The 71784-nt window shown below is 45.9% G+C and overlaps 3 protein-coding genes across 4 annotated transcripts; 2 read left to right on the top strand and 1 right to left on the bottom strand.

Annotated features, from left to right (window-relative positions):
- Positions 1-29953: 29953 nt before the first annotated feature.
- Positions 29954-32632, bottom strand: LOC146206378 (WD repeat-containing protein 70). Its single transcript, XM_084591045.1, has one exon. It carries the CDS (start codon positions 32415-32417, stop codon positions 30312-30314), a length of 2106 nt encoding a protein of 701 aa, XP_084447171.1. The 5' UTR covers positions 32418-32632; the 3' UTR covers positions 29954-30311.
- A 29-nt stretch (positions 32633-32661) lies between these two features.
- On the top strand, positions 32662-50378 carry LOC146206377 (uncharacterized). Of its 2 annotated transcripts, none has more exons than XM_084591046.1 (4): positions 32662-33029; positions 33379-33483; positions 35403-35514; positions 48232-50378. In XM_084591046.1, exon 4 carries the CDS (start codon positions 48358-48360, stop codon positions 49549-49551), a length of 1194 nt encoding a protein of 397 aa, XP_084447172.1. In that variant the 5' UTR covers positions 32662-33029; positions 33379-33483; positions 35403-35514; positions 48232-48357; the 3' UTR covers positions 49552-50378. The 2 variants fall into 2 exon arrangements, 1 of the variants encoding a protein (XP_084447172.1); XR_014704432.1 differs by lacking the exon at positions 48232-50378 and adding an exon at positions 37864-41744 and having other exon boundaries at positions 32871-33029.
- Positions 50379-63096: 12718 nt separating this feature from the next.
- On the top strand, positions 63097-71549 carry LOC146206376 (uncharacterized). The gene is made up of 2 exons (XM_084591047.1): positions 63097-63934; positions 71223-71549. Exons 1-2 carry the CDS (start codon positions 63401-63403, stop codon positions 71280-71282), a joined length of 594 nt encoding a protein of 197 aa, XP_084447173.1. The 5' UTR covers positions 63097-63400; the 3' UTR covers positions 71283-71549.
- The last annotated feature ends 235 nt before the right edge of the window (positions 71550-71784 follow it).

Genomic DNA, 71784 nt, shown 5'->3' with positions numbered 1-71784 from the left:
GCGAGAAGGTTTCGCTCGGGTGCTGATGCCGGCACACAAGCGATGGCGCCTGCCCGCACCGGCTGGGTGATGTCGCATATGTCACTGCACAGTTGATATTACGTCATGCTACTGTGACTTAACGTCACTAATATTCAAGGATATCTTTCAGAGCTTCATACGTCAATAATTGTCGTGCTAACGATGGGTCTCGATCGGGAGAAAGAGCCTTTGACGACTCTTTGGAGCTGAATTCAAATGAATATAAAAAGTTTGTTGTGTCCAGAACTTTACCATGGGTGACCTAAAATGCATAGGAAGCCCATAGCATGCTTTTTATTGCCTCGAAACTTGATGTCCCAACCCCTTTAAGAAACAATATGATAGAATTTATATGCATACAAAATTATCAGGAAGAAAAAAAACTGAAACTCAACATGTACAGAGTAGAACAATTTAGGAAGCAGCGAACACAAAAACATCACTAATACTTCTTTCCATCTCAATGATCTAAAGAAAAATGCAATGAACTTTAAACTGTATAAGAAACATTATAAGAAAATGACCAGAACTGGCAGCTCACGTACACGTTTTCACTACAACAAATTGAAAAGGAAAAAACACGCAAAGAAAAAGCAGACATTTTTTGTCACATATCTTATTATAGTGGAGACAAAAGTGGTAAACTAAGTGGTAAAGATTTAACAGCGGTAAAATAGGAGCCATTGAAATCAAATGACTAGATTTTATTTTAAAAATTCAAGAATATTTCCGATACTCATTTCCACATGGTTGATTTGGAAAGAAATGTGGTAAACTTTGCAGTGCACATTTAAATTCATGCGAAGAAAAAGGCACTAGAAAGAGCGACCACAGGTAAAAACACGAAGAACATACAGAAATGTGGCCTGTTCATTTGATCACGTGTTTGATGCAAGTAAAAATTAGACAAACCTTAAACAGTACAAAAGAACTAATTTAAGTGTAAAAAGCACATTTGGACATAAATATAAAACGATTAGAAAGTACCATGAAGAAGAAAACACAGGAACGTGGGCTCACCATATTCCCACATGAGTGACTGCAAACAAATTGATACAGATTGAACTGCACGTAACATTTCACTAGAAAAAAAAAAGAAATCTCAACTGAAAAATATATAAGCCTTAAGAAAAAAACATGTTGGAGGAAAGGAGGCACGGAAAGAAGGCCAGAACTTAGTCCACTCGCACTAGTCCGGATTGCTGCTGCTGTTATTTCCGGTGGTGCTTATCAAACTAGAAACCTTAAGATGTATGTTAGAACGAATGAACACTGCTTTTGTACTCCATGTCGCTTAAGCCTATTCGTGCACAATTGGAGTGCACACAGCAGAACTTCGACCACTTCCACTCACATGCAGTTGTGGAGGCTGCAACACATATGGCAGCATCGAGCAGCAAACAGCTAGAAAAAAGACTGCTGCTTCAATGTAGCTATGCTTCTTGATTGATACAAACAAAAATATTTTCACATTTTTTCAATATTTCAGGAAGAAAACTATTTTTTTTCTTGTTTTTTTTTCCGGCCTTCAAAATTTTCGGAAATTTTGCACCCCTAACGACGGGCCGTTGACGCGCCCCTCGCCGACGAGGTGTCTGCCGCCGGCCTCGGAAGGAGCCGCGCCAGCGGGCCAGCGGCTGCGGCCGGCGACGCACGGGCTGAAAAGGAGCCTGAGAAGGAGGCAGACTTGCAAGGGGCCGCTACGGTGGTTCCGGCTGCCCAGCTGCCACAAACCGCCGCTATTGACGCGTGATTTGTGGTGGTGAAATCGAAGCGGCGCAGGAAGCGAGCTCAAAAGTAGGACAGAGCGACGGAGGATACCGACTCCCAGGGCACCGCCTCCCAGGCCAAGACCGAGCGGCCTGTTGTGGTCGTGGCGGTGGAGCGGCGCCCCTCCATCGAGGACGAAGAATTTGGGGCGGCTTCCTCAAATGATCATAGGGACAGCTCGGACTCGGAACCGGAGATGGACATTGGCGAGCTCCAGCGTCCATCTCCTAGCTTCCATCGAGCTAGCTTCCTGTTCGCTGTGCAAGGGTCAGGGCTGTGACTGTTTTGCTGAGGCCGGTGGGGCAGAGCTCCCTTCTACCTCACCACCCTTTGTCCCCATGGTCGGCTTGTACGTATTGCGATGACTGCGAATGCTCTCAGTGTTCCAGTTCCAACTTTTCCTCGTCCTCATCGCCTTCCTCTTCCATTTCTGTCTTCTCTACTGAAGAGGGGTCCCCCGACCGCGAGGTTGGGGCAGCTCCAGGTCTGCCGTAAGGTTTTCTTTTTATTGCGTAAGCAATACTCCCCTTCATGGATCACTGCCTTGTCGTGGCGGAGGGGCTTGCGAAACTCGATGAAGTCGTGAGCTCTGTTGTGTAGGGCCACCCAAGATAGACAGGTCACGGCAGAGAGTTCTGACAAAATGTGATTCACTGGAGAAGGCAATGGCAACCCACTCCAGTATTTCCTGCCAAGAAAACCCTATGGCCAGTCACAATACCATTAATGATATGGCGCCGGAAGATGAGCCCCCCAGGTTGGAAGGCGTCCCCATGTTACTGGGGATGAACAAAGGGCGATTCCTAGTAGCTCCAGGACGAATGAAGCGGCTGGGCTAAAGCCAAAAGGACGCTAAGTTGTGGATGTGTCGGGAAGCGACCGGAAAGTCCGATGTTGCAAGGAGATATATCACATAGCAACATGGAATGTAAGATCTATGACGCAAGGTAAACTGGATGTCGTTAAGCGAGAAATGGACAGATTGAACATTGATATCTTGGGTATCAGCGAGCTCAAGTGGACCGAAATGGGAGAATTTAACTCCGGCGACCATTATGTCTTCTATTGTGGGCACGAATCCAAGAGAAGGAATAGGGTCGCTCTCATAGTAAACAGAAGAATGGGCAAAGCAGTGCTAGGGTACAACCCCAAAAACGACCGAATGATTTCACTTCGGATCCAAGGTCACCCTTTCAACATAACAGTTATCTAAGTCTATGCACCGACCACTACTGCTGAAGAAGCTGACGTTGAGATTTTATGCGGACCTACAATGCCTTTTAGACCGCACCCCATCATCAGACGTCGTTTTTCTCATAGGAGACTGGAATGCTAAGGTCGGGAGTGAAGAAATATCCGGAATTATAGGCAAGTTCGGTCTTGGCGAGCCAAATGAAGCTGGGCAGAGGCTAGTAGAGTTGTGTCAAGAAAACAACCTGACCATAGCGAATACTCATTTTCAACAGCACAAGAGGCGCCTGTACACATGGACTTCACCGGACGGTCTGTACAGGAATCAGATCGATTATATTCTTTGCCGGCAGAGATGGAGAAGCGCTATACAAGCAGTAAAAACAAGGCCTGGGGCCGATTGTGGCACCGATCATCAGCTTCTTGTTGCCAAAATTAAGCTTCGATTGAGGAAAACGCAGAAAACTAGAAGGCCTTTCAGGTATGATCTGGATCAAATTCCATTAGAATATGCTGTGGAAGTGAGGAATCGATTTCAAGAATTAGGTCTAGAAGACAGAGAGCCCGAAGAGATGTGGACCGATGTTCGTGATATAATACAAGAAGTTGCTACTAAGGTAGTTCCAAAGCAAAATAAATGCAAGAAAGCAAACTGGTTATCTTTCAGAAGAGGATTTGCAAATAGCTGAGGAAAGGAGGATGGCAAAAGTTATGGGGGAAAGAGAAAGATACAAGGTTCTCAATGCAGATTTTCAGAAAATAGCAAGGAGAGATAAGAATGCCTTCCTGAACATACAGTGCCAAGCAGTTGAGGACAACAGCCAATTAAGGAACACAAGAGCTCTGTATAAGACAATCAAAGATATCAAAGGAAGCTTCTGTGCTAAGCTGGGCGTGATAAAGGACAAACGAGGCAAGGACCTCACTGAAGTCTCAGAGATAACGAAGAGGTGGCAGGAATACACAGAAGAACTGTACAAGAAGGACCCGAATGTGCAAACCCAACATAAGACGGTTGTGATTACTGATCTCGAGCCGGGCATCCTGAAGAGTGAAGTTGAATGGGCCTTAGCCAGCCTTGCTAAGAACAAAGCTAGCGGCATTGATGGCATTCCAGCTGAGTTGCTTCAAAACCTCAACCATGACGCTGTTAACATTCTGCATACATTATGTCAGAAGATTTGGACAATCTTGCAGTGGCCACAGGATTGGAGGAGGTCAGTTTACATCCCCATTCCAAAGAAAGGCAGCGCCAAAGATTGTTCCAGCTACCGCAAGATCGCGCTTATTTCGCATGCTAGCAAGGTGATGTTGAAAATCCTCCAAGGTAGGCTGCAGCAGTATGTGGATCGGGAGCTTCAGGACGTGCAAGCTGGGTTTCGCAAGGGCAGAGGAACTAGAGACCAAATTGCTAACCTTCGCTGGATCATGGAAAAAGCAAGAGAGTTCCAGAAACCCATCTACTTCTGCTTATTGATTATGCGAAAGCGTTTTACTGCGTAGATCCCAGCAGATTGTGGCAAGCTCTCCAAAAGATGGGAGTTCCAATTCACCTCATCTGTCTCCTCAGGAACCTGTATGAAGGGCAAGAGGCCACAGTCAGAACTGGGCATGGTCTTACTGATTGGTTTCCGATCGAGAAAGGAGTGAGGCAAGGCTGCATACTGTTGCCCTGCCTATTTAACCTATATGCAGAGTGCATCATGAGGAAGGCCGGTCTGGACGAGTCTTCAGCTGGAGCGAAGATTGCTAGAAAACGTATCAACAACCTTAGATATGCGGATGATACCACTTTAATGGCAGAAAGTGAAGTGGAACTCAAGAGACTTTTGATGCGCGTACAAGAAGAGAGTGAGAAGTTTGGGCTTAAACTGAACATTAAAAAGACAAAGATCATGGCGTCTTGCTCTATCAAGTCCTGGAGCATCAATGGACAAGAAGGGGAAGCTGTGACAGATTTTCTGTTCTTGGGCTCCAAGATTACCTCGGAAGGAGACTGCAGCCATGAAATTAGGAGATGTCTGCTTCTGGGAAAGAGAGCAATGGTTAGCCTTGACCGCCTAGTAAAGAGCAGAGACATTAGTCTGCCAACCAAGATCCGTATAACTCGTGCTATGGTCTTTCCAGTTGTGATGTATGGATGCGAGAGTTGGACTGTGAAAAAGGCTGACCGCCGAAGAATTGACGCGTTTGAATTGTGGTGCTGGCGAAGACTCTTGAGAGTTCCTTGGACTGCCAGAAGATCAAATCAGTCGATATTGTCGACCATAAACCCTGACTGCTCATTGGAGGGTCAAATTCTTAAGTTAAAGCTCAGCTACTTTGGTCATCTGATGAGAAGAGAGGAGTCGCTGGAGAAAGATTTGATGTTGGGAAAGGTTGAGGGTCGCCGGAGAAGGGGTAGGCAGCGAACGCGATGGTTAGATGGCATCCTCGAGGCACTGCAGATGAAGTTATGTGATGTTAGGAAGGTAGTGAGATACCGGAAAGCGTGGCGTGACATGGTCCATAGGGTCACGAAGAGTCGGACACGACTTAACGACTGAACTGAACTGATGCAATACTACGCGAGGTTTCAGCCCGTCGCGTAAACCCGGCCGGTAGCCACGTTTGACCTTTGACCTTTAGAGAAGAAGATGATGATGATGAAAACGAAAAAGAAGAGGAAGAAAAAGAAGAAAAAAGATAAGCTACATCGGCTTTGCTTACGCAACCTGCCAGGTTTTACTAAAGCTAAACCCCCAGCTAATTTTTTTTTCTTTTTTTCAGGTCTCTTGCTCTGATCGTTCTGCCTTACGCGGGCCCTCCTCGTTTATTAGTTTTTCCAGGTAGTTTTTTTTCTTTCCATTCATGATGACATCACTTATGATAGCTACTGATAGCTACTTTTAACTGTCGTGGCATGTCCCGGCCGCCGCCCTAAGCAAGCCGATATCGTTCAGCTTGCTCGTTCGAAACACATAGATATTTTGGGTTTACAAGAGACCTACATCCATCGTCTTGGCCAGATCAAGAGCTTCCGCAGAACATCTTGTACCAGGCCCTATTGGAGCTATGGCGCGTCGGGCTCTCGTGGGGTAATTCAACGATTCTGCGACTCGGTTTTGCGCCACTCCAGGGATGCTGAGGGCTGCGCCCTGTATGTGAATCTTGATCCTGGCATTCACATAGTTAATATGCTCCAAACAAAGGTCGTGATCAGGGTGCATTATACAAGCGCCTTGACTCTTTTTTAGGAGGCCCATCCAAAGTAGTTCTGGTTTGTGACTTCAACTGCGTCCTCGACAGGGCAAATCGCCTCTCTTCTCGTGGTACTCCACCTAAAGAACGGGATAGGCGGGGGGCGCAGGCACTTAGGGAGCTCGTGGAGGAGCTAGATCTGGTTGATGCCTGAAGGACATGCTCCGATCGGGACAGTAAGGAATGACGTGAACTGGAAGGCGCCTTCATAGCAGGCTATGCCGTTCCTATATCTCTCCGACACTGCCTTCTGGCATGCACTCCATGTGATCTGTCCCCTTTGCGTTGAGTGATCACAGATGTGTCACCCTTCGTTTCACTGATGGAACTCGTCGCACTCGGAAAGGAGACTTGGCGCCTCAATTTACGGCTTCTAGAAGACCAGGAAATCGTTAAGGAAGTCTCCAGTATTCTCAGAAGCTCTCTCAACTCCAATTCGGACTTAGACGGTGCTGGATAGGACAACATTAAGGCTGAAGTGTGTGACTGCTTCAATGCGGCGGGAATGAAGCGAGCACGTGAGGAGCGACAGGAGATTACCATCGTCCCTGCCGTCATCCTCCTGCTTTCTAAGCCTCTTTCTGCGGGCCGGGGAGTCACCGAAGCACTTGCCTCGCAGCGCATCCAACTCCGGAAATTACTCCAACGTCGCTGGGATAGCCTAAGATCATGGCGCGCTCTAAGCGGTGGGAGAGGGAACATTGGTGCAGCAGGCACCTTCTTCGACGCCGCTTAGTGCGCACGGAGACTTCCCTCACTGATTTGGTAGACCCAGTAACGGGTTCTGTCGCAAGCACGCCGAATGCTGTTCTTGAAGCAGCACGACAGTTCTAATCCGTTCTCTATCAAGCTCCAGTTCCAAGCACAGCTACTTTCCCCTTTGAAACTCCCTTCCATCCAGTTCACTTATCAGGGGCTCCTTTGGATAAGATTGAACTTGAAGCGGCGTTTAAGTCCTTCCATAGAAATCGTAGCACAGGTTCAGATGGCCTGACTACTGATTTTTATATCAAGTTTTGGGGGAAGCTCAGCAAGCCTTTTACCACCCTTGTGAACAGGCTCCTGGTGGTGGGATACTTTCAGATAGTACTCAAAGGGAATGACTGATCACTCTCCTCTGTAAGAATGAGTCGAGACGCACTGACCTGCGAGCCTGGCGTCCCATCACGCTCCTGAACGTTGACTACAAGCTCATAGCCAAGCGCCTGTCTTCGACTACCCTCGTTCCTTCCAAATATTATAGGATCCTTATCAGGCTTGTGTTCCAGGCCGCTCTATCCAACTCCACCGTTTCCCCCTTAGGGACCTCTTCCTTTGGGCTCAACACAGAAATCTTTCGTGTATTCTCTGTTCCTTTGATCAGGAAAAGGCATTCGATGTTGTTAGCCACCTTTATTTATTCCAAGTCCGGGAGGAAGCTGGTACAGACCCTGATTTCCAGCGCATGGTCAGAGTTCTATATTTCTGGCCAGTTTCAGCCGCCACCGTGTTAGGTCATACCTCAGAGGCTTTCGACATAGGCCGTGGAATTCGGCAGGGATGTCCCCTATCTCTTGCTCTCTATGTTCTCGTGTTTGAACCTCTTTTACAAAGGCTCTCTCAAAATATTCGAATAGCGATCGTTTTCCCTTACCACCAGGTTCTCCGCCAGCTCCCATCTTTGCCTACGCAAACGACCTATGCCATTGTCTTCCCGGATTAGAATGCTGTCTCCTCCGTTCTGGATGTCATGACGGTGTACAGTAAGGTGAGTGGGGCTAAAGTCAATAGGTCGAAGAGTCCCACCCTCTATTTCGGTTGTACACCATCCAGTCCTCAGCCCACTCACGGTCTTCCCGTGAAGGCTGAAGTCCGCCTCCTTGATTTTTGCTTCAATTCATAAGGTCTTTCAGGCAGAAATTGATCTTTTGCTCAAAAGAAAATCGAATCTAGGGCGAGTACGGGAAGCTTTTGTGTCCATTCACGGCTCGGGCCACTATTACGCGGTCCCCCTGTTCTCGGTACTGACCTATGTCGCCGGCATAACACCTCTGTCAGCACGGACGAGCTCTGCTTGGAACGGATCCTTTACCGTTTCTTGTAGAGGGAAGCTCCGGACAAGGTCAAAAGACATGTGGTAAAGTTGCCTAGGGATAGGGGAGGCCTCGGCATCTCTGACCTAGGCATCGTAGCCTCAGCCTTGCACGTCAGGTGGACCCAAGTGGCAATGAGCTCGGACATGCCTCTGGCTCGAAGCCTGACTTCGTATTTTCATTGCATGCTATGGTCGGGCTCTCCATCGCCTTTTTTACGCCCAAGCAGCCACCTCCCTTGAGCGTTTTCGTAAAGCGGAGGCGGACATAGATGTGATTTGGGTTCCCTTCAAGAAATTGGTTAAGCTCCTCACTCCAAGTCTTCCTCCTCACCTTCGCCAGTATGCTCTTGTCAATGTTAGACTCAGCTGGCGGAACATCACGGTGGACGTTTTGGAAGCAAGTAGAGTGTCCTTTATTATCGCTTCTCCAGAGGAGTCCTCCCCATTAAGGCTCCGGCATTTACACGGGCCAGCTTGCAACCAAATTGTCCGTTTTGTGGCGGTAGAGACTGTTCACATGTTTTCGCAGTGTTTTCTTCCAGAAGTGCTTCTCCATCGTGTAGCTGACCTCTTCTAGCTTCCGGGCATAACGTATCAGACTGTGCGATACCTTAATCCGTTGCCAGGCGCAGCCATTAAGCAGTTCGTCCTCCTGCTCGTGGAGTGCACATACCAGGTATGGCTGGCACGCTGCGCGGCCGCACACTGCAGCAGGGTTCCGGGCCTCCATGAAGTAACTGCAATGGTGCGGAAGGAGGTCTGATTCCACTTGCAGTGGGAACGTCGCATTCTCGACGAGCGGAGATTCTCGGAGAGATAGTGTCGGCCGTCTGTGATTTTTTCGGTTACTGGTGGAACACTTTCTGTATCGATATGACTCCATCACAGAGAACGGTCGCCCTTGATGACACCTATCGTGTAATCATGAAGTTTCCCCTCGTCGGCTCAATGCCACGATGGCGCTGCAGGTTGTCTTCGCGTCTGATGCAGCCCACTCCTGTGGGGGCATCGCGCAGCGGCCCCTTTGTCTGGGTATACGGCCCGCACCTCGAACAAAACACGCTCCCCCAGACCCCACTTGTCCCATGGGGAGGGAGGGGGGGGGGGGGGGGGAGGGGGGGCTGCCGGAGGTGTTGAACGGATGATGATGGGCTGATGAGTGATACGAGACTCTGAGGCACGGCACTTTATGGTGTCAGGTCCCCCTCCATCTGACAACGGTAGCAACTGTGGCTACCGCAACGTGTTTTTCTTCATTTTCTGACTAAATATGATCATTCATTAATCTGACTACTACTAGCTACCGTCATGAATTCTGAATCGCACAAACACCTAGCCATCTTCAAAAAACATTCTGACACAGCCGCACGCAGTCCAGGTGGCAAGGTGGCAAGGTCAGTCCAGATCCGGGACATCGAATTCCTGCTGGCGACTGGCCTAAAGATGATTACGACTTCTTCGGCAGCATGGCGCATCAGAAGGGAATTCTTCAGATGCCAGCATTGAGGCCAAGACAAATGATGCAAGTAGTTCAACTCTGACGCCATCTTTAGGTAAGCAGGTTCATCGCATTTCGTTTGATTTTGTAGGCACGTTATATATCTATTTTAGGTTCACCTCTATGGCGCCGTGATACATAGGGAGTAAGTTGACACTGCGTTCTTTCATGTTTCAACAAGTGCAGGGTTGTAAAGAGTCGCCTTGACCAAGCCAGGAAGTCGGTTTAATTTTGGGGTCATTTCACTGACTATATATATAGGTAAGAAAAGGTCCGCGGCTCACGGTAATGCTGCCATGCGGGTGCCGCTGGACCTGGCTGCCGTGCATCGCCGTCTTGGATCATTGTGGGTGTCAAAGGTGGGAGCCCAGCGAGTCGTCGGCTCGAACGAGGTAGAGAGGAATAGGTTGCACAGTGAATAAACAGGTCACACTATTGGTTCGGAGATCAGCACAGGCATCTAATTTTGCTAGAATCATGACAGTACAGCATACGCGCAACGTTGACAGCAATAATATATTCTGTAGCGCGAATGGGCGGCGGCGCGGTCGAACTTTTGTCTCATTCTGATCGTAACAAAATGATCAGGCCATCAATATGACCGGTGGCCTGCCTTCTTTGGCTTCGTTAACGACTCCCTAAAGTTATGGGGAGAAATGTCCGCATATATAAAATAATAGCTATCTAGCTTTGCTAAACGGCTCCAATTCACCCTCAGCAAACGCATGCTTAAAAGCGGAGCGAACACTATTAAAACTATTACGTATTGCCTGACCACGTCTGGAATGTCGACAGTGCTAGCTTTAATAGATTTTTCTTTTCATTTTTGTCTGTGCTATTTTTATTTTTATTTTATTTTTTTATTTTTTATTTTTTTTTTTGCTTTTCTTGATGCCATTTACTTTTCACCTTCGTGTTTGCGTTGCTTCTGTATTGTTTCTAAAAGGCTCTTTTCAGGTTAGCAGTCACAGCCTCTGCATCCGGATGATACTTATTTCAACCTGGTCCCTGCTCCTGAAATGAGGAGCGCACATAGCATCAGCTAATGATGGACGCACTCGGACTGACAAAGACAAGTATTCTCGTTGAACTGTTAGTTAATAGATTGAGGATTGCCTTTCATTTCGATGTGGTTGGATGTTCGGTAATATTAATTTGCTGATCCTTGTGACTGTGCAGTATTAGGAATTTACTACCTGCTGGTAATTTGATAAAAATGTCTGAAAATTTGAAGGAAATGCTTTCCTGTCGAGGAAATATAAACGAATACGGGTTGATTATTTTCTCTATCTGGATGTCTGGGGAGAGAAGCATTTCGACCCGATCACATCCATATTGCATAACGTTTCTTATGTTATTTCTATTCTGACACTCATTCACTGAAGTCCACTCACTCGCGCTCACACTCATGTCCACATCCCACTCGTATTCATTCACACTCACGTCCACATCTCGCTCGTATCCACCCACTCACACGTCCACTCCCGCTCGCAACCACTCACACTCGCGTCCCCTTCCACCCGCATAAACTCACTCGCACTCGCGGCCATTCCCCCTCGCATCCATTCGCTTACATTCACCCTCATGGCCGCTCCCATTTGTGGGCACTTACTCGCACTCGCACTCATGGCCACTCCCATTCATGGCCACTCATTCACACTAACACTCACAACCACTCATACGCGTCCGCTCACTCACGGCGTGAATGTGCCTGTGAGTGACGCGATATGAGTGCACTCAGAGTGCGCCGACTTATGCTTAAAGGGAAGCTGGAACAGTTTTCAAATTGCATAAACTTCGGTGGTTGGAAAGGAGGGGTTTGTTAATCATGCGTGTCATTTTTATTGAATTCTGTAGATAGAAAAAGCCGAAATCGCTTGTCAAAAACGCGCCACGGTCACGCCCTCGTCGCAATGAGCAAGCCGATGAACTCGCCACCGCCGCACCTGGACCCACGCATCGCGCGAGGAGAGCGCATCCCTGCTGTCGGCGCGCGCTCACTGTCGCGCCTACAGCGTGCAATGCTCATCTGAGTGCGCGTCGGCTGCGTGTGGCCCGGGGTAGGACGGTTGCGCCACGGACTATCGTAGAGCGACGTGTGTGGTGATTGCGGTGCAGTGGAGACATTGGAGCACATGCTGCTTCGCTGTACCGCATCCGCAGAGCATCTCGGAATCATCCCGGCCAGCATCGAGACGCTCCTGTGGCCGCGAGGCAGTGCGCGCACCCGTGACAGGGCAATGGTGAGCCTCTGTGCGTTCATCGAGCGGGCGGGCTTGAAGCCTCGCTTGCTCTTCGCCAGGTAGTGCGTGCGTGACCTGAATGCTCCGTGTGTGCTACCTTGGACGTATGCTGCCGGGCGCCCCACCCCGGCAGCTGGTGCATTGTGTCGCGCGCGCGATCTGTCTGCGACAGGACGCTACGTGCGCGCGACTATGTATATACATCAATGGTATTACATATATATGTGTATATATTTTGTAAACAATTGCAGGGGCCGCTCGCGCGCAGGCATTTGTGGACAGTGCTCGGACACTTGCGCGCGAGCGATGCGAACTCGTTGACCGTCTTTACTTTGTAAATAATGTACAAAGCTCCCCCTGTCCTTTCTTCCTATCGCTCCCCTCTCTACTTCCCCTCGCTATCCTCTCCCTATCCCCTTTTCCTTCTCGCCGGCCGCAGCTCAAGTGCTTCAGTTTTTTAGATAGCAGTTGCCGCGGCCGGCAATACTATTTTCCTTCTTTTTGATTATTTAAAAAAAAAAATCAACCACTACCACCACCACCACCACGCCCTCGTCGCTTACGGGAGCGGCTGGGGCGAGGCGCCGAAACTGAGCGTTTTGCACGCTTGCTTCGCTCCATCCCGCGCTTTAGTGATCGACGGATCAGCGCAATCTTCTGCTGGTACCGTTTGTTTTCTCCACGTCGATCGTTCTTTGCTGAAGGTTCCGCGTGTTCAAAGATTCCACGAGGTCAACCAGCAGATACGCAGCTGTTGCGGAGTGCCGCGCCGCGCGCTTAGACGCCCTCCGACTAGTGAGCCTCTTTTGTTCAGTTGTAAAATAAACGTCGTTCGATGCTCGAAAATTATTTTCTTGCGAAAGCAATACTACGCTAGGTACAACCGTCATTCAGGGTAGCCCGTGGCCCGTCGCGCCGCTTGTCTCCTCTTTCGTCTCGCCCTTGCGCTAGCGCCAAGGAGCATGCTCAAATTTATTGTTATCTTAAACAATAAGTCCAGGGATAACGGAATGTAAAATAAATCCTTGGATCGCTAAACCGCACCGAGACGCTGGTAGAATATCTGCGATACAAGCAAGTTTCTCTTCACAGCTGTGTAGCGGCAGTCGCCACGGTGCGTCGCGGCTCATCTAGCTCCTTTGCTAAGGCGGCGCCGTAATTAATGATATCTCCGTTGCATTGTGAGACAAAGTGATTTACAGTAGGCACTTCTATGAGCAGTCCGTTTGCTACAGCGCTGCTCAATCCCCAAGCGTCGTCTGAATTGTGGTGCCGATGCGAAATAATATAGGAGCGACGACCAGGGAGTGCACTCGGCCAGAGCGTGCGTATACGTCCGTCGCGCTCGCTGCCGGCCCCGTTCCTGCAATCTCGCTTCATCTGGCGCTGCAGGTGCTGTGAACTTGTCTGATTTCATGATGTGGCTGCTGAAACCGGACCATTTTGCAGCGTTGCGTTGAACAGCGCATCGTGCAAACTAAGCTGCAAAGACGGGCAGCAGCCGCGGTATACGCATGCGTTTGTCGTGCGCCGATGGGCGATGCTCGAAGGTTGTATAAACGCGGTGTGAACTAAGATTGTACTCTATACAATGCCTATTCCATTTGTTGCTATTGAAACGTGATCTAATAAATAAAGGTCAGTTGTTAAAGCAGGCCAACTCCTGCGCTTTTCGCACTCGGGGGCCGATTTCCGACTCGCGCAAATGCGCTAACTTCGCTTTCGCTATCGACGTACTCAACAAAATTTTTCGTAAGGCCTTCTTTGTTTTTTGTTTTTTTGAACTGTTGGTTGCTCGAACGCGTACGGTAAGTGTCCAAGGCGTTTTACATTGCTCGGATAATCAATAACATTTTAAATCGAGCTGTCGAGTCGCCTGAAGAACGCACACGCAGGCAGCCCGAGAATGACGTCAAACAGCGGCGTTTGCTTGGAAGGCGGACCCGCTGGTGCTCGTTTTCTTGTAAAAACGGTCGTTTGTGTTCATTTCTGCCGTTCTTAAGTATGATAGTCATGTTCAGCGGACAAACAAATTATAAATAGCCGCCCAAAACGTTTTTTTTTTTTTTTTTTTTTTTTGAAAAACGTTACAGCTTACCAATTATAAAATGCCGCAGAGAACTCTTTTTTTTTTTGCGAAAAATGTTTATGGAGTATCGTCTTCGCTCTTCTTTTGCCGTCATGGTGTAGTGTCTGTCTCCGCCGTGGTGGCTCAGTGGTAAGAACATGGAGTAAAGGCCCTTCACACTTGCGACTTGAGATTGTGTGACCATTTTGGTCGGAAAGGGAGTGCTGCAAATGGTCGCATTGCCCAAATGAAAGCGTCAAAAAAAAAAAAAAAATGACTGGGCAGAGCTCGGCAGGCGGCATTCACTTCCAGCCAATGCAGGCCCAAAAGTGGGCTCACGGTTGGCTGACGATTACGCTGGTGAATAGTTGCCCAAATGCTTTCAGCCAGCTATCGGCAAATGGCGGATAAATCGGCACCCAAAGCATACCCAAAGCTCGGTTACCAAGCGTGGCCCAAAGTAGAGCCTCAGTTGGCGGCTGTCACCCGTTAATAATTAGAGGGGTATTATTAACGATGCGCCCTTAACGGTGCGCACACTCCCAGACACCCTTTGAGTGAGTGGGGGTAGCTGTTCCGGTCGCAAAGGAGATGCCCTCGACCTGCGTGGCAAGCTCAGCCGGAATTCAACTACCTTGTGGTGACAGAAGGGGGTGGTCGTTTGGTGCCCAGCGGTCGCCGGTTCAAACCAGAGAAAGGATCGGAGTCAGAAGTAACAAACAAAACACAATTTATGCACAGCAAGAGACGATACAAAGGAATACACAAGATCACTTGAAATGGTTCACAGAATACAAACGCTAAGCATGCAATTACACAGGTATCCAATAACGTAGAGGCTTTACAACAGATGAAACACGAGAGTGTACATAAACAAACACCAAATTGTTCACCGGGCACTGTTGCAGTCCGACGCCTCAAGAGTCACGATGTGGCCGCCATACGAGACGAGCGCCGCTCCCTTGAAAGTCCGTGGGCTTGCCAGCAGCGGGTGATCCCCGGGAGTCCAGCCGAAGCACAGGCGAATACGTCGCAAAACACGGACGAACTGACTGACTGACCAGGGTTGCCAGGTCCAAAAAACGAAAAGTAGCCACAAAAATGGGAAAAGTAGCCAGAAAGTAGCCAACCAGAGGAAGAGCAATAAAAAGTAGCCAAAAAGGAGCCATGGGGCCATGCATGCGGCAGTAAATAGAGCGCTCACTGCAAAAAGACAACCAAAAAAATTCGTTTAATAGTTGTTTTATTGCAACGCTCGTGAAGAAACAAATGCCAGTTGCGTCTTATAGCAACCAAATCACGTAGAAAAGTTTTCTGAAAAAAAAAAAAAGCTGGCTGCGTAACACGGCGATATTATATAAACAGACATAAAACTAAACTGACCAGATAAACACAAGTGTTATTAAAAACTTCTCTGTGATGATTAGAAACAGTATAAAATGCACAAAATTATGTCCACGAAAAGGTAAGTATAAAATGTTAGTGGAGTTGGACGTCTCAAACAATGGCTACAAAAGGAGAATACGACGAAACGAAACTGCAACCACTCAGGTACGATGTTCAGGCCTGTCGTAAATAGTTGAGTTGACCTTCTCAACCATGGTTTGGGTTTATCAAGGATACGGCCAATGTGCAGGGGGTGTTCACATGATCACACACACTTCTTTTTGATCATGACTACTAGACGTTGGACGGGAACCTTCGGTTTTTCAAGTATAATATTACATTATCGAGAGGCGTTTGCCTTGCCTAGAGATATAGAAATCATTCTTTCATGGGTATACGGAGTATATTCGTAAGTTCCTTGACACCAGTGCCTAATAATGTTCGGCGAATTGCGGTCAATGAATGGTTGTCCCCGCTCATTGATCGCATTGAAAGTGCGCAACTGTTTTATTCAGTGAACAAACTAGAGTGCAAAAGCCACTTTCACACTGATAAGACAAACCTATGGACGGAAGATGCACTCATGACAAATTTATTGTCAGCGGGTGCACGCTAAATAAGACCTACTGCGCGCAAATATGCACGGGCAAAGAAAAACATTTCGAAGCAGTTCGTGGTAAGCCTAGCTAGTGTGTTAGCTCGGTTGTTGTGATGTTTATCTAAGTTTGGCTAGCTAGCATAATACGTTTACACTTGCCCCTTAGTTGGCCATCTATAATGCGAAGTTCCGCTTTAAGTGCAGTTAAATAATTAGCACTAATTAATTCGGTTTGATAACTAGCACAACTCATTTGCATTCAACCTAAGCTTTCGAAAGGTATATGACTCGATGCTATAATTCCAATTGTGGTTTTGATTGCATATAGCTCACTAATGCAAATATGGATCGCTAATTGAGAGCATTTGGATTCATCATAAGCTTTTCAACGGTATATGACTTGATCGTCTAGCTCGAAGTTTAGTTTTATACAAAATTAACTAATTAACGCAGATTAATGAGGATCGCTAACTACCACAGTGCCCTTACACTTGACCTAAGCTTCCCAACGGGATATGACTCGATGCTGCAGCGCAAATTTGGGTTTCAAGTGCGATTTACTAAATATTTAATTTGGCCGGTATTTGGTCAAAATAAGTGTATAATTAACCAATGATCCAAACTCAAGGTTTATCACGTGACATATACTATGCTTAGCCAAGCTAGCTTGAAAGTAGCGAAATAGACTAAACGGCCGCTTTGGCTTTCTCTGATCTTAAAGTTTAAAGCACCAGCTTGGGTCGTTTTCTCGTTTTGCAAAGTTTTACAGCGGTGATGGAGTTCACGCTCAAAAAAAAAAAAGTACAAAGTCAGAGGCAGTACTAGATCCTGGAGCGCAGACCTGGCCCAAAAAGCGCGCGCTTCACTGATTGCTGTGGCCGGCCGGCGGGCGCCAGGGAGAAAAAGCGTGTCGTGCGCAGAGCTCACAGCCGCCGCACCATCTTAGCCGCGCGAGGAGAATTGAGGAGGAAAGCGCGGCGCGGAGGAGAGTGTCGCTACTTTCAAATTATCAAGGGATTTTGGTGGATGGATGTTAAGAGCATCCCCTTTGAAACAGGGTGGAGACAGTCGTCATCATGCACAGTTGGTTGTATTGCAGCGCTACCGTTGATAGATTTGCTATCTGTCTGTCCATAAAAACGAGCATCCTGAACAGCGCGCAAACGGGCTCGTTGGAATAGGCGAAAATTTTTCAAAAGTAGCCAGAAAGTAGCCAAGTAGCCAACCTAAATTTTTTGTCGCCAGGCGGCTCAGAAAGTAGCCAATTTGGCGTAAAGTAGCCAAATCTGGCAACCCTGTGACTGACTCAACAAGCGGCGCGGTCGCTTTAAATAGGGCGCGCCGCGTCTGTTTGTTAACACGCGCCAAAGCTAGCGCGCACACACACATAGCTTCGCTGGTTATAGCTCCCTCTTCTCCTCCCGTCGAGCCGCGCGTCGTCATTGGCCAGGTCCCATAGAACCTTCTCGAAAGGCCTGGCATATTCCAAGCCGATGAACCACCGTCCTCCCCGGGCAATGGGGAAGAGGGTCACGGCAACGCGTACAAAGCTACGCGCTCTCCCGCGCGGGGAAGGGGGCTTTTCTCTACATGCTTTCCACGCGACGCCGTGCCGGCTTGATGAAAATGGGCGCCGATTTCGTGACAGCGGCCCATGAGGTTGGCCAAATACTTGGAGCCAGACACATATCGGCAAATGATAGGGGTTTTTTTGTAACAATATTTATTGCACTCAATAGTTGGCAGCTAAACATGGCCCGAAGTAGGGCTGTGGTTGGCTGCCCACGAAGTTGGCCAAGTAAGATATGTTTTTTTAGTGAATGAATTTCCGTAATGTTCACACAGATGCGGCAGAATGATTTTTAAAATAAAAAGCAACATCGGCATGCATGCCCTTTTTTATTTTCTATTTTTGCCGTCGCCAGCTTAAAAATAATATAAGTAACTTCTCTCAACTTGTGAGGGTCACTGGCTTGAAATGAGCACCTCACGCTGAGGATATATAAGCTTGTTGAAAGTTATTGATAAGTGTGTGGGTGGTGTCTTGCTTCGTAGTGTTTCTATTGGTGCAGTACATCTCGCATGATTCGAATATGATGTCTCTTGTCGCCACGGAATCGCCTGTGTTATGTTCACTGCCAGACATTGCTCCTTGCAATCTGTCGTATGAGAAAGTTGCTGATTTGTTTCAGCTTTTCAGTGTATTCTGAGGTTACCATTTTTTTTTCGCAGAGAACGCACGTGTTTTGTTGGCAATGTTACGGACTGCCGTTTGAAATTATTCAGGCATTTTGCGTTGCTAGAACGGACATTGTCTACACAAAGAAGAATGGGAAGTGCCTTCATCAAGGACAAACTACGGAATGCAAATGCTGTCAAACATTATTCCCAGATTGTTAAACAGCCTTGCTTCAAATGTAACAATGCATGATTATATTAGAAATATTAACGTGTTGTATAGTTGATTTGAATTGTCGTGTTTTCTTCCTGCTATATGTAGATTTGTATTCTATATGCTCTGTATATAAATACAAATCTTTGCAACACTTCAGTACAGGATGTAGCTGCTTCTTCGCAGTGTAAAATTTGCATGTAATTGCTGTTAATCTGTATTATTTCTATTTGTAGCTGTGTTTTTCACATCTGTGTTTTTATTTTTTATTTTGTTTCACGGAACGCTTTTACTGTCTGCCCTTGCCCTTATGTATTAGAGGGCGCGAGCTTGTCAGGCTGTCGACAAGGCAGCTTTTTTCTCTCGCCCCCTCATGCGCTTTCAGTACGTGAAATAAACGAAATGAAATGAAATGAAAGGTTGGGCTCTGATCTTGATCCAGCCATACTAGGATGGCCATGTCGCTTGTCGACGTCGGGCCTACATATGGCCAACGTGGGCCCTACTATGTCGACCTGTTTAAGGCAATAACCAAAAACGACCTCGACTCAACCTTGCTGGGGCCTCTGTCGGTCATGTTGCATGCTGCCATTGGGCCAACTAAGGGCCACGGTCGATTTTTCACTTGGGTGGTGGTCGAAAAGCGACAGTCGCAGGCCGTTCGAACATTGCTCAATTTTCCAGCTTTGCGACTGCTGGTCGCACCGGTAACCAATCTGCGGCTCAACTGAAGTGAACAGAAGTTAGTTTTACATCCGGCTGCGGTGAACAGTGGATGATGGTGGTGACATTTAAGGAAGGGGTACTGGTCGCATCTTATATTGGCCATCTTTGTGGCATCACTCTTGACGACCAGGGGGAAGGGGATTTCGGGGAGGGGAAGGGGTGGGGCCAGTTGGCTGGCGCCGCCTTCAGACGCACGTGGCACTATAGACCCACGCAGGCCTACAGGGTACAAATGAGGCTGGACTGATCCAGAAAATTCAGGAGGAGCCGGTGTGCCCAAAGTTGGTTCCGAGCCGGGAAAAGCAATTGCACTTTCGTATCAACAGGGAGTCCAATATTCCGGTAGCCAGCCAGAAGTTGCAGTCAACGGCTAGCAGAGGCTAGGCATACTAGGGGCAAGTGCTCCAGTGATCGGTACGTGTTACCGCAAAGAGGGGCAGGCTGGGGTAAGAGCTCGGGTGCAGGCGTACATGCGAGAAGGAGTCCATGTACAGCCTATGCGCAGGCGCAAGAGGGGGATTTGTCCCTTCAGGGAAGTTTATCCAAGAGTCGTTGGAGATGTGCTCCAGCGGCTGTACGGCAGTCTGTATGGAAAAACCTCACTGTCTTCCTCAAAGGGGTCTTGAGAAGTCGAGAGGTGTGACATCCTTGGTAACAGGGGCACCGCTGTCGTACGCCGCTTTGGCCAGGGCATCTGTCTCCTCATTGCCCCGGACTCCAGTATGTCCTGGAACCCAATGTAGGGCCAGTTGATACCCTGAGTCCTGAACGGCAAGGCGTTGGACTCGGAGGATGTTCATTGGGAGGTTGATGCCGTGATGGTTAGTCAACAACTGCAGAGCAGATCTCGAATCGCTCAGAACGTTCGCAGGTCCAAGTGGGACGCTGGATTCGATGAACTGTGTGGTTAGACGGAGACCGGCGAGCTCCGCAGCAGTTGAACTAGCTGGGAATGACAGGCAACAAGGCTTAGACTGGCCCAGCTGAGATGCTGTGATGGCTGCAGCCGCTTGCCCAGTAGCAGGCCGAACGGAACCATCCGTGAAGAGGAGGGTAGATCCACTGCACTCCTCAAGGAGAGCTGCGGTTGTCTGCTGGAAGGCAGCAGCGCGGATGTGACGCTTGGAGTTACCATCCGTACCCAGGAAGACCTGCTCCACTGCAGGTCTTCCAGGGCAACATGGTCGATTGGGCGGAGGGGGCAACACGGGAAAACCTGGAGCTGCTCCAATGGTTTCCTGTACACTGCTGACACCTTCCCATTCGAGAATGGTAATTGCTGTGCAGCCGTGCTAGGAGTGCGGCCCCGGCCTGGAGCATGGCTGGTACGGTCGATGTGGGTCAGTCCCCTCTGAGCAAGGAGAAAGTCCAGAGGTTAGATACCAGCTTTCGCAAGCATGACAGGAATCTGTGATTACTGAGGAACTGCGAGGAATCGTCGAATCCAGCGCCTTTGAATCGTATCGAGTCGACTCGATTACACCGGAGGGAGACGAAGGGGAGGGCGTAAAGGATAACCGATGTCGCCGCTGCCTCGAAGAGCCTGATTTCCCAAGTGGTCGAGCAACCATTGCCTCTTGCGAGGAGGCGCTGGACTGCTCTTCCGACACGGTCCAGATGAGGCATGAAGAATTTATCTGCTGGGATCCAGGTAAGCAGGCCATCAATTGTGAGAGCTAGGTATTTCACCTGGCATTTCCAAGGCAGGGTGGCTCCTCCGACATACAAAGCTGCAAGTCGGCGGGTGCGCTCCTTGCTCCTCTGGTATGGTAGACCTGGGCCTCGAACTTGGTAGCCGAGAGGGTAAATCCCTTAGATGCTGGGAATTGTGCTGGACGCCATCAAGTGCCTGTTGCAAGGCCCTCCTAGCTGAGATGATCTGCCTCTTTGGAGCCCGGATCCAAAGGGCAATGTTGTCTGCATAGATGGGGCAGGAGACCTTGTGACTTCTGATCTGCCGAACAGAGTTTGGCAGGCCGGCCAGGATAAGGTTCACCACCCATGGGCTGTTGACCGATCACTGGGGAACACCAGATGTAAGGGGGCGAGGGGAGCTGAACGCTTGTCCAACTCGAACTTGCATGGCGTGATATACAGAGGAAGGGCCGAGATAAATTGCCTTAGTTTCCCAGTTGACCCGAGGACGTCCAGTGCCTGCTCAATGATGGAGTGAGGCAGGTTGTCGAAAGCAGACTGGACATCCAGGAGGACCAGGAAGACAATATCTCCAGAATGTTTGGCTTCCTCGAGGGTGGAGACCACATCTGCAATGGAGTCTCCAGTACAGCGGTGCTTCCGGTGCTGGTGAACAGCCAATAATTAAAGATCGACACTTGTTACTCCGAACAAGACCAATCAGGAAAGCTATCCGGGGGTCACTTTTGCAAGTGTGAACATCGGTCGAGCCAGATTCGAAGGACTCTGGTCGAGCTGAGCGGCTCCCTGGTCGCATGCGACAGCCGTTGCACAGCCAACGAGATTCGCAAGTGTGAATGGGCCTTTTAAAGGACTACAGACACTAAGTTTTGGTGGCAGTTTTCTTCTTGTTAATGAGGCGTAAGTCATTCCTGTATATTGATCCGCGCGCAGTTTTCGCTTACGACCCCTAAATAACTTATATTTGAGTTTTCTTTTCTCGCCAGTTTCGGTTTCGATATCCGAGAGATGGCTGTGACGTCACAATCGTGTCTTGATACGCGGCATGAAAAAAAGAGCAATAGCTCATTCTTTACTTGTAAGGATTCCTGTTCTTAAGGAAGGCTGGCTTTATCATTGTAGTGAATCAAATGACACAAAAATTATTATATTGCTGCACTTTCATCCTTCGCATGACCTAGACTAGACTTGACTCTGACGTCATAGCCATCGCTCGGCTCTTGGAACCGAAACCGAAACATGTGAAAAAAGAAATTCTATTATAAATTATTTAGCAGTCGTAGGCGAATGTGAAGTGGTGATCCGTGTACAGTTATGTCCTAGGCATCATTATAAATGATAATACACGAATCCAAAAATGATCTGTCTATAGTCCTTTAAGGGGTGAATAAGGAGGCTGTAGCCCAGGGCCCCATTTAGAGCAGTGTCAAGGTAAAGGGATCTATTTATTCTAACCTACTTCCGAGCCATATATGGAACTACAAATAGTAGTACTTCGGGCGACAAATTTGAAGCGATAAAACTGGCAGGGTCCTGCGTATACCTGCCTAATGTAAATTTCTTTAGCCCGATCAGTCGGGGAGACGCGATCTGTCCTGCAAAAATGAATTCCCCGTCATCCACTGGGCGTCTTCTTTATGTGAAAGTATGCGTTTACTTACGGATTGAGGAAGGGTTTTAGAGCGAGAGCTGTGTTACGCCAGGTTGCGTCAAAGTCATCGGGTGAGACAATTTGACCATGAAGCCAGAAGGGCCATGAACTTTGACATGGAAACTTAACAACAAGCGTAACCAAACCAAACAGAGCTCTCACTCTTTATCTATGTTTAAAATAGTTAAACATCCATAATTATTTTTGTAGTCTGCCTCAAACCCTCCGTTCACTGGCCTCGCGATAGGTGAGGCGAGTGAGGAAACATTTTTACAAATTAGGGGGGTATTTAAGCTCCGCGCCGCCGTTAAGAGTATAACGCGCGATAGCGTTTCAAACAGAGAGAGAGAGAGAGACAGACGATGTTTTAATGTTATAATTTTTATTTTTATAATTTTCTCTTACTGCCTGCCAGGCGATGACGTCACCGCCAAGCTCGGACGCCGCTTATTTTAACTCGATGCGTCCCAGAGCGCGTTAAGCAGAACTCACTTCTTACGATAATCCGTGTCTCCGGCTCGCTTTTGTCGCAAATTGGCACCGAATGTAACGCCCGCATCTCGGCATTTTCGGACCGCCTGACCCCCGTTGCCTCTCTGCCCTCGGTTTCAGAGTATCAGACTAGATGCACCATCCGCACTCATAGAAGGCTGCGAGCAGGAGCAGGCACTGAATGTGGGTATACACGTGAATAATCTGTCGCATTGTAGCATCCGTGCGTAATTATCACGCGAGGTAACGCACGCGCTAGCTGTTAGGGAGGATGGTGAGAGGAGGGCACACCGCGGCCAACCCACTGTATCCCAGCAGGGTGCCTAGTCTCCCACAATGACGCCACTGCGGCCTTTCCTCTTTCCTCTTGGCTAGCCGGGGGCCCTCCTCTCGACAGTCGTAAATAAGTCCGGGAGGAGTGCGCCTCCCGCGATTTCCTCTTGTCTTTCGGCGGGTGAACGGGCCCAAGCGCGGTTCAGATCTGCAGGGGAGACCGTCACCGGCATCGGTCGGCCATCGTACGCACTAATCGCTGTGGGCCGTGAGTACGAAGCCACGTGAAGTGAGCAGAGTGTTGCTCTCTCCGTTTAGGTGGTTTTAATGGTCTTAAGGTGAAAGCCTTTTGAGGCTAATGGTGCGTCGGCAGCAACGTTCTTAGAGACTAAGGTCGGCAGGAAATAGTGATTGATAGAGGGTATAATAGAGATTTGTAGAGGTTATAATGGCTAATAATGACAAATGTCTTGTAATGACCCGTATGTCTAACGACGATCTTGTAACGACTACAATTGATGAGAAATGAATAAAAATTCCACCTTCACACCTCATGTCAAAAACACAAATTATCTGCCCTGCCACGGTAGCGCAGTGGTTAAGACACCCGACTACTGTGTCGGAGTACCTGGGTTCAAACCTGACAGCCAGCGGCTGTGTTTCGATGGAGGCGAAACGGAGGCGTCCATGTGCTGTGCCGTGTCAGTGCACAATAAAGATCCCCAAACGGTCGAAATTATTCTGAAGCCTTCCACTAGGGTACCTCTTTCTCTCTTTTTGCTTTCACTCCCACCTTCCACCCTTCCCTTGTGTAGTTCTGGTGTCCACAGAACAAGTGTGACAAATACTGCACCTTTCCTTTCCTGTAAACCAGTAGTTGGTTTACAGGAGAGAAAAGACATAGTATCTGTCACATTTTCTGTAATTGGTTCACAGGAAAAAAAGGTGCAGTATCTGTTGCACTTTTTCTGTGGACACCTGAAACGAGCTGTAAGGAAATTTGTGCTTCAGTTATTTGCTGACTTTTTAAGGCCTTCAACTTGGTAAACTATAACATATTAAGAAAACTGGAAATTTGTGGCATTCGTTGAGAGGCATCAATGTTAACTAAGTCTTACTTTATCACATAGGCGACAAATAGTGCAGATAATGACAAAATCCAACATGAAAGCTTTGCACCCTGGGGTACCTCAGGGAAGTATATTAGGACCTTTATTTTCTACATTATACATTAATGACATTGTAAATATTGACCCTAAAGCAAGGTTTATAGTATACACAGATGACACGTACAACAATACTATTTGCAGGAGCAGACATCTCAGATTCCGTTTCAACCTGTAATAACACTATCAAAGTGTTGGAAAGACGGTCATCATCAAATGCCACGCATATAGTAAATGGAAATAAAACTAAGGTAGTGATATTCAGATCCAAAAACAAAGTACTGACAGCACACGAAGATATCATAATGAATGCACATAAGATAGAGATAGTTGACAATTATAAGTGTCTTGGTGTGATTTTCTCATTTAATATGACCTGGGAAAAACATATCCTCTATATAGCAAAGAAACTAGCATAAATAACTGGTATGGTAGGTAGAATTAGATGCTATCGTCTTTCTATATAAATATAAAAATTATGTTATATAACATAATTTTCTGCTCGAACCTTAGTTACTCTCATCTAGTTTGGAGAACAGCCTCTTTCTCAAACCTACAGCTCATTCACTTTCTGCAAAAGAAGCATGTCCGGCACATCTACAATAAACCATATGGAACTAATAGTAGGAACCTTTTCTGCAAATCTCGTATCATCAAAATATTTCACCTATATATATTCTGTCTCACAGTGAAATTTAAATTTGAAGTACAGTCAGGGACAAAAGTTTGCAGGATCCGGATTAGTGGAAAAGCATTTATTTCTTCATTGCCTCGCTAGTTTTTCCTGTGGCATAGTTTTTCTGAACGAACCGTGTCCCTTCGTGATTGAGCACATTTGATTCACTATGTTTGCCCATGCACACAGAAATAAATATTTTTTCATGAACTTACGTCCTGCAAGCTTTTGTCCTCGACTGTACAGAAGCATGTACTATAGCACTACTGCACCGGAAAACTCCATATTATCCATTGCGATTGCCAGAATGGGTTGCGCACATGCCTTGTGTTATATGTTGCCTTCAGTTTTTAATAACTACTTAATTAGTGACATAAATATATATGATGTATATATGATGCGTGGTATATGGCTATACATATTTCGCATCTGTTGTCTTGCTGCAAACTTTCCTTTTTTTTCATCACATTGGTTTGTGTGTCACTCCTGCAATCTGTGCTGTTTTTGTGCAATATTCTTCCACATTATTAACCCGCAGCTTTTCAAACGACTGGGTTAGCGGGCCAGTCAAGATGCTAAATGGCAGCTTTTTTCCGCAGCCCTTTCATGTACTTACACATACATGAAAAAAATAAAGATTTGATTCGATTTCCCACTAACCCAAATCCCTGTGCGGAAACCTGCAGCCCTGCAGACACACAAGTGGACAGCTGTCACTAAGCATGCCCATTGTGCACAATCAATTCATCTGAGACACGTGATGTGGTGACAAGCATGGTATGTGATAGTGTACAGTGGTTGTAGCGTTGACAATGGCTTTACACCTGCAGCAACAGATCTTGAAAAACATATTGCATAGTTTCCATTTACTTTTGAGGCAGGCATACCAAAGGTAATAGCATTACCTATATAAGCCATCAATCTGTACTGTGTGCATACAGCAGTTATGGCCCCAGAAAAACATGCATTCACTTTTCTTGTTGCCTACATATAAAAAAAAAAAAAAAAAAAGCAGAGCTCACCTATATGATACCCAATACAAGCACCTGTAATTACGGGGCAGGCAACTGAAAAACAGTATACATATTTTGCTTTTGTTGCTTTGGCTATTAAAGCAATTAACTCACACTGGCGCTATGAAATGAGCACCGGCAACAAAACCTAAGGTCTTGCCACAAGGAATGGCAGAAATTTAAAAAAAAATGGCAGCGCAAATCAACAAGAATGTAGACAGCAATACAGTATGTGCACAAACATTTAATGCTGTACAGTTTGACAAACATTAAATGCATATTCCACCTGATTCTCTGCATCTGATAAATCGGAGCCGAGTACATATCAGACTGGTATCTTAAATATGAAACTATATTGAAAGGTCAGAAAAAGTGCAAAATGTAGCTGTCCATTGAATAAGTACCACACGAATACCTTTGTCATCAGCGAAGAATTTGTTAAGATGAGGTGCTTCAGAAATAGCCACATACTTAGGCTTCAATTATTACTTAATACTTCTTCCAAAATCAAAAATGATTATGACAAATAGGTATTTGTTTCAACTACCCTAGATGTTAGCTTGAAGAGATCGCACTTTCAAATTAAAAAGTGCAGGATAGATTTACTGAAAATATAATTTTTATTGAAAGCCATGAGTGAATGGAACAGGTTGCCCCGAGAAGTTGTGTCCACGGTGGCCAACCAACAAATCTTTTGCCACGTTGTATACATGATATTCATGCTTTTGTTTGCTGGTATAATTAACTGCATTCAAATTATGCTGCATTAAATTTTCTGTGTATTGCTTTTATTTAACTTTCACCTGTGTAGCAATCTCTACCCCACCCCCCACCCCCCTCCACATTTCTTAATGTCAAACAAAAATAGCACTATGGGTAAAATGGAAACAAATCATCACATGGCTACCAAAACAAATTAAGAACATGCATTTCAGTTTCACACAGGACCAAATGTGCTCGTTTTCCAGACTACTGTCAAGCCTACGCACGTGAGCCTTGCCTGTCTGATGGCAAAGTTTAGCTGAAATGCCAAGATAAAATGAAACATAAACCTGCAGAGACATTCTATATGTAGAAACTGCATCATGGACATCATGGTCATGTGCAAAAATGAAATGCATGTTTTAATTTATTCTGGCAGTCAGGCGATTTGCTGTCGGCTGTTTGATTTACCATCTGCTTGTTTCTGATAGCTTGATTTTTCAAATTCAGGTTCTGCTTGAGTGCAGACACCAATGCAGACAAAGGAAGAAGATGGCAGACAGAACACTGGTGTAGAATCCAAGCTGTTTATTGGGTAATCTTGCCCCCACAAACAGATAAATAACTGTGTGACGATGATAGAAGCAAGAACATTGGACAGTTGTCAGTTACAAAAGAAGACTCTCTAAAATGCTCAACTGAAAAGTGGTGACAAACTTTCAAGTTAAGACACCTGTAACACCTACGAAAAACTCAAAAAGTATGGAAATACTTGTGCATGATTACAAACGTTGGCGAGAAAGTGGGTCTTGCCTGGAGTGACAAATTGACAAGGCCATGTGCAGGTGGCTTTGAACAAAGAACATGAAAAATAAACATTACAATTGGTGCCTCTCAAAGCGCCGCTGAAAATTGGTGCACATTGTCTTCATTTCTGAATCCGATTTCAGTTTACTGCTCTTGCTTCTTGAATAATGAGCCAGCAAGCCTAGAAACATGCACTACTCAGTGATAGAAGTGTTGGGAAAAATAACAGAATCCAGCATCAAATTTTCAAATACAATACAATTTTTCTTTTCAGACTTTTTCTACCGAGAGGTCTTGGTATCATCTATCTAGTCACCCAATGTTGCCATGCAGGGTAGTAGTGGTGAATTTAATTGTAATGCAAGGGGCGAAATGTCTTGCACTTAGCTGTTTGAACCATAACATACACTTTTTACATATTGCACTAGCTGCGAGGAGCAATTTTATGCTCTCCATCAATTTTCTGCATGTATTGGGGTTTCTATGCTGTTGACTCCAACGACCTTTAAAGATTTAAAATTCCAAAGCATTTCAAAAAGCTCCTTTAATAATTGTTGCCCACTACTAGATTCCATACAGAGGCAGGCGTAAACAAAAAGGAGAAAATTAAGTGGTTTCATAAGTAATAAATATTTTTACAATTTAGCAGACACACATGTACGAATGCAAAAACATAATCACAATGAATCATGATTATGCATGTTTGTATATACTCTGCACCTTACAGTATGTGACTTTTAAAGTGCTAAGTAATGCTACACTGCACAATGTATATATAACTCACGACCATGAATGACAATACAGAATGTTACATTTTCGTCATTCATGACTATACATCCCTTCAGACATACACTGTGGCAACGTCATCCAAACTTCAAGCTATGGATATGGCACCACAGCCAACTGTCATGCTAATGGGACATCTCATAGGTTGATTTGCATTATACAGATTTTGCTTGCACACATCTCTGTAGTTTAGGATAGTGTAAATTGATTGTGACAGGTGCCTGTTGGCAGATGGATTTAGGATGTCATTTTTCAAGGGCCACTGCGTTTCCCCACATAGTGGGGTTTCTAATGGTTTCGCATCTACTGATTCAACTTACCATGACAGGTTGCTGTTAGCAGGTGGTTTTGTGATAGCACTTTAAATTACACAGAGTTTCCCTAGTAATGGGGGCTTGCAATGCTTTTGAGTTAGGTTGACTCGATTGTGGAAGAAGGCTGTTTGCATGTGGCTTTACGACACCCCTTTTATTGTGCTAGCACTGGAGCTTCTACTTACGTGAAAAGCCACTGTTTGTCTATCTGGTCCTCCTCATCAGCATGATGCTGGCAGGTAGTAATTGGCAGGTGGCGTGGCCATCTCCATCCTGTAATCCATGTCACTGGCCAAACACCACCTGCCAAAGGCATGCTTGTGATTTTGGTGCTATGGATGCCATCTCCAGCTTTTATGCCAATTGGACACAATGCCATCACATTAAAGAACTGCACTCAGCCCTTTGTTTCTGTGAATTAAAAAAATGAATAAATATACCAACTTTAAAAAAAGGCTGCACTCCTTCTGCAAACAAAGTCCAAAATATGCATTGTGCACTCACCCCTTTGACCCCTCCCCCCTACCACTTAAGAATTGCCCGTAAGCTGGCTTTAAAGCATTCTGAGGAAAATTAAAATTTTGGCTCCTTTACCACTCTAAGTCTGCAAGAGCGATAAATTATACAAAAAGTAGTCCGAGTATTTCTATCAAGACTGCAAGGCGCTAGCTATCTTTGCCATACACTTATCAAGCTCTACTTAAAATAGATTCCTAATGTTACTAATTTTCTAATCACAGAAGTGGCAAGTCGAGACTAAGCAAGATAAAACTTAAGATTAATGAAAAAATAAAGGAGAGTTTTACTATGCCAACACTTAATTTAACGAGCAAAAGCAATAGTTTGGCATAGTTTATCTTGGCAGCTGGCTAATGTAGATAACATCCCTGCCTTCTCATCCGCTGTTGTTCGTGCTGCTTGGCGTGGCATATCCCAGCCTCTGACAACTGAACTCATCAGACTCATCATGTAGTTTATAAAGTTGAAACATGTGACACATACATCCCTGCTGACATCCCACAAATGTAAACAAAAGCAAAGACAAGTAACTTTAAGACAGGTGATGTCGCAGAAACTGCTGACCGATCAATGCCCGGCCATGTCACCTGCCAACTACCACCTGCCAGACACATGCTAACTTTTTGGCCAGAATCCCAACGCAGGATTTTTCGCAGAATGGGTCAACCCTGCTTCAGTGCTTGGACACGTATTAATCACAGAATGCCACCATTTATACATACCGACACCACCTTTATGGGCATATTTACAACACGAATAGGCACATACAGATAGTAGCACTGGTAGGTGCTGCTAGTAAGAATTATGTCCAGTATGTGCACACCACTCGGTAATCACCTGCATGCACTCCTGCTACTTCAATATGCGAAATGCATCCACTGTAGCCATACAGGAGATCAAGCATTCCAAAGTTCTATGTTTCCATATGCCTGAATGAACTGGCACCTTTCAAACAAGTGGCACAGGAAAGACTACAAAAATGCTTGAAGCAACAGTTCAGCCTAGGGCTTGCAAGACTGTGTGCATTAACAGTTTGGAACCAAAAGGCACTATGACTGCTTAGACTTCTTAGCAGGCGTTGGCTCTTCGCTTTCTTGGAAAACCGGCTTGGGCTGTGTTGAAGCGTAGGCAGGCGTCACCCAATAAGGGTTCTCAGCTGCCTCCTTGGCATATTTGAGGATGGCCTCGCGTGGGTCCACATTGTCATCTACACGCTTAGTGGTACCTAGGTTGCGCACAATATATGAAGACAACGTGTTGCCTGCTGAAGCAATTCGGCCTCCTTGGCCGGGGCCTGTCACTGGAAGATCAGGCCTCTGAGACAGCACAGGATCCTTGCGTGCCTTTTCCAGACGCTTACGTGAGCTGCGTGGTCGCTCCTCACGAAACAGCGGCAGTGCATGCGGTGTGAGCACTTGTGCCTGTGTGAGGCCCTGTGGTGTTGGCCTGGCCCGGGCCACCTTCGATGCGCATAGCAGTGCACCATGGTGACTGTGGGCTGTGTCGTACAGCAGGCGCACCTCTCCGCTTGCCAACCCCACCAGGAGTTGATTGAGGCGTGCATGCCACATGATACGGGCCACTGGTGATGGCAGCTGGAGTCGCAGCACTTCATGTGTGGTGTCACGCTCAAAGAACACTAACTGGCCCTCACCGTTAGCATTCGAGGTGGCCGTGTACATGACCCGGTCGTCTGGGCTAAAGCCGCAGTCGGTGGCCGGGTACAAGTTGTCGAGCTCTTTAAACGTGTGCAACGCAGTAGCCCGCAACGCGCGGAGGTCCCACAACTTGAGCGTGTCATCACATGATCGCGTGGCCAACTGGCGGCCGTCATGAGCGAACGCCACGCAGCTTACGTCGGCTCCCCGCTTGTGTGCCTCACGAACAGTGCTGCTGGGGTGCACCAGTGTGCGCCGCTGGTCCCAAAACTGCAGTGATCCGTCCTGGCAGCCAGCAACAAGAAGTTGGCCGTCCCGGCTGAAGCGGCACGTTGATGGGATGGCCCTAAGACCACCCTGCTGTTTGGTTTTCACCAACGCTTTGTGGCCGTTGGGCTTGTCCACGTTCCACAGCCGAAGCGTGCCGTCATTGGCGCAAGTGAGAAAGTCTTCACGGCTGCGCGGGTGCCAGCAGCCGTAATTGAGCATGGCCACGTGACCTTTAGTACGTGCCATGTCTGTAATATATTGGTCACCCTTTATGCATTCCATCACTTCGAAGCCATCTCGATCCAGCACTTTGGCTTGAGCGCTCCCGGATACCACCAGAAAAGTATCGCCTGTGCAGCTGTACTCGAGGTTTCTTATCTGATGGCATTCACAAGGCCGAAGTGAGCGGAATGGCTGCAGGGATGAATCCATACCAGCAAAATCGAACAACGTAATATCAAAGTCATACCCTCCAGTTACGAGACGCGCTCCATTGGGATCCAGAGCCAATGCCGACACAATCTTCGTGCCATGTCGCAGCGTAAGTTGCTCTTTCACTGGAATCGTTCGATATGCTTTTGTGGTGCGCTCACCTTCCTCTTCGTCCTCCTCCTCTGAGCTAGCTCCTTCGTTGGCTTCAGCTGATAGCGTGATTGGCGGCCCCACAAGTTCTTCATCGCTGCCTTCCGTAACGGTGTTTGCTTCTGTTGAGAGTGTGATTGGCGGCCCCACAAGCTCTTCATCGCTGGCTTCCTCCCTATGCGTAACTGCGGACGCAGAACTGCAGCCACCAGACGCCTCGTCTTCGATGTTACTTTTAGAATCACTGGTGGACGGTTTTGAATCTTCCGCAAGTCTCGCGTCTTTGCTTCTACTCACAGCTGTTTTCCTGGCTTCCTCGAAAATGGCGTTTAGGTCAAATACGCGAGCTTTCTTTTTGGAGTTTACCACAGCTGCAGATGTGTCTGGGGACCCCACCGGGCGTTCGCCGTCTTCATTACTCTGAGTTACGGAGGACGTAGAATTGCTGTCACAGGGTGCCTCGTCTTCGACGTTACTTTCCGGATCGCTGATGCACGACTTTGGATCTTGTATGAGTATCGCATCTTTACTTCTACTTATGGCCGTTTTCCTGGCTTCCTCAAAAATGGCATTTAGGTCAAACACGCGAGCTTTTTTGGCGGAGTTTGTAGGAAAAGTGCCTCCGGTTTCACTAGAGGCTGCCATTTTGAATCTTCTAATGCCATGCAATGCTGGCTCGTACTTGGCTGGGCTAGGCTTTGAACTGTATTTGGCCCTTCGGCGTAGTGGAAGTCAAAAGGGTAAAAAGAAGTATGGGCAGTGTAAAGTAAAAGGTTAACAGCAATAGAAACGTCAGTACATTGGCGTCGTATATTTGGCAGTTGACGTTGAAAAAACTCTGATGACATGTAGCTTATGCTTGGCTTGGCGATTGCTGCTGTTGTCCTCAGGAAGCGTGGCACCCCCAGACCTGCCGGTCGCCACCGCGCGATCTTGATAAGCTGCGCATGCGCGAAAAGAAAGAAGGTAGGCGAGGAGGATTTGTTTGTAGTCTGGCGGATGTGACGTAATAAATTGCCAATTGTTGTTTTTTGCTTGCGTGCACTCTCGAACCCAGACGCTTTTTTTTTATCGCCGCCTCTGCAGCCGCAGGCAGGTGCCTTTTTTTTTTTTTTCTCCCTTTTCAATTTTGGCGCGCAGTGGTACAAGCAAGCGGGAGGCTTGTTCGCGCCGCGTTGTTTCAGAATGACCGGACTGGAATGGATTCTGCAAATTAGATTGGGTGGCACGCATCCCTGCTGCTTTCTCCAAACTTTCGTGAGTACTGCGAAATACAGCGCAAAGCACATGTTGCATTCCGTACTTGCCTCGCCAACCTATTGCACCGCTGCCCTCTCGTTACAAATTGTTTGGAATTTTTTTTCTGCATCGACGCTCTATTGTTTAGCGATCTCAATTATTTTTTTGTAATCTTGCTATGAGTCTATTTATCAGTGACTTCAAGTGAAGTGTAGAGGAACTAAGGAGCCCTTTTTCGTGCGCTTAAAAGCAGTCCCGGCGGCTCGCACGAAAGGGCTTTCCTTTTGTAGTTCATTTTCGAATACGCCTCCGTTTGGCCCCGGCTAGACCTGTCCCAGCAAGAGCAACCATTTCTGTTTCCTTTCAGTATGTACCGAAATAATCTTGATGCACGGCGATTGTGAGATCTTGGCTTCGTCGCAGCTTCTGCTCATGGCCTCTCCCGATGGTATGCCTTGTGCCTCATGAAAAGGTGAGTAGCACTTGAGTGCACCCGCTTGTAAAAATATGTGCTGGCAAAAACCGGTTGCTCCATAAGGGTGCTGATATATGGAATCAACAGACTTTATTTATGAAGATAGTCCACAGCATGACTTTGATGTGGCCAGGGCATGAATTTCGATCAGCACCGCCACAGCCAAAGCAATAAAAAGCGGGGGAGTATCGAAATTAATGGTGGCCCAACAGCGAAAAAAATACAGAGACCAAGAAATAAACGAAACGAGACACACGAATAGCGCTGAACTTACAGCTGATTTTTTTTTATTGGGAAGAATCACATCATATATACGCACACAGAGAAACAGCGCACATGCGCAACGTCAACGACCTCAAGTTTTGGTAAAAAGAAAAAAAAGCATTTAAAAGCACGAGTGCATCGGCAGAACTGCTGCCCACTGTGCAGCATATTCATTTCCCGAGGAGATAATGTGACAAACGGCGTACTCACGCACCCTTTACTTTTTCTGATGTGAAAAGCTTCTCTAGTGCACTGGTAAGAATGAACATCACTGTCATCAAAAAATGACGTGCATTCGCACATGGGTCAGTGCTTCGCTAGGTTAGCTTCTTTCCTTTTCAGCGAATTAGCGTGCTCCATGAGCCGCACTTTAATGCATTGCACAGTCTGGCCTATGTAGGTAAGGCCACAGGACAGAGGGATTTGATATACTATGCCAGTCTTACAAGAAACATGTCTATTTTCATGATTTATGTTGCACACATTTCTTCTGCCCCCTCGTGCATTCTTTGAACCGCGGCTCCCACTCTTTCTAGTTTGTTAGGAGAAGGAAACAGAACGTTTACATTATGCTTGCTTCCTACTCTTTTAATTCGGTGCAACAGCGTGTGTACATATGGCATGACTACTACATACCTTTCTTCTTCCTTCCTCCGAACACCTTTCCCGCCCTCACATGCTTGAAGACAATTTTAGCGCGCAGAGGACTTTGGCTGCACTCGAGACGAGAACTGAGTTCAGGAAACCAGCTTCCCTGCATTTGTCCGCCTGAGTTAAAAGACTGGACATCATTTTATGATGACAAGATTTCTTCACTGCCATGCCTAAGCATCCCGTAACAATACTACTTTTTACGAGCTTTGAATGAAAGGACCTGTAATTCAGAAGGGGCTTTTCACTCCTAGGTGAATACTGCCAACAGACATGGTGGGGTTGGAAAGACAACTTTAAATCAAGAAATTGTAAGGCTGTTTCTTGGGGGACTTCATGCGTGAGCCTTAGTCCCGACCCATTACGTGCAAAAACATCAAGAACATTTGACACAAATTCAGGATTCACAGAGCTAGCTAGCACCAAAAAATCCTCCACGAAACGGAAAATGTGCATGCAACAACTGGCTAAATCATTCTCAACTTTCATAACCCTGCTTAGATAAATGTCGCTGAGGATGGGAGCTATCTTGGCACCTATGCACACACCAGATTTTTGCGTATAAAGTCGACCATCTCACTCAAAAAACAAACGTGTTACTCAGGTAGTAAGATAACATTTCCAAAAAGGATCCGGTTAAGGTTCCACACTCATTTTGGAACCAGCATTCATCATTGTCCTCCGTAATAAATTGCTGAACATACTGGATGAGTTGAGAGTGTGGAAGAGATTATACAAATCAACCACATCTACGCTAAAACCAGCACTGTATGCCAAGCTCTCATTTTGGAGCAAATCAGCAACTGCCTCAGAATTAGGAACGAGAAATGGATCCTTTACTCGAAGTGACGACAAATGTTTGCAAAGATAGTAGACACAACCAACTGCCATGAATTGCGGAATTCATACTTTCATTCATTATACTTTCTGTGTTGTAACAAAATCCTTCACATCTTACCTTTCCCAGGAGTGGGCATTTATTGCATTGTTCTGATTTCCAGGTCCTTCCCTGTCTTTGGTGCGTGTGCTGAAACAGGGATCCTTTGGAGGCAACCTGGGGCTTTCTTCTGTGCTTTTGATTCTGCCTTAGTTTCCATCGGATAGCTGTGGCTGGTACGTGTGGGCAAAGGCGTTTCATATTTGCAGACCAGCATATATATGGTGCAGTGCTTGTCAAGGCAATTTTTTTTGGTACAAAGTGTGATGCTGCTGCAGTTCCACAAAAAAAAAAAATGTTTTTACAATTTTTAGACAGCTTACCTTCAAGTTCTTCGATTTTGTAATGGTGTATATATGGTATGCTACCACTGTTTTTTTTTTTTTTTTTTTTCCTGTCATGCTAATGCATCAAGGATAATGCTAGGCTGTTATGGCTAGCATGATCTGCTAAGGTAAAGGTGCCGGTTTCATTCCACACCAACTGATACAGGTTGTGGGCTTGACCATCCTCAATTTCTTTTTAAAAAATCATAGCAAATTGTATTGCTATGAAGAATATTATCCCAGCTTGTTTTTGGCGAAAAAATATTTTCTGCCCGTGACCACCATCTTAAAGGAGTATAGACGCCAAATTTTGGTGGCATTTTTGTAAGACATTCCTGTATACGGATCGCCAAGTGGTTTTTGCCTACGACTGCTAAATAATTTTCAGTTCAATTTTCTTTTCTCGCCAATTTCGGTTTCAACAGCTGAGAGATGGCTGTGACATCACAATCAAGTTCAAGCCATGCACAGCATGAAAAAGCCGCAGTATAATCTCCAGCTCTTCGCGATTCCTGTTCTTGAGGCAGGCTGGCTTCAGCGTTGCAGTGAATTTAAACATCGCAGGATATCACAATTTTTTTTCACCCGTCACGTGACCTAGACTTAACTTTGGCGTCACAGCCATCACACAGCTTTTGAAACCGAAACGGATGAGGAAAGAAATTCAATGATAAATTGTTTAGCGGTCATAGGTGGATATCACCTGGTGCGTACAGTAATACCTTGCACATCATTACAGCTAATTAAACACGAACCCAAAAATTAGGTGTCTATAGGTCTCCGCCATGTTTAAAACAAACAAAGCAATCAAAGTGGCGTGGCAGTCGTCTATGGCCCCAGAGCAGGCGGAAAGCACGGGAGCGGCACTGTGGTGCCACCCCACTGCTGTGGCCATACTTGCCAAGAGCGTGGTATTGTGATATGCAGGCACCTTTTTGGCAGATAAAATACCCACGCGCTGTGTGAGTACAAAAGCAATACTTGGAAAAACTTCACGTACACAGCATGCATCGCCTTGTCCTGCACACCGTACCAGACCAAGAGCGGGTTCAAAGCGCACGAGCGAAGTTGTTGCTGCCTTGAAAATGAGTAGCGTTGATTGATATCTATTTGCTATTTGCCCAGCACATTAGCCACAGAATGCATCGAGAATTGTAAAGCTTTGGGTGCATACAACAACTTTCAGTCGGGTAAGTGGAATGTGATTTTTCTCGCTCGTAAACAGCACACGCAAACCAGGTAGGAAGTATTCCGCTCAAAACATCATTGCATTCTCGGATGAATCTTCATACCGAGCATCAAATGAGCGTTGTTGGTAAGCATGGCAACAGTAGCAAGGGCACTGTGCCTTGGCACCGTACAGGTTTGCTTATCCTTGCATTATTCCTTTAAATCACCACGCTGCACGCCTATCTGTTCTGTTCGTGGGAGGTTATTGGCGTCAGCGTTTATAATTTCTTCATGGGTATTCAAGCTTTTAGCTTGCATTACAAGCTGCAGCGTCCACATGCTGGTTCCGTAGTTAGGGCTACCCAGTTCGGTCCCGGCCGCCATGACCACGTTTCTATGTAGGATAAACTCTGAATGCGACAGTGTGCCATGCAGTACGTAGTTGATGTAAAGATCCTCAAAATCTGAAACAGGGGCCCATATGTCACTCGGGACGCTCAACCCCACAACTCGCATTCAAAATTAGCTGCAGTGAATACCACTCAAACCCCTCGGTATAATAAAATTCATCTCCAATTGAGCAAATCAGTGGCTGTCAGCACACGCACATTTCATCACAAAATTTAAAATAATTTGAGGTGAACAAAGCTAATGTTAGCCATACAATATAACCACGGAGGAGTGCAATACTGATCGCATGCGCAGCAGCTCACTATGCACGTAATACATACAACTAGAAAGTGAAAAAAAAAATTTGCTTCAGGAATTGCTTACATTATAAACAGGTGTCTACGCATTAATATACTGGCTGCCTCGTCAACATTTTACGTGCACTCACAAAATACCATTACGCGTCATAAAGAAGGCCAAACTCGAGTTATTCATGGCCTTTGAGCCCATAACCGCTCTGGCGTAAAGGTGTCGGTATCCAGCCTTCGTGCCACACTGCGATGGCCCACTGTTTACGGCGACCTTCGCCCATAAGAAACCTGTGCAAGCTTACTAAACTTTGCGTTCTTTGCCTTCCAGCACATGCCACGGTGATGCAACTAGTCAGCATGGTGCTTTGTTTTTTATTTTTTTCGGCTGCAGCAAACCATCGCACAATCACAATAGGCGAAAGCAACTGAAGCATTGTTTTTCCTACCACGCGAAAGTCTGTAATTACGACAGCGCCACCGCATCTTCATGACGTAGCCAGAGTGAAGGTGGTCTATACTCCTTTAAGCTTGCAAGTAATAGCAAAACCTAGTCACACAGATAAATTTGTAAAAAAATTAACTTTTTGATGCATCACTATAAACAAAAATTTTCATATTAATAAAATGCATTGTTCTTTTGATGTGCAGGAAATAAACAAACTCTGCCTTATATTTGTTCAAATATAAATAATAAAATATGGTACAAAAAGCTGAAATTTTGAAATGTTTGTCAAATTTTATATTCTTATGGTCTAGGCACTAGACTAGAGTGCCTGGGTTCGAATCTGACTGCCGGCAGCTGCGTTTCGATGGATGCAAAGCGGAGAGGCATCTGTGTGCTGTGCGATGTCAATGCATGTTAAAGATCCCCAGGTGGTCAAAATTACTCCGTAGCCCTCCACTATGGGGCCTCTCTCTTTCCGCTTTCGCTCCCATCTTCCTTCCTTTGTAGCGTGATTCAGGTGTCCACGGGAAAACTTTTCCTTTTCTGTAAACCAATTATTACTATTATAGTACTCAATCTATTTCTCCAACTTTTTTAGAAGACAAAAAGCCTATAAAAGAGATCAAACAACTTAAGCTGCACCTGCAAAAACATTATAAAAGAGATCAAACAATGTAAGGTGCACCTGCAAAAGTATTCTAAATCAGAGAAAATTACCTTATTGAGGTTTGAGGTTTATTCCTCCGTCAGTTATGTAATGAAGTGGCCCTATTAAAGATATGAAAAATACTAGTTTGCACAGAGCCATTCATTGCCATTTAATACTGCAAGTTTAATCAGGGTGCTTTTAAGTGAGAAAATAATTTCTCAAGTTGAGCCTTTGCAGGCAACCACGGTGTTGCTCTGTGCCTGCTCATCGCAGCAGCCCACTTTCTGCTGGCTGCGAACTAGCAGTCCACTGCTTGAGTGCAATGGTGCTTTAGGCCTGGGCACTGTCAGCTTTAAATGTGCAAATTTTTTGCAGTTATATATGTGTATTGTAAAGAAGAAGTTCTGATTAAGCGGACAGATAGCCGAGAAGGAGGAAGAGGAAGTGCTTTTGCGGACCAGCTGACTCAAAAGTTAAGCCACCACCGCTCCGGTTCTTCTCGCTACCAGTGCCCGCTACCAGTGCCTGGATCCCCACTTAACACTTGGTGGAGGTGCGGGGTAATATATATATATATATTGCATGACACAGTACCATTCAATGGCATTTATTTTTTAGAGTTTAATCTAATTTGTGCTTTAAATGAAAAAAAAAAACATTTCCATTCAGCGATCGCTTTGAACCCTGGCGTAGCTCTGTGCTTGCTCTTCACTGCAATGGATGCTGGAGCTGACGTCAAGGAGACCTGTAACAACACCTTGTGGGGGTTCTCACGGGACTCGGGCTCTGTGCTCAGAACGGAACGCCCCGCCGCTAGCTCTGACCACATCCGTGGCAGGGAAGAACGAAACACTGAGGCAGAGCCACCGGGCTGGGCTGTTTATTGGGAGTGCCCAATTTTTATCCTTGGTCATAGCAGCATCCGCGGGCTCTGGCGTTGCGGCGTCGTCTCCCCCCGATGAGATGCTGTGCATCAATATTAGAGGGTAGGGGGAAGGAGGGGCCGCCCGGCACGCTACGCCAGGTCTCTCGCCCCTGCCCTCTCCGCCACTGCTTCAGGGGAAGGAGAGAGATGAGGTATCCCCGTGAGGCAGACAGAGCCGTGTCGTGCAAGCGTGGGTAATCTTAAATTCCCACACCCTCCTCCCTTAATCATGACCTCCACCTGGGTGCCGTTTTCCCCTTGGGAGTCGCATGGCTGGTCCTTCAGCAGGCCCATGTAATACAGGAATCAGGGCAGGGGTCGGGACTTGGGTTGTTGGGCTCTGCTCCTGGTGCCGCTGCCAAAGTGAGGCAGGCCACCCTCTATGCCGAACGGGCCCCGCATGCAGGCCGTACATCCGACTCGTTCTGTTGAAATCCCCGTCGCTGCAGTCACGAGGAAACACAAGGGGGCGAATTATCATGGCTCGCTTACCGGTCATGGGCCGCCAGTACGCCCGTGGTGCGCTGCTCGCCCACGGCTGCGCCGTCTTCCCGTAGGTCGTAAATCGGCATCAGACTCCATCCCGATAGGAGCTCCATACTGTTTTTGTTGAATGCCAGTCTCTGTGCTCGACCTCAAACCGAATATGGCACCTGCATTTGATAGCCCTCCTCGCAGCTGCGGGCAAAGAACAGTCTTCTTTGCAGCTTTTTGATCCGCATCTCAAATTACTTTGCGGGGAATTCTGATCCTTCTGCTGTACTACAGCTTCATTTAAATTTTTCTTTGTGTCCGTGGCCTTCAGCAGATTCCTTTATTGTCGAAGCTGGCAGTGCCCAAGCCTAAAGCAGCATTGTATTGAAGCAGTGGAGTGCTGGTTCTGTGTATATTTGCAGCCGGCAGGGTGTCCTGCAGTGAAGAGCATGTAAGGAATTTATGGCGTTGCAGCGGAACACCAGAACAAGAGGACCAGCGTGGCAGGCTTCTCGAACCGAGCAGCCTGTGCCGTGCTTGCTGGCTGTGAACGCCGATCTTAGCGCCTCCGCTTTACAGCGGCGCTGTGCGCTACAGGGCCCCCCGACCAAACGGAGCGGCGAAATGTACGCGCCAACGGGGCAGGGATGAGGGTGCCTCAGCGGCAGGCATGTCGACAGATAAGCCAGCAACTTCCGAGGGGAGCTCCTGGGGAGGTGTCTCCATATATTTGGGTTTAAGGCGATCCAGGGAGACTACCTCTCACGACCATCCAGCAGGATAGTCGCCGACTTTGTAGTCTTGTTGAGGACATGGTACGGGCCATCATAGGGGGGGCTAAGAGGTGCCTTTACAGTGTCTCGCCTTAGAAAAACATGCCTCGAGGACGCAAGATCTGGGTGCACAAAGATCTGACGGTCAGATGATAGAGGTGGGACTGGGTTTAGGTGTTGAATGCAGTCCCAAAGGCGTTAAAGGTACTGCAGGGGCTGGGACGAGGAAGCCGAAGGAACGAACAAGTCTCCGAGATGACTTCGGCCACCAAACAGCCAAGGTCGCGACGAAAAACGGTGCGTAGGCCAAGAAACACCATAGGAAGGTGACCAGCCCAGTGCTCACGATCTAGGCGAGCAATGAGGGCAGTCTTGAGCTGACGATGGAGCTTCTCAACCATGCCGTTAGCACAAGGATGGTATGCTGTGGTGCGGCAGTGTTTAGTGCCGAGCAGACTGGTAAGGGAAGTGAAGAGGATGCATTCAAACTAGCGGCCACGATCCGTGGTAACAGCCAAAGTAGGAAATCCATGCTGAATGAAGGCTTTGGCAACTGTTTGCGCAGTAATGTCCAGAGTGGGCACTGCTTCGAGCTAACGAGTGAAGCGGTCAGTCATCATCAGAATGTGCCGGCAGCCATTAGATGGAAGTGGTGGTCCAACCAAGTCAAGGTGAACGTGGTCAAAGCAACAACCAGATGGCAGGAAAGACTGGGGAGGAGTCTTTGTATAGTGAGTTATTTTGACGGACTGGCAATCAAAACACGAGCGGGCCCACTGGCGAACGTCTAATGTTTGGCCAGACGTACCGCTGGGTAATGAGGCACTATGTGGCTCTGATGCTGAGATGGCAGATGTCGTGAAGTGAATGGAAAATGGCAGGATGAAAGACCTCTGGGATGGATGGACGAGGTAGAGCTGATGACCCTAATCACAAAGAGCGCACTGTTATTAACCCCTTCACTGCCAAGTTTTTTTTTTTTTTTTGTGACTGCTCCTCACTTCCTTCCAGGTTCTTTTTTCATCTGTGTTACTTTCACCTGACTCAGAATTCGGTTTGGTTTGGTCAGGAATTCAGGAACTGTTGATTCAGAATTCATCAACATTTTCTGAATTCTTTCATCTATCATAGCATGGATGAACCTGGCACACTGACTCGCCATGACTCGCTGCTGAAGCAACAAAGCGACGTGGTGATGATAATGATGCAGGTCTAAAAATACCTAATCTATTTGTAGTTTAATATGAAGGCCCCGCCTTCTAAAGAATGGGTCCGCGAGTCAGGGCCTCGCCCGACTACTAGTCACAAATTCACATGAATTCCATTCTGCTCCAAAATACCAATTGGTGAAATATCAGAGAGGCCTTCACCCTGCAGTGGGTATAGTCTGGCTGATGATGATGATAAAAATGCCAGTTTATTTCCGGGTCAGCAGAGAAGCACTTTGCAAAAATACAACACTGCACGCTGCTGCAATGCGAAGCATGTGGTCGAGACTCGTGACAGGACAATGCTTTGCTACAAAAGTAAGGGGCCAGTGCTTTTACATGGCAAGACAAAACATAGTGGGGTGTAAAGATGGCCTATGTGACATGGCAAAAGGGGCTCCGAGCAGTACAAAATACATTGCTCCTCGTCTGGCTGCAACTCAAGAAAAAAACCCAGCTCAGGAGGCATCGCTTCCGTCTTCATCCTGGTATTGCTCTGCTCCACAGTCCATTACATCAGGATGCTTCGGGCTGCTCGCCAACAGCTAACAACGTGATCGCTCCCCAAGCAGGGCTCCTGCCAGACTCCCCCGATTCTTCCATTCTGTCCCTTTATCTACACTTTCTGCCGCGTCAAGCACAAGTCTCGCGCCGCGATAACCTTTGCACATGCACAGTTCAGCTGCCCCTCCACGTGCTCAGACAGAGAGAAAAGAGCACGTGCAGTTTAATTAAAAGACGAATTGAGGTGTTGGAGCCGCACATATATTTACGCTAAATGTTTTATGAATTTGTGAAGCCTCTTCGTAGACAATACGACTTGTCAGCAATATTTCTTTTTAGTGGCAGGGAGTTACGAGTATACTCAAGAGGAGAGATGAAATGCTGGTGTCACCGTTGGTGACAGATTTCTCAAGTGAAATGTATATGTCAGTATTGATTTTGCGAGTGCAGATCCCAAAAGTTATGCTGCTCGGCCATTAATTTCAGAGTGGCGGCAAACTGGCCATTTTAATGAGGTCATTGCAAGTCTGGTTCAACTGGTGGGAAGATTTTTTTTTAATTCAGTTTTTTATGTGATAAAGGAGCCCTTTGTTGCCATACGGTTTTTCTTTGTCCATAGCTCATCATCATTATCATCGTTAGCTGGACTATACCCACTGCAGAACGAAGGCTTCTCTCGTAATCCTTCAGTTAACCCGGTCTTGTGCTAGCTGCACCCACTTGACCCCTGAAAACTTACTAACCTCGTCCACCCACCTGACTTTCTGCCGCCCCCTGCCACGCTTGCCTTCACTTGGAATTCAATTTGTTGCTCTTAGCGACCATCGGTTATCCTCTCTTTGCAATACATGTCCTGCTTGTGACCATTTCTTCTTGATTTCGACTAGAATGTCATTATTTAGAGTTGATTTCTTGGACCCACTCTGCATACTTCCTATCTCTAGACTACACTTACCATTTTCCATTCCTCAGCTCTATGCATCTACTTCAACTTAAGTATAACCCCTTTAATTAGCCTTCACATCTGAGCCCCATAGATGAGTACTCGTAAGATGCAACTGTTGTTTACCGTTTTCCTGAGGTATACCGGTAAGCTGCTAGTCATGGCCTGCAAGAACTTGCCAAATGCGCTCCATCCTAGACTTGTTCTACAGGTTTTCCTTCTGAATTTAATCCTAGTGCCAGCGGAAATAATGTGAGCGCCAACTGATACGATCTGCGCACCGTGTAATTTAATTTTAGTGTCAAGCATTTAATAAAAGCGGCAGTGTATTTAATCCGAACACCAACTCGAATGATGACAGCGCCAAACAATTGACTCAGACTGCCAACGCAATTAATACAAGCGCCAGCGGATTTAATTCATATGTCGAAAATAAATGCGGTAGAGGGCTCTAAAGCACGAAGCATGAATTCCAGAAATAAATCGAAATTGAGATCACTTCGCAGACCATGCGACGCTTAAGCGTCACATCTGCTTGCTCTATTTTGCTTTGTTCTTGTATCTTGCAAAAACCAAGGACCACGTGCAGCTGAAAAACTGCAGTTTATGACACGCCTCTTGCAGCTTTTAGTTTAGACGCATGACAAGTGAATAAATATGACTGTCATCTTCTAATTGGCTGGTTAAGCACTGCTTATTATGGGTTGTCATATGCACTGAATCTGCATGCTGATGGCATTTCGGCCTTCACACAACAGCCTGCTGTTTTTGTGAAATGGCAACCGGTGCAGAAATGTATTTGTGTTTCTAATAATGATTCAACACTACTAGCAGAAAAGAAGGATTAGTGTAAAGCAGAGTTGGTTCAGGCGAGAAGACATGGAGCCAGAGAAACATATCTCATTTTACCGCTTTCTCAATTTTACACGGCCACTACCACGGAAAGAGAGAGCGCGTGCCGTTGCATTTAGTCTGGCTCTGACATGGCAAAGTGGCTGAAACTATGTACAGCAGAGCTTTTAACCCAAACAGCAGTGCTTAATTTGCCTGGGCTGTAATTGTAGCGGCGTAGGAGACTACAGGCTTGTAAAAGCACAGAAGCGGCCGTCTTTAAAATGCAGTTTTATTTTCTGGGAGACATTAGGTTTAAAACACTTGCATCAAGGCAATGTTTGTCATAATACTGATAAAGGCTATCCTATACGTTGACACTTTGCTGATTCGGCGCATTGTCTGAAAGATGATCTCAATTTTGATTTATTTCTGGAATTCATGTTTCGTGCTTTGGAGCCCTCTATTGCATTCATTTTCCACATATGGATTAAATTGGTTGGCACACGGATTAAATTTGCCAGCACTTGTATTAATTGCTTTGGCACTCAAATTAAATTAGTTGGCGCTGGCATTATTTGAGCTCGCGCTCGAAATAGATATGCTGGCGCTTTAATTAAATGCTTGGCACTCGAATTAAATTACATGGCACGCAGATTATATCAGTCAGTGCTCAGATTATTTGCACTAGCACTAGGATTAAATTCGGGGGGAAAACCTGTAGTTATCGCTCTTTCATGGTCCGGATCTGCGGTTGCTACCTGTCCTATGCAGACACATTTGCCAACAACATCCAGAGCTTTGTTACCTGCAGGGTGGAAGTACTGCTCCATTCACTCCGTTTGCTTTATTCTGCTCCAAACTGCTTTGCCTGCGCCATCCTGCCCCAAAACACAATATTGTTCCAAAACTCCAAAACTTGATGTTTTGCCATGATGTTTTGATGCCTTGGTATTTTGCCATAAAATTTAGCGAAACATGATTTTTGCTTAAAATTAATTGTATTTGGCCATTAATTGCGCCAGGTACAAGAAATGCGGTTCGATGCAATTTGGGTAGGTGACTGTGAGAAGTGCAGCAGGGCAGTGGCATGTTGTGCTATAGACCTTTTCACGAGCCTCGGCGAAACCGGTTTGACTGGGCTGTGGGGCGGCTTTGGGAGAGATAATTCTCAACTTTTCTTATGCTAGCAGCACAGCCCAGTATTCAATATGGCAGCGCCCACGACTACTTTTCGAAAAGGTCTATAGACCAGAACAAGGAGGGTAAATTGAACACTGCCATTTTGAGAGCGTTCTAGCACCATCTATAGTTGCCGCAGCGAAACTATGCCTCTGGATTGTCAAACGAGGCAGCCGTGGGTGTCTAGCTCTTGCGCTTTTATGTTTCTTTTTGAAGTTTTCACAACTGGTTGCTGATAAAATTGTCAAAAGTTAATTTCTGCCTCACAGCAAGACTATTCTTTACATCTTGCGAGGGCAGAGGCAAGTACTGTGTCCACAAGTGAAGTGAGTGGTTCCTATAAGCGCATGGTACCATTGCATGCAGGCTTGCTATGGCTGTGACTTTTCTGATTTGATTTGCACCCCCAAGTAATGTCCCATGTACCAGCAAAACCTTTGCAGTCTGCTATATGTTTTACCTTTGCGTGGTGACTGCAAAAAATCTGCCGCAGCCCACACCTCACAAAACAGACCGCATGCCGCTACTGCGAGCGAATGCTTCTCATTGGCGATGATTCCCCGGTGTCTCTTTTGTTTTTTTTTCCTTTCCAGCAGGGTTGAAGAATGAATCAGCAGCACATCAACCAAACAGGAGATATCAAGGTCTTATTTTTGTGACTGGTTGGCGTTGCTTATCATGGCTGTTAAAAAAAAAAAAGGCACTTCCTTGCTGAAATGCAAACGGAGACATCAGGTTTACTCGCACTTGTGGCATGCCACCTGTTTGTGCGGTGCGGACTGCAACAAATTTTTGCAGACACCACGCGAGGGTAAGAAATGTCGCAACCGTAGTATTTTTTGCATAGAAAGGTACCATGCACTTAACCGAACCACTCGCTCCACTTGTGGACGCTGTGCTTGCCTCTGCCATTGCGAGATGTGTAGAACAGCCTTGCCATGAGGCAGAAATGCAATTTTGACGATTTTGTGAGCAGCAAGTTGTGAAAACTTCAAAGAAACATAAAGGCGTTAGCGCTATGAATAGCCATGGCCACCTCGTTTGGTAGTGCAGAGCAGTCATTTCGCTGCAGCACCTCTAGGTAGCCTTATAGCGCCCTCAATTTACCCTCCGTATTCTGGTCTATAAGGGTCGTCATAGTTTAAACGATGGCAGCACACTAGTGGTGGAGGTACAATGCACATTGGCTGGGCCTAGCTAACATATATAAAATTTTAATAAACTAGAAAAGCGAGCATAAGAAATATTTTGATCTCAAGTTATTCTAAAACGAGTCACAAACGACTGGGAGGAATTAATTGCGAGAAAAATGTTTTGTGCGCATGACAGCAACTTCTCCCAGCCTTTTGAATCGCCGGTGGTGAGAGAAGTGAGGGCAAGGAGCGAAGCAATTGCCACAGACTACCACGAGCTGTTGAGGAAACTTTCTGGTTACAAAGAACTACACGAGTTGTTCCAACAGTTCTGCTGTGAAAATGAGTGTGTACTTCACTATAGAATCGTTGTTAACAAACCTGTCCAGTCTACATCAGACAAAAGCATACTTGAAGCATTATGGGGGTGATGCCAGGACGGTGTTAATTGCAAGAAATGCTTTCTAGGGTGTTGGAAAGGCATAGAAAGCCTGTTGCCGACGTGTAGCCCCAGTGTTATTTAAAAGAAAACATGAGTCACTGGGAGACAACCATGAAGTAAAGAAGCTTAAGGAAGAAAAGGCTACCCTTCAGTGCCATCTATCCTTCCTGAAGGTACTACTGAGCAGTGCCCAGGAATTTATCAGCACAGCTGTGGAATCAAAGTGGCGATGTGCAGCTTGTTTATTTTAATTCCAAGGTAGTGGTGGTGCTTGAGCGTGGACATGTCTAAAGCTGTCAAGTCAGAATTGGCAAAAGCTTTTAGTCAGCTGTGTTACTTTAAACATCTTTACATGTTGAGATATGCATGCATAGGTAGTACAGCATTGAATCTTGAATAAAAAGTAATCAAATGGATTTTTTTGTATATCAGAAAAAAAATTGTAGTTGTTAAAAGTGCTTGACCCTAGAAACATGTTTCAAAGCATAATTTGAGTGCTCCAAAGTGGCATTACCAGTGCTCCCTGAGCTGTTCCAAAATGCTCGAGCCTGCTTCCACCCCTGTACCTATTAAGGCGAAAGCCTTCAATGGCTCATACTGTTGCTGTTTGTTCGTCCGGTCAGACATAGCTATCAATCCTATGACGTCATCACCCAAAACCGAAAATAACATCATCAGGAAAATGAACTTCAGTAGAGTAAGTTGTTGGGCTAGTTGGTATTCTAGATTTAAGGACATAGTTTTCAGCGCAAAGGCACGTGGCCAAAGAAAAAAAAAAAAAAAGAAAGACTATAGGGACAAACACTGCGCTGTGTTCGTCCCTATAGTCTTCCTTCTTCTTCTTTCCTTTGGCCGCATGCCTTTGCGCTGAAAACTTTGTCCTTAAATCTAGAAAAATGAAAGTCCGATCTCCACCGGGAATCGAACCTCCATACCTCGGATCCCCTGCCGAGCGCGCCATGCGCCCTTTTTTTTTCTTTTTTTCTTTATTGCCGACTTGGACATTCAAAACAAGACGATGAACAATAAAACGTGCCAGCATACTTTTGCGTGACACAGCGGGTTAAAACTTTTTCAGTTTTACCAAACTGAAGCCATGCCCGGAATTGTGAAACAGATCATAATCGAGTGGGCACGTTGGCTGGCCGCCTGACAGCATGTCCAACCCGTTGCTTTTTTACATGCAGTTCTTCCTGTTTGGCACAACATCGGTCAGCGCATTGCAAGATTCAGCGTGCTTGGTCATCACAATACCAGCCACCTACGGAGTCTGCGCGTACGAGCCGCCGCACCATGACGATCGCTGGACGTCAATGCGTCCAGGCCCATCGACATCATCAAGAGCCTATATAAGAAGCCAGCCACCATCAACGTCTTCCAGTGGGCACGTTGGCTGGCCGCCTGACAGCATGTCCAACCCGTTGCTTTTTTACATGCAGTTCTTCCTGTTTGGCACAACATCGGTCAGCGCATTGCAAGATTCAGCGTGCTTGGTCATCACAATACCAGCCACCTACGGAGTCTGCGCGTACGAGCCGCCGCACCATGACGATCGCTGGACGTCAATGCGTCCAGGCCCATCGACATCATCAAGAGCCTATATAAGAAGCCAGCCACCATCAACGTCTTCCAGTGGGCACGTTGGCTGGCCGCCTGACAGCATGTCCAACCCGTTGCTTTTTTACATGCAGGTCAGTAACAAGTCTTCTACTGTTAAATCTAGCGATAGATGCTTCATCCAGCTGACGTGCCCACCAATCCTATGTACACTGTGCTTGGTTGTTCGTGATTTTGTGCTTTCGTTACTAATGCTTTCTGGAGATGTAGAGCCGAATCCTGGGCCCACTACTGAGGAAATGCTAGCCGAAATACTTAATGGGCAAAAGAAAATTGAAAAGAGGTTAGAAGAAATTGAAATGAAGCTAAAGGTGATTGAGGAGTCAGCATCGGCTGTTAAGGAAATTAGCAAAAAAGTCTCTGGTCTCGAAAAAACTGTCCGCAGCTTGCAAGACAAATTTATTGACCTAGAGGACCGTTCCCGGAGGAACAACCTTCTAGTTTTCGAGGTCAAAGAAAAAGATGAAGAAACTCAAGACGATTTGAAGGAAGCTGTGATTGAGGGCGTGTTTGAGAACACCCTTGGAGTGCAAGTGTCTTCGGTAGAGCGTATACATAGGATTGGGCGCAAACAAGGGACTCGACCACGCCCGGTAATAATTAAGCTCTTCGACCACCGCGAAAAAATGACCATTCTAAAGAATTGTTCCAAATTGAAGGATACAGCATTTTCAGTTTCGGAAGATTTTTCAGCACATACAAGGCTCAAAAGAAAGAAACTCTGGGATAGTACTTCGGAAATTAGAGCAGCTGGAGGGAAAGTGCAACTAGTGTACGACAAAATTAGAATTAACGGCGAACTGTTCCTTTGGGATAGTGCAAGTAACGGAAGGATTCCCACAAGCAGACTAACAGTAGAGGCACATAACCCACCGTCACCGCCCCAGTGAACCGAAACCCATGTCAAAAAGCCACTCCGTTGCCTCAACGTTAACGCACGCAGCATCATTAATAAATCAGATGACATTGAAAGTATTATTATGACGCACCAACCGCATATTCTTATAGTTACAGAAACTTGGCTTCACTCTGATATATCCGACGACGAAATAACACCACCAGGTTACGGAATTCACCGGAAAGATAGAAATTCGCGAGGCGGAGGGGTTGCAATTATTTACCAACAATCATTACTTGTCTCAAAATTACCTGATATACCTGCAATCGAGTGCGTCATCATTAAAGTACAATTCGATGAGCACAATTTAATTGTGGGTGGCTTTTATCGTCCACCTACACAAGAAAACTTTTTTTCTGAGCTAAACGAATTTCTTTGTTCCATTCAAAGCTATTCTTGCAATGTCCTCTTGGGTGGCGACTTCAATATGCCGTCAATAAACTGGAGTAGTGATTTTCCCGAACCCCTTACAAGCAAAGCTGAACCTTTTGTTGACCTCGTAATATTTCATGACTTGGCTCAGTTGGTAAAAGTGCCCACCAGAATTCAAAACGAGACAGCTTCAATTTTAGACCTATTTCTTGTAAGCAATGCAGTGCTCAACCGTAATCCCGAAGTACATATTTTTGATGGAATATCTGACCACAAAATGATATCTTTAACAGTTCAACTTCGCCGTACCACTGACATTGAAAGAAAAAAAAGTTTCGTTCCAAACTTTTCGCGCGCTGAAGACGTCGATATTTTAGACGCCATGGATAGGTCGCTGTCGGATTTTATCTCGCTTTCTGAATCAAGCACATGCTGCGTGAACGAGCTATGGTCTTTCTTTAAGAACCTACTCCTGAAATGCGTTAAGAACTTTGTTCCCACGAAACTAAGTATACAGCAGCGCAAACGTCCATGGATGACGAAGAAAATAGTACGGATAGGGCGGAAAGCTAAACGAATAAGAAAACAACACCGTCAGCGTCCAACAGAGATTAGCACCATTAAACTTTCTAACTTACGCCTCCAACTAAAAATGGCCATTAAAAATGCAAAGGAATACTACCAAAGTGTATCTTTGAAGAATTATCTGCTTTCCTCCCCTGCAAGGTTTTGGCGACACTTTTCTTCGAAAAAACAGCCCCTATCCAGTTTCTGCAAAGACTTTCAATCAGTTCTTTTGTTCGGTGTTTACGAATGATGACGGTCGAAAGCCAACCTTTAATCCTTCAATTGAGTGCCCACCCATTGATAATATCTCAGTGACTGAAGAAGGCATTTTATCCCTCTTCTACAATTTTTAGACAGCTTACCTTCAAGTTCTTCGATTTTGTAATGGTGTATATATGGTATGCTACCACTGTTTTTTTTTTTTTTTTTTTTCCTGTCATGCTAATGCATCAAGGATAATGCTAGGCTGTTATGGCTAGCATGATCTGCTAAGGTAAAGGTGCCGGTTTCATTCCACACCAACTGATACAGGTTGTGGGCTTGACCATCCTCAATTTCTTTTTAAAAAATCATAGCAAATTGTATTGCTATGAAGAATATTATCCCAGCTTGTTTTTGGCGAAAAAATATTTTCTGCCCGTGACCACCATCTTAAAGGAGTATAGACGCCAAATTTTGGTGGCATTTTTGTAAGACATTCCTGTATACGGATCGCCAAGTGGTTTTTGCCTACGACTGCTAAATAATTTTCAGTTCAATTTTCTTTTCTCGCCAATTTCGGTTTCAACAGCTGAGAGATGGCTGTGACATCACAATCAAGTTCAAGCCATGCACAGCATGAAAAAGCCGCAGTATAATCTCCAGCTCTTCGCGATTCCTGTTCTTGAGGCAGGCTGGCTTCAGCGTTGCAGTGAATTTAAACATCGCAGGATATCACAATTTTTTTTCACCCGTCACGTGACCTAGACTTAACTTTGGCGTCACAGCCATCACACAGCTTTTGAAACCGAAACGGATGAGGAAAGAAATTCAATGATAAATTGTTTAGCGGTCATAGGTGGATATCACCTGGTGCGTACAGTAATACCTTGCACATCATTACAGCTAATTAAACACGAACCCAAAAATTAGGTGTCTATAGGTCTCCGCCATGTTTAAAACAAACAAAGCAATCAAAGTGGCGTGGCAGTCGTCTATGGCCCCAGAGCAGGCGGAAAGCACGGGAGCGGCACTGTGGTGCCACCCCACTGCTGTGGCCATACTTGCCAAGAGCGTGGTATTGTGATATGCAGGCACCTTTTTGGCAGATAAAATACCCACGCGCTGTGTGAGTACAAAAGCAATACTTGGAAAAACTTCACGTACACAGCATGCATCGCCTTGTCCTGCACACCGTACCAGACCAAGAGCGGGTTCAAAGCGCACGAGCGAAGTTGTTGCTGCCTTGAAAATGAGTAGCGTTGATTGATATCTATTTGCTATTTGCCCAGCACATTAGCCACAGAATGCATCGAGAATTGTAAAGCTTTGGGTGCATACAACAACTTTCAGTCGGGTAAGTGGAATGTGATTTTTCTCGCTCGTAAACAGCACACGCAAACCAGGTAGGAAGTATTCCGCTCAAAACATCATTGCATTCTCGGATGAATCTTCATACCGAGCATCAAATGAGCGTTGTTGGTAAGCATGGCAACAGTAGCAAGGGCACTGTGCCTTGGCACCGTACAGGTTTGCTTATCCTTGCATTATTCCTTTAAATCACCACGCTGCACGCCTATCTGTTCTGTTCGTGGGAGGTTATTGGCGTCAGCGTTTATAATTTCTTCATGGGTATTCAAGCTTTTAGCTTGCATTACAAGCTGCAGCGTCCACATGCTGGTTCCGTAGTTAGGGCTACCCAGTTCGGTCCCGGCCGCCATGACCACGTTTCTATGTAGGATAAACTCTGAATGCGACAGTGTGCCATGCAGTACGTAGTTGATGTAAAGATCCTCAAAATCTGAAACAGGGGCCCATATGTCACTCGGGACGCTCAACCCCACAACTCGCATTCAAAATTAGCTGCAGTGAATACCACTCAAACCCCTCGGTATAATAAAATTCATCTCCAATTGAGCAAATCAGTGGCTGTCAGCACACGCACATTTCATCACAAAATTTAAAATAATTTGAGGTGAACAAAGCTAATGTTAGCCATACAATATAACCACGGAGGAGTGCAATACTGATCGCATGCGCAGCAGCTCACTATGCACGTAATACATACAACTAGAAAGTGAAAAAAAAAATTTGCTTCAGGAATTGCTTACATTATAAACAGGTGTCTACGCATTAATATACTGGCTGCCTCGTCAACATTTTACGTGCACTCACAAAATACCATTACGCGTCATAAAGAAGGCCAAACTCGAGTTATTCATGGCCTTTGAGCCCATAACCGCTCTGGCGTAAAGGTGTCGGTATCCAGCCTTCGTGCCACACTGCGATGGCCCACTGTTTACGGCGACCTTCGCCCATAAGAAACCTGTGCAAGCTTACTAAACTTTGCGTTCTTTGCCTTCCAGCACATGCCACGGTGATGCAACTAGTCAGCATGGTGCTTTGTTTTTTATTTTTTTCGGCTGCAGCAAACCATCGCACAATCACAATAGGCGAAAGCAACTGAAGCATTGTTTTTCCTACCACGCGAAAGTCTGTAATTACGACAGCGCCACCGCATCTTCATGACGTAGCCAGAGTGAAGGTGGTCTATACTCCTTTAAGCTTGCAAGTAATAGCAAAACCTAGTCACACAGATAAATTTGTAAAAAAATTAACTTTTTGATGCATCACTATAAACAAAAATTTTCATATTAATAAAATGCATTGTTCTTTTGATGTGCAGGAAATAAACAAACTCTGCCTTATATTTGTTCAAATATAAATAATAAAATATGGTACAAAAAGCTGAAATTTTGAAATGTTTGTCAAATTTTATATTCTTATGGTCTAGGCACTAGACTAGAGTGCCTGGGTTCGAATCTGACTGCCGGCAGCTGCGTTTCGATGGATGCAAAGCGGAGAGGCATCTGTGTGCTGTGCGATGTCAATGCATGTTAAAGATCCCCAGGTGGTCAAAATTACTCCGTAGCCCTCCACTATGGGGCCTCTCTCTTTCCGCTTTCGCTCCCATCTTCCTTCCTTTGTAGCGTGATTCAGGTGTCCACGGGAAAACTTTTCCTTTTCTGTAAACCAATTATTACTATTATAGTACTCAATCTATTTCTCCAACTTTTTTAGAAGACAAAAAGCCTATAAAAGAGATCAAACAACTTAAGCTGCACCTGCAAAAACATTATAAAAGAGATCAAACAATGTAAGGTGCACCTGCAAAAGTATTCTAAATCAGAGAAAATTACCTTATTGAGGTTTGAGGTTTATTCCTCCGTCAGTTATGTAATGAAGTGGCCCTATTAAAGATATGAAAAATACTAGTTTGCACAGAGCCATTCATTGCCATTTAATACTGCAAGTTTAATCAGGGTGCTTTTAAGTGAGAAAATAATTTCTCAAGTTGAGCCTTTGCAGGCAACCACGGTGTTGCTCTGTGCCTGCTCATCGCAGCAGCCCACTTTCTGCTGGCTGCGAACTAGCAGTCCACTGCTTGAGTGCAATGGTGCTTTAGGCCTGGGCACTGTCAGCTTTAAATGTGCAAATTTTTTGCAGTTATATATGTGTATTGTAAAGAAGAAGTTCTGATTAAGCGGACAGATAGCCGAGAAGGAGGAAGAGGAAGTGCTTTTGCGGACCAGCTGACTCAAAAGTTAAGCCACCACCGCTCCGGTTCTTCTCGCTACCAGTGCCCGCTACCAGTGCCTGGATCCCCACTTAACACTTGGTGGAGGTGCGGGGTAATATATATATATATATTGCATGACACAGTACCATTCAATGGCATTTATTTTTTAGAGTTTAATCTAATTTGTGCTTTAAATGAAAAAAAAAAACATTTCCATTCAGCGATCGCTTTGAACCCTGGCGTAGCTCTGTGCTTGCTCTTCACTGCAATGGATGCTGGAGCTGACGTCAAGGAGACCTGTAACAACACCTTGTGGGGGTTCTCACGGGACTCGGGCTCTGTGCTCAGAACGGAACGCCCCGCCGCTAGCTCTGACCACATCCGTGGCAGGGAAGAACGAAACACTGAGGCAGAGCCACCGGGCTGGGCTGTTTATTGGGAGTGCCCAATTTTTATCCTTGGTCATAGCAGCATCCGCGGGCTCTGGCGTTGCGGCGTCGTCTCCCCCCGATGAGATGCTGTGCATCAATATTAGAGGGTAGGGGGAAGGAGGGGCCGCCCGGCACGCTACGCCAGGTCTCTCGCCCCTGCCCTCTCCGCCACTGCTTCAGGGGAAGGAGAGAGATGAGGTATCCCCGTGAGGCAGACAGAGCCGTGTCGTGCAAGCGTGGGTAATCTTAAATTCCCACACCCTCCTCCCTTAATCATGACCTCCACCTGGGTGCCGTTTTCCCCTTGGGAGTCGCATGGCTGGTCCTTCAGCAGGCCCATGTAATACAGGAATCAGGGCAGGGGTCGGGACTTGGGTTGTTGGGCTCTGCTCCTGGTGCCGCTGCCAAAGTGAGGCAGGCCACCCTCTATGCCGAACGGGCCCCGCATGCAGGCCGTACATCCGACTCGTTCTGTTGAAATCCCCGTCGCTGCAGTCACGAGGAAACACAAGGGGGCGAATTATCATGGCTCGCTTACCGGTCATGGGCCGCCAGTACGCCCGTGGTGCGCTGCTCGCCCACGGCTGCGCCGTCTTCCCGTAGGTCGTAAATCGGCATCAGACTCCATCCCGATAGGAGCTCCATACTGTTTTTGTTGAATGCCAGTCTCTGTGCTCGACCTCAAACCGAATATGGCACCTGCATTTGATAGCCCTCCTCGCAGCTGCGGGCAAAGAACAGTCTTCTTTGCAGCTTTTTGATCCGCATCTCAAATTACTTTGCGGGGAATTCTGATCCTTCTGCTGTACTACAGCTTCATTTAAATTTTTCTTTGTGTCCGTGGCCTTCAGCAGATTCCTTTATTGTCGAAGCTGGCAGTGCCCAAGCCTAAAGCAGCATTGTATTGAAGCAGTGGAGTGCTGGTTCTGTGTATATTTGCAGCCGGCAGGGTGTCCTGCAGTGAAGAGCATGTAAGGAATTTATGGCGTTGCAGCGGAACACCAGAACAAGAGGACCAGCGTGGCAGGCTTCTCGAACCGAGCAGCCTGTGCCGTGCTTGCTGGCTGTGAACGCCGATCTTAGCGCCTCCGCTTTACAGCGGCGCTGTGCGCTACAGGGCCCCCCGACCAAACGGAGCGGCGAAATGTACGCGCCAACGGGGCAGGGATGAGGGTGCCTCAGCGGCAGGCATGTCGACAGATAAGCCAGCAACTTCCGAGGGGAGCTCCTGGGGAGGTGTCTCCATATATTTGGGTTTAAGGCGATCCAGGGAGACTACCTCTCACGACCATCCAGCAGGATAGTCGCCGACTTTGTAGTCTTGTTGAGGACATGGTACGGGCCATCATAGGGGGGGCTAAGAGGTGCCTTTACAGTGTCTCGCCTTAGAAAAACATGCCTCGAGGACGCAAGATCTGGGTGCACAAAGATCTGACGGTCAGATGATAGAGGTGGGACTGGGTTTAGGTGTTGAATGCAGTCCCAAAGGCGTTAAAGGTACTGCAGGGGCTGGGACGAGGAAGCCGAAGGAACGAACAAGTCTCCGAGATGACTTCGGCCACCAAACAGCCAAGGTCGCGACGAAAAACGGTGCGTAGGCCAAGAAACACCATAGGAAGGTGACCAGCCCAGTGCTCACGATCTAGGCGAGCAATGAGGGCAGTCTTGAGCTGACGATGGAGCTTCTCAACCATGCCGTTAGCACAAGGATGGTATGCTGTGGTGCGGCAGTGTTTAGTGCCGAGCAGACTGGTAAGGGAAGTGAAGAGGATGCATTCAAACTAGCGGCCACGATCCGTGGTAACAGCCAAAGTAGGAAATCCATGCTGAATGAAGGCTTTGGCAACTGTTTGCGCAGTAATGTCCAGAGTGGGCACTGCTTCGAGCTAACGAGTGAAGCGGTCAGTCATCATCAGAATGTGCCGGCAGCCATTAGATGGAAGTGGTGGTCCAACCAAGTCAAGGTGAACGTGGTCAAAGCAACAACCAGATGGCAGGAAAGACTGGGGAGGAGTCTTTGTATAGTGAGTTATTTTGACGGACTGGCAATCAAAACACGAGCGGGCCCACTGGCGAACGTCTAATGTTTGGCCAGACGTACCGCTGGGTAATGAGGCACTATGTGGCTCTGATGCTGAGATGGCAGATGTCGTGAAGTGAATGGAAAATGGCAGGATGAAAGACCTCTGGGATGGATGGACGAGGTAGAGCTGATGACCCTAATCACAAAGAGCGCACTGTTATTAACCCCTTCACTGCCAAGTTTTTTTTTTTTTTTTGTGACTGCTCCTCACTTCCTTCCAGGTTCTTTTTTCATCTGTGTTACTTTCACCTGACTCAGAATTCGGTTTGGTTTGGTCAGGAATTCAGGAACTGTTGATTCAGAATTCATCAACATTTTCTGAATTCTTTCATCTATCATAGCATGGATGAACCTGGCACACTGACTCGCCATGACTCGCTGCTGAAGCAACAAAGCGACGTGGTGATGATAATGATGCAGGTCTAAAAATACCTAATCTATTTGTAGTTTAATATGAAGGCCCCGCCTTCTAAAGAATGGGTCCGCGAGTCAGGGCCTCGCCCGACTACTAGTCACAAATTCACATGAATTCCATTCTGCTCCAAAATACCAATTGGTGAAATATCAGAGAGGCCTTCACCCTGCAGTGGGTATAGTCTGGCTGATGATGATGATAAAAATGCCAGTTTATTTCCGGGTCAGCAGAGAAGCACTTTGCAAAAATACAACACTGCACGCTGCTGCAATGCGAAGCATGTGGTCGAGACTCGTGACAGGACAATGCTTTGCTACAAAAGTAAGGGGCCAGTGCTTTTACATGGCAAGACAAAACATAGTGGGGTGTAAAGATGGCCTATGTGACATGGCAAAAGGGGCTCCGAGCAGTACAAAATACATTGCTCCTCGTCTGGCTGCAACTCAAGAAAAAAACCCAGCTCAGGAGGCATCGCTTCCGTCTTCATCCTGGTATTGCTCTGCTCCACAGTCCATTACATCAGGATGCTTCGGGCTGCTCGCCAACAGCTAACAACGTGATCGCTCCCCAAGCAGGGCTCCTGCCAGACTCCCCCGATTCTTCCATTCTGTCCCTTTATCTACACTTTCTGCCGCGTCAAGCACAAGTCTCGCGCCGCGATAACCTTTGCACATGCACAGTTCAGCTGCCCCTCCACGTGCTCAGACAGAGAGAAAAGAGCACGTGCAGTTTAATTAAAAGACGAATTGAGGTGTTGGAGCCGCACATATATTTACGCTAAATGTTTTATGAATTTGTGAAGCCTCTTCGTAGACAATACGACTTGTCAGCAATATTTCTTTTTAGTGGCAGGGAGTTACGAGTATACTCAAGAGGAGAGATGAAATGCTGGTGTCACCGTTGGTGACAGATTTCTCAAGTGAAATGTATATGTCAGTATTGATTTTGCGAGTGCAGATCCCAAAAGTTATGCTGCTCGGCCATTAATTTCAGAGTGGCGGCAAACTGGCCATTTTAATGAGGTCATTGCAAGTCTGGTTCAACTGGTGGGAAGATTTTTTTTTAATTCAGTTTTTTATGTGATAAAGGAGCCCTTTGTTGCCATACGGTTTTTCTTTGTCCATAGCTCATCATCATTATCATCGTTAGCTGGACTATACCCACTGCAGAACGAAGGCTTCTCTCGTAATCCTTCAGTTAACCCGGTCTTGTGCTAGCTGCACCCACTTGACCCCTGAAAACTTACTAACCTCGTCCACCCACCTGACTTTCTGCCGCCCCCTGCCACGCTTGCCTTCACTTGGAATTCAATTTGTTGCTCTTAGCGACCATCGGTTATCCTCTCTTTGCAATACATGTCCTGCTTGTGACCATTTCTTCTTGATTTCGACTAGAATGTCATTATTTAGAGTTGATTTCTTGGACCCACTCTGCATACTTCCTATCTCTAGACTACACTTACCATTTTCCATTCCTCAGCTCTATGCATCTACTTCAACTTAAGTATAACCCCTTTAATTAGCCTTCACATCTGAGCCCCATAGATGAGTACTCGTAAGATGCAACTGTTGTTTACCGTTTTCCTGAGGTATACCGGTAAGCTGCTAGTCATGGCCTGCAAGAACTTGCCAAATGCGCTCCATCCTAGACTTGTTCTACAGGTTTTCCTTCTGAATTTAATCCTAGTGCCAGCGGAAATAATGTGAGCGCCAACTGATACGATCTGCGCACCGTGTAATTTAATTTTAGTGTCAAGCATTTAATAAAAGCGGCAGTGTATTTAATCCGAACACCAACTCGAATGATGACAGCGCCAAACAATTGACTCAGACTGCCAACGCAATTAATACAAGCGCCAGCGGATTTAATTCATATGTCGAAAATAAATGCGGTAGAGGGCTCTAAAGCACGAAGCATGAATTCCAGAAATAAATCGAAATTGAGATCACTTCGCAGACCATGCGACGCTTAAGCGTCACATCTGCTTGCTCTATTTTGCTTTGTTCTTGTATCTTGCAAAAACCAAGGACCACGTGCAGCTGAAAAACTGCAGTTTATGACACGCCTCTTGCAGCTTTTAGTTTAGACGCATGACAAGTGAATAAATATGACTGTCATCTTCTAATTGGCTGGTTAAGCACTGCTTATTATGGGTTGTCATATGCACTGAATCTGCATGCTGATGGCATTTCGGCCTTCACACAACAGCCTGCTGTTTTTGTGAAATGGCAACCGGTGCAGAAATGTATTTGTGTTTCTAATAATGATTCAACACTACTAGCAGAAAAGAAGGATTAGTGTAAAGCAGAGTTGGTTCAGGCGAGAAGACATGGAGCCAGAGAAACATATCTCATTTTACCGCTTTCTCAATTTTACACGGCCACTACCACGGAAAGAGAGAGCGCGTGCCGTTGCATTTAGTCTGGCTCTGACATGGCAAAGTGGCTGAAACTATGTACAGCAGAGCTTTTAACCCAAACAGCAGTGCTTAATTTGCCTGGGCTGTAATTGTAGCGGCGTAGGAGACTACAGGCTTGTAAAAGCACAGAAGCGGCCGTCTTTAAAATGCAGTTTTATTTTCTGGGAGACATTAGGTTTAAAACACTTGCATCAAGGCAATGTTTGTCATAATACTGATAAAGGCTATCCTATACGTTGACACTTTGCTGATTCGGCGCATTGTCTGAAAGATGATCTCAATTTTGATTTATTTCTGGAATTCATGTTTCGTGCTTTGGAGCCCTCTATTGCATTCATTTTCCACATATGGATTAAATTGGTTGGCACACGGATTAAATTTGCCAGCACTTGTATTAATTGCTTTGGCACTCAAATTAAATTAGTTGGCGCTGGCATTATTTGAGCTCGCGCTCGAAATAGATATGCTGGCGCTTTAATTAAATGCTTGGCACTCGAATTAAATTACATGGCACGCAGATTATATCAGTCAGTGCTCAGATTATTTGCACTAGCACTAGGATTAAATTCGGGGGGAAAACCTGTAGTTATCGCTCTTTCATGGTCCGGATCTGCGGTTGCTACCTGTCCTATGCAGACACATTTGCCAACAACATCCAGAGCTTTGTTACCTGCAGGGTGGAAGTACTGCTCCATTCACTCCGTTTGCTTTATTCTGCTCCAAACTGCTTTGCCTGCGCCATCCTGCCCCAAAACACAATATTGTTCCAAAACTCCAAAACTTGATGTTTTGCCATGATGTTTTGATGCCTTGGTATTTTGCCATAAAATTTAGCGAAACATGATTTTTGCTTAAAATTAATTGTATTTGGCCATTAATTGCGCCAGGTACAAGAAATGCGGTTCGATGCAATTTGGGTAGGTGACTGTGAGAAGTGCAGCAGGGCAGTGGCATGTTGTGCTATAGACCTTTTCACGAGCCTCGGCGAAACCGGTTTGACTGGGCTGTGGGGCGGCTTTGGGAGAGATAATTCTCAACTTTTCTTATGCTAGCAGCACAGCCCAGTATTCAATATGGCAGCGCCCACGACTACTTTTCGAAAAGGTCTATAGACCAGAACAAGGAGGGTAAATTGAACACTGCCATTTTGAGAGCGTTCTAGCACCATCTATAGTTGCCGCAGCGAAACTATGCCTCTGGATTGTCAAACGAGGCAGCCGTGGGTGTCTAGCTCTTGCGCTTTTATGTTTCTTTTTGAAGTTTTCACAACTGGTTGCTGATAAAATTGTCAAAAGTTAATTTCTGCCTCACAGCAAGACTATTCTTTACATCTTGCGAGGGCAGAGGCAAGTACTGTGTCCACAAGTGAAGTGAGTGGTTCCTATAAGCGCATGGTACCATTGCATGCAGGCTTGCTATGGCTGTGACTTTTCTGATTTGATTTGCACCCCCAAGTAATGTCCCATGTACCAGCAAAACCTTTGCAGTCTGCTATATGTTTTACCTTTGCGTGGTGACTGCAAAAAATCTGCCGCAGCCCACACCTCACAAAACAGACCGCATGCCGCTACTGCGAGCGAATGCTTCTCATTGGCGATGATTCCCCGGTGTCTCTTTTGTTTTTTTTTCCTTTCCAGCAGGGTTGAAGAATGAATCAGCAGCACATCAACCAAACAGGAGATATCAAGGTCTTATTTTTGTGACTGGTTGGCGTTGCTTATCATGGCTGTTAAAAAAAAAAAAGGCACTTCCTTGCTGAAATGCAAACGGAGACATCAGGTTTACTCGCACTTGTGGCATGCCACCTGTTTGTGCGGTGCGGACTGCAACAAATTTTTGCAGACACCACGCGAGGGTAAGAAATGTCGCAACCGTAGTATTTTTTGCATAGAAAGGTACCATGCACTTAACCGAACCACTCGCTCCACTTGTGGACGCTGTGCTTGCCTCTGCCATTGCGAGATGTGTAGAACAGCCTTGCCATGAGGCAGAAATGCAATTTTGACGATTTTGTGAGCAGCAAGTTGTGAAAACTTCAAAGAAACATAAAGGCGTTAGCGCTATGAATAGCCATGGCCACCTCGTTTGGTAGTGCAGAGCAGTCATTTCGCTGCAGCACCTCTAGGTAGCCTTATAGCGCCCTCAATTTACCCTCCGTATTCTGGTCTATAAGGGTCGTCATAGTTTAAACGATGGCAGCACACTAGTGGTGGAGGTACAATGCACATTGGCTGGGCCTAGCTAACATATATAAAATTTTAATAAACTAGAAAAGCGAGCATAAGAAATATTTTGATCTCAAGTTATTCTAAAACGAGTCACAAACGACTGGGAGGAATTAATTGCGAGAAAAATGTTTTGTGCGCATGACAGCAACTTCTCCCAGCCTTTTGAATCGCCGGTGGTGAGAGAAGTGAGGGCAAGGAGCGAAGCAATTGCCACAGACTACCACGAGCTGTTGAGGAAACTTTCTGGTTACAAAGAACTACACGAGTTGTTCCAACAGTTCTGCTGTGAAAATGAGTGTGTACTTCACTATAGAATCGTTGTTAACAAACCTGTCCAGTCTACATCAGACAAAAGCATACTTGAAGCATTATGGGGGTGATGCCAGGACGGTGTTAATTGCAAGAAATGCTTTCTAGGGTGTTGGAAAGGCATAGAAAGCCTGTTGCCGACGTGTAGCCCCAGTGTTATTTAAAAGAAAACATGAGTCACTGGGAGACAACCATGAAGTAAAGAAGCTTAAGGAAGAAAAGGCTACCCTTCAGTGCCATCTATCCTTCCTGAAGGTACTACTGAGCAGTGCCCAGGAATTTATCAGCACAGCTGTGGAATCAAAGTGGCGATGTGCAGCTTGTTTATTTTAATTCCAAGGTAGTGGTGGTGCTTGAGCGTGGACATGTCTAAAGCTGTCAAGTCAGAATTGGCAAAAGCTTTTAGTCAGCTGTGTTACTTTAAACATCTTTACATGTTGAGATATGCATGCATAGGTAGTACAGCATTGAATCTTGAATAAAAAGTAATCAAATGGATTTTTTTGTATATCAGAAAAAAAATTGTAGTTGTTAAAAGTGCTTGACCCTAGAAACATGTTTCAAAGCATAATTTGAGTGCTCCAAAGTGGCATTACCAGTGCTCCCTGAGCTGTTCCAAAATGCTCGAGCCTGCTTCCACCCCTGTACCTATTAAGGCGAAAGCCTTCAATGGCTCATACTGTTGCTGTTTGTTCGTCCGGTCAGACATAGCTATCAATCCTATGACGTCATCACCCAAAACCGAAAATAACATCATCAGGAAAATGAACTTCAGTAGAGTAAGTTGTTGGGCTAGTTGGTATTCTAGATTTAAGGACATAGTTTTCAGCGCAAAGGCACGTGGCCAAAGAAAAAAAAAAAAAAAGAAAGACTATAGGGACAAACACTGCGCTGTGTTCGTCCCTATAGTCTTCCTTCTTCTTCTTTCCTTTGGCCGCATGCCTTTGCGCTGAAAACTTTGTCCTTAAATCTAGAAAAATGAAAGTCCGATCTCCACCGGGAATCGAACCTCCATACCTCGGATCCCCTGCCGAGCGCGCCATGCGCCCTTTTTTTTTCTTTTTTTCTTTATTGCCGACTTGGACATTCAAAACAAGACGATGAACAATAAAACGTGCCAGCATACTTTTGCGTGACACAGCGGGTTAAAACTTTTTCAGTTTTACCAAACTGAAGCCATGCCCGGAATTGTGAAACAGATCATAATCGAGTGGGCACGTTGGCTGGCCGCCTGACAGCATGTCCAACCCGTTGCTTTTTTACATGCAGTTCTTCCTGTTTGGCACAACATCGGTCAGCGCATTGCAAGATTCAGCGTGCTTGGTCATCACAATACCAGCCACCTACGGAGTCTGCGCGTACGAGCCGCCGCACCATGACGATCGCTGGACGTCAATGCGTCCAGGCCCATCGACATCATCAAGAGCCTATATAAGAAGCCAGCCACCATCAACGTCTTCCAGTGGGCACGTTGGCTGGCCGCCTGACAGCATGTCCAACCCGTTGCTTTTTTACATGCAGTTCTTCCTGTTTGGCACAACATCGGTCAGCGCATTGCAAGATTCAGCGTGCTTGGTCATCACAATACCAGCCACCTACGGAGTCTGCGCGTACGAGCCGCCGCACCATGACGATCGCTGGACGTCAATGCGTCCAGGCCCATCGACATCATCAAGAGCCTATATAAGAAGCCAGCCACCATCAACGTCTTCCAGTGGGCACGTTGGCTGGCCGCCTGACAGCATGTCCAACCCGTTGCTTTTTTACATGCAGGTCAGTAACAAGTCTTCTACTGTTAAATCTAGCGATAGATGCTTCATCCAGCTGACGTGCCCACCAATCCTATGTACACTGTGCTTGGTTGTTCGTGATTTTGTGCTTTCGTTACTAATGCTTTCTGGAGATGTAGAGCCGAATCCTGGGCCCACTACTGAGGAAATGCTAGCCGAAATACTTAATGGGCAAAAGAAAATTGAAAAGAGGTTAGAAGAAATTGAAATGAAGCTAAAGGTGATTGAGGAGTCAGCATCGGCTGTTAAGGAAATTAGCAAAAAAGTCTCTGGTCTCGAAAAAACTGTCCGCAGCTTGCAAGACAAATTTATTGACCTAGAGGACCGTTCCCGGAGGAACAACCTTCTAGTTTTCGAGGTCAAAGAAAAAGATGAAGAAACTCAAGACGATTTGAAGGAAGCTGTGATTGAGGGCGTGTTTGAGAACACCCTTGGAGTGCAAGTGTCTTCGGTAGAGCGTATACATAGGATTGGGCGCAAACAAGGGACTCGACCACGCCCGGTAATAATTAAGCTCTTCGACCACCGCGAAAAAATGACCATTCTAAAGAATTGTTCCAAATTGAAGGATACAGCATTTTCAGTTTCGGAAGATTTTTCAGCACATACAAGGCTCAAAAGAAAGAAACTCTGGGATAGTACTTCGGAAATTAGAGCAGCTGGAGGGAAAGTGCAACTAGTGTACGACAAAATTAGAATTAACGGCGAACTGTTCCTTTGGGATAGTGCAAGTAACGGAAGGATTCCCACAAGCAGACTAACAGTAGAGGCACATAACCCACCGTCACCGCCCCAGTGAACCGAAACCCATGTCAAAAAGCCACTCCGTTGCCTCAACGTTAACGCACGCAGCATCATTAATAAATCAGATGACATTGAAAGTATTATTATGACGCACCAACCGCATATTCTTATAGTTACAGAAACTTGGCTTCACTCTGATATATCCGACGACGAAATAACACCACCAGGTTACGGAATTCACCGGAAAGATAGAAATTCGCGAGGCGGAGGGGTTGCAATTATTTACCAACAATCATTACTTGTCTCAAAATTACCTGATATACCTGCAATCGAGTGCGTCATCATTAAAGTACAATTCGATGAGCACAATTTAATTGTGGGTGGCTTTTATCGTCCACCTACACAAGAAAACTTTTTTTCTGAGCTAAACGAATTTCTTTGTTCCATTCAAAGCTATTCTTGCAATGTCCTCTTGGGTGGCGACTTCAATATGCCGTCAATAAACTGGAGTAGTGATTTTCCCGAACCCCTTACAAGCAAAGCTGAACCTTTTGTTGACCTCGTAATATTTCATGACTTGGCTCAGTTGGTAAAAGTGCCCACCAGAATTCAAAACGAGACAGCTTCAATTTTAGACCTATTTCTTGTAAGCAATGCAGTGCTCAACCGTAATCCCGAAGTACATATTTTTGATGGAATATCTGACCACAAAATGATATCTTTAACAGTTCAACTTCGCCGTACCACTGACATTGAAAGAAAAAAAAGTTTCGTTCCAAACTTTTCGCGCGCTGAAGACGTCGATATTTTAGACGCCATGGATAGGTCGCTGTCGGATTTTATCTCGCTTTCTGAATCAAGCACATGCTGCGTGAACGAGCTATGGTCTTTCTTTAAGAACCTACTCCTGAAATGCGTTAAGAACTTTGTTCCCACGAAACTAAGTATACAGCAGCGCAAACGTCCATGGATGACGAAGAAAATAGTACGGATAGGGCGGAAAGCTAAACGAATAAGAAAACAACACCGTCAGCGTCCAACAGAGATTAGCACCATTAAACTTTCTAACTTACGCCTCCAACTAAAAATGGCCATTAAAAATGCAAAGGAATACTACCAAAGTGTATCTTTGAAGAATTATCTGCTTTCCTCCCCTGCAAGGTTTTGGCGACACTTTTCTTCGAAAAAACAGCCCCTATCCAGTTTCTGCAAAGACTTTCAATCAGTTCTTTTGTTCGGTGTTTACGAATGATGACGGTCGAAAGCCAACCTTTAATCCTTCAATTGAGTGCCCACCCATTGATAATATCTCAGTGACTGAAGAAGGCATTTTATCCCTCTTGTTAAATCTAAATATCAAGAAATCGCCTGGAATGGACGGCATACCTACTGCATTTCTTGTGAGATACGCCGAGTGGTGCTCGAAGTATTTGTGTATTCTGTTTAATAAGTCTTTATCGTGCGCAGCACTTCCAAATGACTGGAAGTACGCAAAGGTTACCCCAATACCCAAAACAGAAAACCGGTCGCTTATCACTTCGTACAGACCAATTTCATTGCTGCCCACATGCGCCAAAACACTTGAACATATTATATTCAAACATATTTCGGTCTTTCTGAATGACAACAACATAATTGATTCCAGGCAGCATGGGTTTCGAAAGGGATTATCTACAACAACGCAGCTTCTCGAAACCATTCACGAATTCGCAGCAATTTTAAACAAGCAGGGTCAAATTGATATGATATTCATAGATTTCGAAAAGGCATTTGACCGCGTGTCTCATTCTAAACTACTTTTAAAACTACAGCCAATACTTAAAAATGATATGCTGCTTGCATGGATTTCTGCATATTTGTCATCACGGCGACAGAGTGTGTTTATTGATGGTGTGCGCTCTGACTCAGCACCGGTACAGTCGGGTATTCCACAGGGATCCGTACTTGGGCCCCTTTTCTTTCTTATCTTCGTCAATGACATGATACAAGTAGTGAACGTGAAAATAAGGTTATTTGCAGATGACTGCATACTATATCAAGAAATCAATAACTGCAGTGACCAGGTTTGTTTGAATTCATCATTGGCCAGTGTGGAAGCATGGTGCGCCACATGGCAAATGACTATGAATGCAAAGAAAACGGTCGCTATGTCAATCACGCGAAAACGAAACCCTTTAAAATTTTCTTACAGCATTGGCGGTAATATTCTCTCCACGGTCAGCAGCTACAAATACTTGGGTCTCGTAATTGCATCTGACCTCAGATGGAACGAGCATATGTCATATATTTCAAAAAAAGCAATGCGTAAGCTTGGTTACTTGAGGAGGTCGCTTCGACAATCAACACAAGAAATCCGTCTTTTAGCGTACAAAACGTACATTAGATCAATTCTTGAGTACGCCTCAGTAGTATGGGACCCGTATACCCAGAAAAACATAACACAGTTAGAAAGCATTCAAAGAAAATCGGTTAGATTTATATTCAACTGTTATAGCTGGCAAGTATCTCCGACGGTTCTTCTAAACAACGCAAACTTAGAGCCATTAAAATTGAGACGGTATAGGGACAGACTGAAATATATGTACCTACTATATCATGATATGCTGGGAATAGATAAGGATGTGTACATTAATTTAGTTTCTAAGCGCCCAACACGTTCTAATCATTCGAAAAAAATTGAAGAATTTTCTTGCAGGACTAACGTGTTTAAAAACTCGTTTTTTCCACGGACAGTACGTGAGTGGAATGCGCTCACCTCGAGTACAGTGGAATGCCCGACGGTCCAGTCATTCTGCGGCATGCTTAACAGTATTGAAGCAAAATAGAATTACCATCGTGTCGTTGTGCGCAATGCCTTGAGTGCTTCATATGCATGATTGTTTCCATTGTTTGTACATTTCGTTTCTTGCTCAAGTGACTGAGCATGCGTGGTTGTGTCATGCTGCTGTGCACGCGCCTTTTTGTTTTTGTCGCGCTTTACTTTTCGTTACTATTATTATTGCTGGATTTCGTCTCTTCTTCTCACTTAAATTCTTGCGATGTTTTTCTCTATGTTCGTTTTCTTGATGTATTATTGATATGCCCACTCCTGCCTAAGGCCTCAAACTGAGGCCGGCAGTATCCTGTAAATAAATAAAAAATAAAATAAATAATTCTTCTTGTCTACAGTGAGGATGATAGTAGCGATAACAATAATGCTGCAATTAGTGATAATGACAGTGATGGAATTAACAATGACAATGCAATTAGTTGGTAATGATAATGAGAGCAAATGTGATGCACCTTGTGCACCAACAACACTCAGGCTGTCGCATTTCTGCAATGTAGATTCCACAGTGCTCTCGGAATTTTTGTAAACTGTTGCTCTTATCCGAGGCTATTGACCATTACCGTAGGCTTCCACATATTAATTTTTAGGCCTATGTTTTTGCTTTGCTTGCCTAGGTCATTAAGCATTCTTTGTAATTTGTCCACTGAGTTAATTAACAAGGCAATGTATTAAATCAGCCCTTATTCATAATTGTTCCCACTCCAGGTTTCTGAATACTTCCTCTAAGCAAGTGGCAAATAGTACTGGGGAGATCGTGTCTGCTTGCCTAGTGCCTTTCCTTATGGGAATTTTATTACTTTCTTTATGGAGGACTATAGTTGCTATGCGGCCACTATCGATATCTTCCAATACTTTCACATACGGCTCACATACACCCTTAGGCAATGACTGCTGACGTTTCGACTGAGTCAAATGCTTATTCTAATCAACGAATGCTATTTATAAAGGCTGGTTATATCCCGAACATCCTTCTATCACCTCGTTGATAGCATGATGAATATGATCGATGGTAGAGTACCCTTTCCGAAAACCTGCCTGATCATTTGGTTGATTAAAGTCTAAGGTTGTCCTGATTCTGTATTTGATCCCGGATATATCAAATGCACATATATCATTTTCCTATATCGAACTCTCAAAATATCCCCCTGAAAATCCCACATTAAAGTTTAGCAGCGTTGTTCATGTCCATCGAATTGCGCGTCGTGCCCTGCAAAGGATTGTTTTAACAGCTCACCGGCAATCATTTTCATGCATAGAGCCGGGTTGTGCAGTCATGGCAGCTGCTGCCTGCCAAGATTTCTGGCGCCTGCGAAGTGGCATTTGGAAGTGTGCCCAATGTACTCTCCTTTTCGGCACTAGGTGGGAGGTGACATTCAATGCGTGTGTACGCCTTGCGGGTCATCGCCGCGCCCTTGGTGAGCAGTGTGTTGCCGGCAGGCAACGCACCACTGCCATACATGTACCATATTCATGCTTCTGGGTTATAGAGAGCCTCATCTGTTGGTTTGCCTTATATACGAAATTGCCTATGTATCTAACTATTCCGTGATCCACTTCGAGTTCAATATATATATAACTGTAGTAGCAACGACTTAGTAAATTCCGTATACGCAACAGGTAGTATGTTGATTGGTCTGTAATTTTTCAAGTCCTTAGCATCCCCTTTCTTAAGGATTAAAATAATGTCAGCATTCTTCCAAAACTCCGGTGACGATGTCCAGACATTGCATGTGCTGGGTGGCCATTTTTCAAGCACAATATCCCCACCGTCCTTCAACAAATCTGCAGTTACCTGAGCCTCCCCAGCTGCTTTCCCCCTTTTCATAGCTTCTAAAGCTTTCTTAATCTCTTCCTTTGTCACTGACGGAACGTCTGATTGCTCTTCACTATTGCTAATCTCATTATCAGCCTGGTTAAGTGTAGAGCTCCTCGGCTACCTTGGTATGCATACATCGGATTTTCACCTACTTAATTTCCCCTTCACCTCTTTCAGGCTAGCATTGTATTTTAGAGCATGCTCGATTCTCTCCGTAATATACTCCCTTGCGTCGAACAAATTGCGTTCACTGAGTACCTTTAACATCTCTGCCAGTTCTATCCTGACCCATCGGAGGGAGGTTTTCACGCCTTGCCATTTCATAATCAGATATTTCGTCTGCTTAGATAGTTTACTGGTAGCCTGTCTAATTGTCCTACTGCCTACCTCTGCCATGCACTCATTATCAATGGCTCTGAAATTATCGCTCATTGCTTCTAGACTAAGATCGCCTTCGTCGCTTAAGCTGAATATCTGTTCTGTTCAGAGATCCTGAATTCGTGCACCGTCCCTCATGTGGCAAACCTTATTCGTTCCCTCCCAAGTGTAGCTTGCTGCCGGGCTAGTTGATCATTCATGAAGTCAAGAATTTAGCGCAAAAATAAAGAGCGGACGAAGAAGGACATATAAAATGATTGACCAGCGCTAGTCAATCGCCTTATGTGTTCTTCTTCGTCCATTGTTCTTTATTTTTGTGCTACATTCTTGACTTCGTGTAGCAAGGGGCAGCAGAAAATGAAGTGTGCGAATGAGATGAAGTTTTCAAGGATTAGGTCGCCACAGCTGGCTAAACATTAAGATAGGTATGTAGGGACCTTGATGTCGATAGTGGGACCCGGCCATTTTCACTGGGTTCAATGACCAAGATACATAGGATTGGCTTACCTCTTACAAGCGGTTAAGCGTCCACAACCAGGGAGACGACGCTGTGAAGCTGAACGACATGGTGTTTTACGTGACAGGCATTGTCAGTTTGTAGAGCAGAAACCGCAAAGCAAACTTCACCACTTCACCGTTTCTTGGGCTAGTTGGTTCATATTTGTACTGTGAAAAACTGCGCCGAAATAAACACACCACAAGAAAGAAGACGGGACAAAGGCGCTTTTGTCGCCTTTGTCCCGTCTTTTTTCTTGTGGAGTGTTTATTTCGCCGCAGTTTTTCACAGTACAAACTTCACCACCTAGTCTGCTTTTAAACGCGCCTTTTCTTAGATCTTTGGCTGCCCTTGCATACAAAAGCTGTGTTCCAAACAGTACTTGTGAGCCTAAACCCAGCTGCAAGGATCCTTCACCAGTTATACTGAAGACATTGTGAACCTGTGTACACATCTAGAAGTCTCCAGCCAGAGATGGATCAGATAAAGCACATTCTCAAAAACATTGAGGCTGACGCAGTTGTCCTAAACCCTATCACTGTTGCCAATAAATTCATGCTTTGGCAGGAGCAAAGCAGCGCATTCTGGTTCAGCCACCTTCTGTGCACTTTGAATCACTTTCCAGCTTAGTTCCGTCACCAGCTTGCTGCTGGACCAGTTTAAAGACTGCGATTGGGGAGGTGACATAACAGCTACTCCTAATTGAGGACATTTGGGGATCTCCATCTAGCCTGGCCATGACCCTTCAGGCTGATTTGTGAGCTAGTGTCTGAAGTGCTGCCATTCATTCATCTGCAGGTTCCTGCTGCAATAACGCTCATGTATGGCAACGTCAGATCTGGTCAGACATGTTTATCCCGTTCCGCCTTCCACTGTAGCCTGCCACCTTCATTCCTACGTAACTGTCCCCTCTTTGTGTGGACTCCTGGTGCATATATGACAACCTTCTTATTTGTTATGCGTGCAGAGTTTCTGGTCACATTGTGAGTCATTGTCGCCACCTGCAGATGTGCCTGCCTTTACGCGCCCCTGAGCCTTGGCCACGTCTGTCCTGCAGACAACTTTGACACCTCCACTCACCACCTGCCTACTCGCCTCCATCCTCATAATGCCACTCGGTTTCTTTGCTGCATCTCTGCCCCAGGAAAACTAGTTACTGCCTGAGGCAAGAACTGCGAATACGTCAACAAATGTAGGGCCGTTCCTTGTTGATACTGGGGCTACTGTATCTGTGATGTGTAGGAAACTGCACTTGCTAATAAAAGTGTGGACAACATTATCTGATCTTTCGCTTCTCACATCGTAATGCGCAGTGTCTTTCGCCTTTGACTGCCTGCACGGCCAGGGCCGCCATTCACAGCTCATTATGTACCATAGAATTTGTTCTCTCGTCGTGCTGCTGTGAAACCATTTCAGGTTTTGACTTTCTCTCTGACCATGGCACCATCATCATCATCATCTGCGTTAATGCCTAATTAGAACTTCTCCCATGCAGTTTGATGATTTGTCTCCCACTTTGAGCAAACTGGCTGTGGCTGCCGACATTGAGCTTCCTGCATGCTCATCTTC

Source organism: Amblyomma maculatum, chromosome 1 (genome assembly GCF_055883805.1).
Source record: "Amblyomma maculatum isolate TAMU_Amacu chromosome 1, ASM5588380v1, whole genome shotgun sequence".
Classification (NCBI taxonomy): Eukaryota; Metazoa; Arthropoda; class Arachnida; order Ixodida; family Ixodidae; genus Amblyomma; species Amblyomma maculatum.
Note: the sequence above shows the minus strand (reverse complement) of the source record. Positions and strands in the feature narration are given on the sequence as shown.

Bases quoted from the DNA above. Each gene is read 5' to 3' on its own strand.
- LOC146206378 (XM_084591045.1), bottom strand. From the start codon at position 32,417: ATGGCAGCCTCTAGTGAAACCGGAGGCACTTTTCCTACAAACTCCGCC.
- LOC146206377 (XM_084591046.1), top strand. From the start codon at position 48,358: ATGCGTCCAGGCCCATCGACATCATCAAGAGCCTATATAAGAAGCCAG.
- LOC146206376 (XM_084591047.1), top strand. From the start codon at position 63,401: ATGTCCAACCCGTTGCTTTTTTACATGCAGTTCTTCCTGTTTGGCACA. The intron at 63,935-71,222 runs GTCAGTAACAAG...CGCCACCTGCAG, and splicing joins CGTTGCTTTTTTACATGCAG to ATGTGCCTGCCTTTACGCGC.